Below are 64,807 nucleotides of genomic sequence, written 5' to 3'. Positions count from 1 at the left end.
CACTTATAATGTTCTATAAGATTAACTAACTTCTAAACACAATGATTTTTCTTAAGAAAAATGAGAAATTTTGAACTACGTTTACTTATAAAAATACAAACACTATTGTTATATTCCTTTAAGACCCAAGAAACGGTAATTGAATCATGAAACTTTCACAGATTAAAGTAGAATCACTCTTCAACCAAAATTTTTGAAAATTCTTTATATAAGTGTGTGTCCTCAAAGCATAATAACAATCATAATCTCAACATAAATATAAAAAAAAAATACTAAAAATCTATCGACATATTGACTTTGATTTTCTCTAAAAATACCACGCATATAGTTAAACCAAAACAATTCCTTCCACTACCAACATTCATCTTATCTTAAGTTAATTAGCAAATAAAACTTATCCTATAACATTCGTAAATAAAATCATTTTATCTTTCTAAATTTCAATATTAAAAAATTTAAATACATAATCAAATAGAATATTTTTGTATGTGTTATTAGATTTATTTTTAGTCATATACATCAATTTATTAATTTAAAAAACAAAAATAGTTAGAACTTAAAATTTACATTTATCGTCCTCTCAAAATCTAAATAACCAAAATAATGAGTCATTTTAATCAATTTTATAAGGTTATTATCATTAAATATGGAAATGAAAGAACGAGAGTACTTGAGTACAACTTAACCTACTGATTTGAGCACCATAATGGAATTCCAATTTAGTTTTGTGAATATATTAAGAATAAATCATTGAAATATTTTTATTTATTTATATGAATTTTATGATTAATATTAACACATTATTATTTTTACATAATTGACACTATATATATAAAATCAATATTTATACAACTTCTATTTTTTACTTTTTTTTGTTTATTTATTTATATTATATTATTCATATTTTATATAAATTTTTAACTAAAATTTTAAACTTATTTATTTGTTTGTCGTTGTTTAAATTTATTTATTAATTTTCCTTAATTTTCTAGAATTGTCAGCACACACTAACAACATCTAGATTACTTGATTTGTTTAAGAAGACATGTGAGATCTCGAAAAATTAAAACATGATTATACTGTCAAATCTGTTATTATTGCACTGCTGAGTCACTTGGTTGCTTCCATAAAAGCACCACGCCACACGTCCAGTGCATTAAAAACGCACTTTGCACTGCATGCACGAGCGCCATGTGTCACGTAGAAGCTTCGGAAGTCAGAAGTGGGAGTGCAGGTGTCAGCAGAGGAGACGCTCGTTCGTTTGGGCGTGAGATTTGACAAAACTAAGTTTCGAAAAACACTCTCTCACCTGCACGCACTCTTCTTCTTCCTCAAAGCCAAAACCCTTCATTTTCTCTAACTTCTCTCTAGAACCAGTTCACCTTCTCTCTTCTGTAACTCACAATTTCCTTCTCCGATCACGTTTCAGAACCGTAGAAACGTTCCTGGAGACGTGAGCTTCATTCTGGACCGAACAGAAATTTGATCGGAACTGGTAAGGTCTCACTTCTAAGCGTTCGTTCTGTTGGTTTCATGCGAACCCTAGTTCTGGTTGCATGCACGAGTTTTAGGTCTGAGTCGTTTATGATTTTTGGTGTTTTAGATTTAGTGGAAACTGTTGAGCGAAACCTGAGAGTAGGAAGTTGTTAGAGGAAGCGCTAAATCTCGCTTGTTGGGAGTACACTGCTATCCAGGTAAGGGAAGCTTAATAATTTAGTTTATATGTATATGATTGTGTGCGAGCATGATAGAAATAAAATGTATGAGATGCATGCTGTGTTTGAGTATGCCTGAACGATCGCTGTTATGCATGAATGAATATGGTATGTGTTGGTTGATACGTATGAATTGGATAATGGATGATTATTGTATAGTATGATTTATATGAATTCTATATAGTATGTGAATTAAATGATGAATCAAAAATGATAAGATTGTGAATCGTATGAGAAATATTAAGTTTAGATGAAAATGGAAATCTGAATATAATGATTCTATCATATGATAAAATACGTTCGTCATCGTACGGTCTTATATCGTTCGGTTTCTCTGAAAATGACTTAGAGTGGAATTCTTTCATTTGGGAAGAATTCTGTCCGAGAACGAGCGTCCTCATTTGAAATACTATGTTCGAGCGTTCGGCTCAGCATAGTGATACCAGATACCTTAACTTAAATGATTTCAAATTATACCCTTACACTTTAAATAGCGCTCGGTCTTATACCAAGCGTTCGTCTTAAGTAGCGCTCGGTCTTACACTGAGCGTTCGTTCTAAATAGCGCTCGATTTTACACCAAGCGTTCGTTTTAAGTAGCGCTCGGTCCTACACTGAGCGTTCGTCCTAAATAGCGCTCGGTCTTATATTTAGCGTTCGTCCTGAGGAGTGTACGGTCTTATACCGAACGCTCGTCCATACCTTTGAATTTCAGAACGTACGTAAATAGCGTTCGTCTCAAATAATCAGTAAATGAGTATTCGCTTTCGGTCATTGACTGGCGGTCGATCCTGTTAAACACTTGTTTCCAGAGTACTAAATATTCGTCTTGTTGTATCTTTATTCTTTTGAATTTAGTCTAAGGTCTTTAAATCCAAATTATTCTGAATCATTTATATTATATCGCTAAGAGTCAGTTCATTTAACTGATTCTCGCGAAAGTCACGTTCGTCCTCGTTGTGTAGAGGATTGAACGTTCGTCTTTTATGGAAGTGGAACATAGAATGAAAATATAAATAAAAGGAAGTATTAAGGTGTGCGAACACTATAAGAAGTGAAATTATGATTTTGGTATTTGAACGAGTGTTCCATGGAGGAACGACTCTGATATATATTGAATATTAAATTTGGTAAAGTATGACTGTGGATAAGTTAAGACTCGCAGTCCATCCTGATGTTCCGTGAATACTATCTTCATGTAGAGGAAGTATGTCATGTGTGGGAACGGCAGGAAGTCCTTAGTCCATAAGTTAACATGGGCGACGTAAGAACGGACTGACCTCGAGTGGCAGCTGTTTGGTGTATCCCAGTTACTACACCATTCGGGTGCAAGGACGCTTGTAACTACACAGATTCATACGGTCCGGACGGTCGGTCTATATATATATATATATATATATATATATATATATATATATATATATATATATATATATATATATATATATATATATATATATATATATATATATATAAATATATGTTGGATGATGATTTATGTTGAGTTATGTGTTGAATGATTTGAATTGTTAGTATATATGTTGAAGTATGAATTAAATTACTTAAGCTTACCCTTTCGTTTTCCTTGTGTTGTCGTATCGTCTATGTACGTTCGTCTTGTCCTTGCAATGATCATCCGTGTGGGTGTGAGCAGATGGAGGTGCGTCACTTGAAGAGGTGCTGGAAGAGGAAAATTTGGAAGACGCGAATCTGGTGGATGTCGAAGTTAAAGCCGAGCCTTAGAGCGCCCGCGGGTTTCTGTAGTTAGCTTTATTAATGTTATTTTGAACGTTCGGTCATAGTGTTGTAAGACCGTTCGTCTCTGAACTTCTGTATTTTATCGCGCTCGTTGTTTCTGTATGATTAAGCCGTTCGGCTTTTAACGCTCGTTCGGTTTTTGTAAGACTGCACTGTTTTATTAACTTAATGTAATTAATTCTGATTATGATAATTACTATATTTTGGGATGTTACAAGACACCTCTTAAATCACCATATATTAAAAAAAGAAAAACTTACGGTTTTAATATACAGGTTAAAAATAGTTTATTTTAATGATTTTTTAGCTTATCATCAATCATATCGAACTTTTTTTTGGAATGGACAATAAATCTATGAGAAGTGACAAATGGAGGTGCGTATATGCACATGCTAGCATAATTGAAGCAGGAAAGTCAAAAACAAAATATTTTATCAGTTTAAAATTAAAATTAAATTATTTTATAAAGATTAAAATTTATTATTTCAAATATTATTAGAGAAATATCCAGATAAAGTTTATTAAAGCATTAAAAACATTTGAGTTTTTAGAAATTAATTTTGATGGAAGATTGTGATTCCTATCCTTAATTATTTTTTAAAAGCGCTATTTTAAGATAACATTATATAACGAAGGACAAAAGTAAAATATATTTAAAACTAAAAACATAAATAATATATTTTTTACAATTTTGAAACATCCATCAAGTTAACAACCAAATCACGCGACACACATGCCCCTTGTCGTGATTGAGAAAAATAAGAATACTTTAGAAAAATGAAATGAAAGAGAAAACATAAGCCTAATAGCAAAGTCGTACCGTGTTAACATTCTCCTGTTTGGGGTTTCCATTTGTCATTTTGATTTGGACCACTATATCAAAAGTATTTTTATATATATGTTAAAAAAATTATACGGTTCTGGAATAGAAGTATAAAAAATATTAATTCTTTTATACTAATTTCAAAATTAATATAAAAAATGTCATTATACAAATTAAAAGTATCGTCGGTATAAAACATCTCATTTAAATCATTTCAAAATTTCAAAAGTTTACATTTTCTAATTAAATCAATATAATAATAACATAAACATTTTGTATGATTACTGTATTAAAAAATTTAAGTGTGGAAATAAATAAATTGAATAAAACACTAACACGAGAAGTCGACCACCACGATTCTGCACTGAATTTATGAACTTTGTCAGATTTTATTGAGTTTGGAAAAGATGATGTTAAGCTTGGCAAGATGTCATTGAGCTCAGTGAGACATTGTTGAGTCCAATGGAAACTACACTCTCTTACTTCTACCACTATTCCACTCACAAGAAAGAAACAACACGCATCTGTGTTTCATAAGCTAAACAAAACAACAACTTTCAGAAAAAAATAAAAAACATGGAGGCTTTATGTTTCCAGAAGAAAGTAAAGGTTTCTCACATTGGCAACTCTAAATTAAAATATAAAATAAAAGTTGTTGAATTATGATTGACCTTCTTTTCCCACTTTCCTTCTCTTCTCGTAACTCAAATCACCGACAAATATAACTTACCATCAATTTTTATATTTGTTTTTCTTTATTATTTTTTACAATTTTATTTTTAATTTTTATTCCTACCATATTTAATACTTTCACTTGCTTAAAAATTGATGTTTAAAATAATTAAAAAAAAATTTACCTTTCAAAACGTATTTTAAGAATAAAATTATAGCGATCCAAACTTCAAAACCATGATTAATTTTAAAAATATCATTCGATAAAGATGAGATTCAAATATATTATACTGAAAAGATAAAACATGATATTTGGAAGCACACACGTTAATAATTAAATTATAATTTTAGTGTCTGTATATTGTTTTTTATATAATTATAAAAATTTATTATTACAATTGAGTAGACAAATTTCATCCGAGCATGAATTCATATGAATAGAGAAGGTGAGTTTCAGTTTTGGTATTATTAAGTGATTTGTGGAGTGAAATGATAAGATCAGAAAACAGAGGAATTAGTTTGGATAAAATCCGTCACTGTCACTCTTGGTTTATTTTCCTGCATGGAGACAAACAGCACGTGAAAGTCAAAATGGAAGATTCAAAATTATTGAGAGGCAAAAACAATATAGGTAAAATAGAGGACATTCGTTGAAAAATGAAACATTGAGGATTTCAATTCAACCTTTTTCTTTTAATTTGCAAAAAAACTATGTGAGAAGTGATGTCCAAGTATGAAAATACAATTCAACAACGATCTCGTGTCTTACGGAAGAACATCGAGAAACCGTAATATTCTGGTCAGCCATAGTATGGTTATTGACTATTGCTATTATATACATCATCCCTCTAGGCTGCATCATCAATCATACATATATATTACTCTCAACTTTCTAGAAAGATAAATTAGAGAAGAGATAAGATTAAAGAAGATATAGAATATTTTATTTAATGGATATCTTATATTAATATAAAAAAAACAAGATAATATATAATGTGAGTTTCTCAAGTATTTTCTTCTCAATATCTTGGAAACTTTAGGGGGAGATGACATATATGTTTGGATATCTCTCGCAATGTTCAGTTTAAAGAGTTTCATTGTGATCGAAAAGTCTATGTAAATAAGTTAGGAAATTTGAGATTGAAAAATAAAAAATAATAAAAGTGACTTAATGTGTTGTTTAATGTTATTATTTGATTTTTCTTTTATATATAATAGGTATTATTTATCTATTTTATGTGTAATATAGTTTTTTTATATAGTTTTCATGGATTTGATATGATTATCCATGTTTTGTATTCTTTATTACGTTTATTTTTTTTTATAATAAAATTTTGATATGATCACAAATTATATATCTATTTTGGGGTGTGAGCTTAATGTCAAGCTGATCATAAATTTTATTTTTTAAGTTTGTTTTGATTTAAGGTTTGTTTCTTTAGTGTTAAAGTTTATTTTATTAAAGCTTGTTGAATTTATTATATTATCCGTTATTAAAATTGTTGTGAGACCACTTACAAATATTTATTTAATTACAAGTGAAAAATATCCCTTGTCAATGTAAAAGATTATATTAAAATTCTCATATTGAGATTTTCTTCTAAGAAAAAAATATCATTTTTCTGTATTGATTAATATGCTGGTCAACATAAGGAAGTTGACGACAATAATAACTGTTTCTTGAAAAATAATATCAGAATAAAATTAAAGCAAACCTATATTGAGTATTATAATTCTTACGAATAGACTATAAATTTCAATTCATCCAAGTTTTAAGAAGATATCTTATTTGAATATTTCATACCGCTAAGAAAAGGCGTTCCACACTTTCAATTGAATTTTCAAAACCTTCTCTCCACGTATCAAACACACATCATAAGAACAAATATTTTTTAACAATTTCATCACTTTAAAGATGCTTAATTAAAATAAACATGATTAACATCGGTTCAAAATTGGATTAAGTCCAAGAAACTCTATTAGTAAGTAATGTTTAATAAAAATAAATGGGTATTGGAATTCAAAGCATAGATTTTGTTCCAATTTTCAACCGTTAAATTGAGAATTGTGAATGATTGCTACTTTTGCTTAAATAAATATTAAACACCACTCGAGCAAAGAAAATAGTTAAGGTTCAATTCATAAGTAATAATACAAAGTCACACAGAATAAAATAACATTTTAGAGGATCAACTTATCTTTTTTTTATTATTTATTTTTTTTATTTTTTTTAAATTTCAAGTGTGAGCCAGGTTAATTGTGTTTAAGAAGAAAAATAATAATGTAAGAAATTTTAGTTTTACATATAGGAAAATTTAATTTAATTTTCTTAAAATGATTTGTATTTAATTGAGGTTTGATAATCAATATTTTTTTCAGTCTTTTCAAGATATTTTTCAGTGATTAATATCATTAGAATTACAAAATTATAATACATGACAATTAAAGAAAATGCTAAAAAAAGATAATCCTTACATTATTTAATGAACAGAAAAATTAGAAAGTATAATTTTTTTAATATTTAATATAACTGCAAAAACTTATCAAAAACTCAATTTACGCAAATTTTTTTAGATTTAAAACTTAATAAGTCTACCTTTTATAAAAATCAAAACTTAAAATAATATAATTATGAAGCTCTGTATATATATGTTATGGACCGAACAATGGACTAAAAGGGCCCATAGGTTGGAAAAAGGAGTGTTACTCCTTTCACCTCCCACTTTTCTTCTGCACCCCCACATTCAATAAATATCTTTTTTAGTGGATTTTAAAATTTGTTGAAGATTTCGAAAAAAAATTTAATGAATTTCAAAATCCATTAAGAAAAAAAAATTCAACATCATCGAAACTTATTGAAGAACTTTTTTTAATATATTTTGAAATTTGATAAAAGATTTTTCGAAAACTTCAATGGATTTTGAAAACTTAGAAAATCCTTCAACGTATCTCGAAATCCGTTAAAGAAAGGAAGATGAGTGTAGGTTTTTTTAAAATACAAAAAGAAGTTTTGAAACTTTTAGAAAATGTGAGAGTGTAGAAAAAAACGTGGAGTGGGGTAGGGAGTAACACTGTGAAAAATGTTTGCCCAATAGCGAGATAGACTAGATAATATATCACAAAGATGTTGTACATTTTTATATATATTTCCATTTAAAAAGGTGTATAAAATAATAGCTTCTTAAACTTAAATTAAATATAATTTTAATCCAAAAATAAGAAAGGACAATCAGTTCCTCATATTTTAAAAAAATGGTGGCTCATAACAAATGTTACTGCATATACATGCATGCTACTATGCATAAACACATGCATGCTGCTAAATCTATAAATTTGACCCAACCCACATGTTTTATGATAGAAAAAGGCCAAACAAAAAAAAAACATAGAAACAAAATGTTTACAAAAAGTCCTGTAAGTCACTATTAAGCTATGGACCAATTTTTTTAAACATGAAAGAAAAAATGTTAATTTGGTTCAATCTTTTGTCACTCACAACTAACCAAATTAAATGGCTAACACTGACATTTTGATTCAAAATAAACTAGATTGCAACTCTAAAAATTATAAAGAAGATTTTGATCACTAGTAATATACTGGTCTTGTTTATTAATTTATAATTATATCATTTAATTTATATCTAATTACATATTTATTTTATTCATTTATTATTTAATGTATATTTAGTTAGCCATTCATCTTGTTTATTAATTTATATTTGTCATTTAATCTATCTTCTTCTACTCTTTCTCCTCGTCTTTCTTTTATTCTTTTCTTCCTCTGTATACCCTTATTTCTTTATAAAAAAAATTCTTATAATTTAAGGAAAAATTTGTCACTTATTTCACTTAACAGATTTAAAAACAAAGAATCATCACTAATAAGAATTATAAATTACTAATAAAATTTATTAATAAAACTAACTATCAAATACATTATTAACAAAATTATTCATTATTAATATATTTATCGATAAATTTTATCAATAGATTTATCATCAATAAAATTTTTTGTCAACAATTAAAATTTATCCATAACTTTAATTTTACGAACGAATTTATTTTTGTTAATTTACAAAAATTCTTATTGTATTTGTAAGTGTTTTTTTCCGAAAACAACAATCAAGAGCGAAAACCGACAAAAACTTACTGTTAAGAAGACCGAAAAGAATATCGACAGTGGTTTTATATAACATATTGGATCGTGTAGGAATTATAAATATTTAAAAATTTTCGAACATTTAATTATATTTTAATTTTTCATAAAGACAATTATTTTGCTTTTTAAAATATATCAGTTTAAAAGAAATTATTCTAAAATACTAATTAAATCACTCATAAATTTTTCTCTCTTTTTGGTTTTAATGAAATTGATTGACTATAACGCAACTTTTTGCAAAGGTAAGTGAAATTGCACATATTGTAACAACCCACTTCATTGTGGATGCTGCTATATATATAATACTTTATAAAAACCTTATTATATAATGTACTGTGGTGAGTGTAGCTCCACATTGACCATTGACCCTGCTGTTTATAATTTCCCCATTTACTCATAAGTTTAATAAACCTAACTAATGACCTTGTTCAAAGTCTAACCTATTATTCTAACCTGTTATTCTTGTGCTATATACCAATTTCATATTTTCTTAATAACATTTTTCTATTAATTTCTATCTCTTCTAAATGTAAGAATCGATTTATCACAATGACTAGTACGAACGTGGCCACAGTATGGTTACTGTTTAGGAGAATGATTGAGCTGTAATATTTGGATCCTTTTGGAATAATGGTAATTTTATTTAGGATAATAGTATTTAATAATATTTTTTTAATAACATTTTAACATCATTTACGTGTGATTTTGTGATTGGTCAAAAATTACTTCAGAATCAATAATAATAATTATAAACACAATTAATATAAACTAATCACATAATAACACAGAGATAATGTTAAAATGTTGTCAAAGTATCATCCTCTTATTTATAAGTTTTGAGAATTATTTTAGAATCTAATATTTTTGTATTTGTTTTGCATAGTTTTTGTTGATATTTATCCATGGTAATTTTTTAAGCAAGAATAACTTGATAGTCTAACAGACAGGGATTTGACCTAGAAAAAGAGAAGGATGATAGTGAGAAGTTGTTTAGAAATTGATATACTTGTGTTGGGACTAGCATGGGTCATTTAATTTTGAAATATGTTTATGCGTTGCTTCGTCCTGGGACCTCTACTTGCCGACCTACTCTGAATTTCATTTCATTGACATCAACCTTTGTTGATTGGGGATGGAAATGGGACCAACATGCATTTGCATTGAGTTTGATGAAAAAATTAAAATACACTTTATCATTCTTAGCACTAACAATTGAGTTTATCTTTAAGTGACATATATAATTGATTAGTATGCAATGAATAACTTAAAAGAATTCATTGCAAACCATCAACCATATAAATAATATATATAATATGATATTACAAAAACATCATATTTCATATTTATTTGGAAAGAAAATGAATTTACAGTATAAAAAGAATATAAATTTGATTTTATAATGTTTAGTTATATTCAGGGTTAGATATATTTTTATCTCGTGAAAATTAGAATTAGAATTAGAATTATTATTTTTTGGAATTTTTGTCCAATTTAATCTTTTAATTTTAAAAATATGTGAATTTAGTCTTTTTAACTAAAATTTATTAAGTTTATTTGACGTTTCAAAGATATTTCACGAAAATATTAGAGTGTTTACATTATTTAACACATTATTGTTTACATTATTTAACATATTTTTTTCTTCAATGTTAGTTGAAAAACAAATTTGAAATGTTAAATAAACTTAACGAAATTTGGTTAAAAAAACTAAATTCATGCAGTTTTAAATATGATGGACTAAATTAGTTCAGAGCTTCAATTTTCACTTAAAATTAAAGAACTAAAAATATATTTAAAGTTTTTTTTCATCTTAAAGTAATATCATAATTATTCAAATTTTATCTTAATGATATTAATTGTTTGTTGAATCTATCCTATTAGCGGTTTTCAAATCACTATATTTGACATTTTTATATGTAAAAGTTCAACATCAATTAAAAGAAGTAGTATATAAGTATAAATCTAATTTTACAAACTAGTTTTATAAAATAAAACTATATTTAAAGTTTATTTTTCTAACATAATATATAATTTATAATCTATTCTAATAAAATTTGTTATGTGTTGGATTTATTTATTCCACATACAATCTAAAAACCTTAATAGCTCATCCCAGAAAATATATATTCTTGGGTTTGAATCAATAATCTTAAATAAAGTATACACTAGACAATTAGAATCAATGTCTGAGATAATCCGTTTCACTTCAATAATTTCTTTTCTTATCCTTCGTGCTTATTAAATGAATAGGAAGCATGAGCCTACAAGAATCACTTTCTTCTGAAAGTGATTATTATGGCACATGAGAGTACGTACAGAAGTTGATTTAGTTCCACGTTTTGGAAGCAACTAGTTGAAGGAATTAATAGAAATCCACTCCTAAAACATGGTTATCCAATTTCAGAAACACTAATCCATGGATGTGATGGCTCTCTCGTTTTGTTGTGTACGTGGTGAGTGCATTAAGCTGTGTATGGGACACAACATTGACGCGTGATGACAAACAAACACAGCCTTGTTTGACACTGCTTTTACTTTTGTGCCACCAACAGAGTTAGGTGTTGGGACCAATTCACACCACAGTGGAGGACCATGAGATTGATAGTTACATCAGAGCTTGAATTTTGGTCGGAAAACGTGAACGATGTTACACTTTCCAATTTTGTATCATTATGAACCTTTATGTATCATCTATTTTCAAAAATTTACAGCATCAACTATCTTCATTAATCTATGCAAACATTCTTATTATATTACATTATAATTTATGATAAATGATAAAATTAAGATTATTCATTGTATTCTATCCAAGAAGGTAATTAAAGGGGCATTATATTTTTTATCATACGTGACTTTGTTTGACTCAAAAGCATGGTTTTTAGTGCATTTCTCTCTCCCTCAGTCACCAAGTTGGGTCTTATCACTAGATTATATAACTAGATGGCATTTTAGTCACGTAACTTCTGTAGATTTTTGGCTTTTTCTTCTCTCTTTTTTCTTTTTCATTTAAAATGTGGTCTTCTTTTGTCATGTAAAACTGACGAGTATCTATCATTCTGAGCCTCGAGAAGGACACTACACCTGTTGAACATAGACTTTCTGTGTTCTGACATTTCTTAATTTTATTTATGTTTTGCAAAACATCAAACTGTTATTCTTTACTCATGTTTAATTATTTAAATGTAATTGAGTTGATTGATTTTACTATCATATATAGTACACACCAATTATTGAGAGCTCATCACAGTTGCTAAGGAAACAGTGTTCAAATTGATTAAAGCATACTACAGTTTCATAGCAGATTATTCAACTTCACATTACTGCTATACCAGACATCAGAACAAAGCAGCAGTTTATGCAGAAAGAGGTTTCTGAGTTTATGCAGTTCATGCCGTATATATATATATATAGAAAAAGAACTTGAGAAATACCATAACCAATTATATAAACATACATAGAAAAAGAACACAAAATCAAGTAACAAAAAGCCAAAAGAACAAGCTCGAATCCAACACATATGTTTATTTATGAAATAAGTACACACATGTATAGGTATTATTAATTGTATAATATTTTTTTGTATTGGTATATTTGATGATCCTGAGGGTGGTGTGATGCCATCAAGGTTTGGGTTTATTCTTCTGAGTGTAGATATAATCGACATGCGCAGCTAGTGTTCTTCTCATCAAACATTCCTCAGTTTCTTCTTCGCAAAACTCTCCGTCTACCTCTGCCTTCAATATTCAAACATGCCAATTCTCAAAACCAGAAAAAATGAACAAAGAAACAACGATAGTATTTATCAGACACAGCAATTCATGATCTGATGCTAAAGGAAAATATTTGGACTTACATAACAGCCAATTTTCTGAAGTCACTCATACCCAGAAAAGATTACAGAAGAAAGTTTCACAAGGATTGATTCATTTAAGTGTATCTAGATGGATGAAATCAAAGTGAGAAGAAATTACACGTACCTCATGCAAAGAAGAGAAAGTGTTGAGTGAAGGGTTTGGACGTGAGGCATGGATGAGGTTGAAGCTTAGGAGAAGAAGAAAAGTGAAGAAAGTGGCTTGTTTAGACATGCTGAATTTTCTAATCTTATTTTTTATCACTCAGATTCTGTGTAGACTGCGAGAGTGTATATATAGATAAATGAATAGAGGGTATGTTTGGGATTGAGAGTGTAAACACAACCACATAGAATCCTATCTACACTTCAAACATAAAATTCTCGTGTCTGAAACTTTGTTGACTTTTTACTCCCATTTGGAATGTAGTTTGTATTTTCCAAGGAAGAAATTGATGTTTCTCCCTCTACATATACTTGTACATAGGTTAAGTAAAACATAACAAAATGGTCGAATAAATGTATTTGGTTCACAAGTTTATTAAATTTTAGCAGTTTCCAGTGTATTTCTATAAATTAATTTAATTAGGTTAAAAGAATTAATATTGGATACTAGGTTTGTTTTTCATATGCATGTTTTTATACAATAACAAGTTAAAATATTATTGTATTAAGAGGATGATTTATTATAATTATAAACATTCTAATATTTAAGATCGTGTAATTTAATCAAATAATTAAATACATTCTTTCATATTATTTTGCCTGCTCAATAATTAATTGACATTTTTTTAATTTATAAATTTTGTCAGTTTACAAATTTTAAGTTAATTATGAATTAGCTTTTCTTAAGAGGTTAATTCTCACTTTTTTTTACTTATTTAATTTTTTTTTATAGGAGACAGTTAAATATCGGAAATTTTGAAGAGTCTATAAGATAAAAACATCACGATGATAAAAATTGAAAATTAAATTTATCAACTATTCAATTTGCTATATAAAATTAAAGATAGTTTAAATTAGTATTATATAAACGCCTGAATTGTGTTGTATAATAAAAATTAAAAATTTTAAACACTGAAATTTAAAGTATCAAGAAAACTCGTAATTACTTTAAAAAAATTAAGTAATTTTTTTATTTGCAAAATTATTTATAAAATAAAAGCACAACAATATATTCATGATAAATGATTACAATAAAAGGTGATATTGAAATTAAAGGAAATGCACGATTCGTTTCTTAACCTTTTAAGTCACTTATATGTCATGACATTTTTAATATGATAAAAAGGTCATTACAAAAAGGGGGAAATTCTTTGACAAAAAATAAATTTTTGTGACGAATTCTATTTTATAAATGTATATGATGCATTTCAAAATGAGTACATACTACCTTGTTAAAAGAAATTGTTAAGTTGTCCTTGCTTAAACACACTTAAAACAATGGTACTTATTAAAAAAATTGTTATTATCGTTAAGTGAAATTGTTAACTTGTCACTTAGTATTGAAGACCCTAAAATATTTTCTCGATATAGATCAAATTTAATCTATTAAAATATAAATTAAATCATCTTCAAAATTTGTGTAACAGTTAATTTCAAGAAGTGATATTGGTTTATTGTTTTATTTACAAAAAAATATAAGAAAAAATTGCGCATGAGGTTTAATAATAAATTGCATCTCTCTAAAACTAATTTTTAATTGTCTGTCGAATATTTGTACTTTTCCTTGTAGTGTATGTAACTTGTGAATATTATTTTAAAAATATTATTTGGAACATAAATAAAAAAAGTTAATATTATATAAAAGATAAAAACAATACTTATTTTAAGTTTTTTTTACACTTATTATGAACTGATAATTAATTTGAAAAAAAAATTACTTACATATTTTCTTTTAACTCATCCGGAACCTACCTCATGAAAAAAATAATACATAATATACATTCAGACAAACTTTTACATAATAATTTCTCGAGAAAAAAATTAGTATTCAGAGAAATTAAAATTTTCAATTTTTCCTCTTATTTTTTCTCTCAGTGGACTGATGGAAGCAAATCACTCCAAAGTCCAAACTAATTTGTTGAAACTCTTTCATACAATTTCTTCAAATTTAATTTTTAAGTTATGCATCAAAACATTTTAAGTTACCAACAAATCAATTTTTTTTCTCTCGTATTTTTTTCTTTCATTTCGGTATATTCAATAATATCACGTTACTTCAAATAAAAGTTGAGACTCAGAACAGTTTCTCCAATAGCTACGAGCCGAATTAAAATATAAAAAATATAATTTGTTTTTAATTAAAATTAATTTTTTGATAATGCAAAATTTTCATCAGAATTGCACTGAATGATAAAATTGAAGCAAGATTGAAGAAAAGGAGTTTATTAATATGTGAAAAAGAAGCAGACAGAAATTACGATTCCATCAATTGTGTTGACCCTCTTTAGCATTTTGAGTATAGATGTAATCAAGATGTGCAGCTAGAGTTCTTTTTCTCAAACATTCTTCTGCCCCTTCTTCACAGATCTCATCTTCTATCTCAACCCTTGAAACACCCTTCAATTCAAACAACCCAATTAGAGAATGAAAAATCAAATTAGAGAATGAAGAAAATTAAATTTACCCCATTCTCAAAGAAAGAGTTAGGACGTGAGGCATGGATTAAAGTGAAGCTCAATACAAGACCCAAAGTGAAGAAGATAGCCACTTTACTCATTTTTCACTTCACTCTCTTTTTTTCTATCACTTGTTATTTTTTTTCTTTGGTGGGAGGATAGCCATTGCCTTTTTATAATACAAAAAAATTAGGGTTTTTTTGGGATTGATAATGTAAGCTCCACAAACATTTAATGTAATTAATTTTAGGTTAATAAAATGTTATTCTCTCCCATATCAATTAATTAATAATTATTAATAATAAGAATCACAAACGTATTTTTTTCTCTTCTTTTACCATGTTAGGTAAATCGTATTGAAACAAATTGAAAATCTTGATCCGTCTTGCCAGTAGATGAAACAGCCAGTTGTTGACACGTCAGTCTACTAATTTTTTTAATTATTTTTCAAAAAAAATTATTTTAAGAATTTATATATTTATATATATTTTTTAAGATTTCAATTGACTAATTAATGTTTTTAATCGGATAAGTTAAAATAATTATTTGTCAACTTTAATTAATAAGTTTCAGAAAATAAAATTTATTTTAAAAATTTGAGTATTTTGTTATTGGAATATAGAATTCTTTATAACAGATTTTATGATGTCTTGTAGATCTACCTTTGATTATGAAATTGTTTCACCGTTGTTTAAAATATTTTTTTCATGACATATAATACTAATTTACCTCTTTAACGATTGCTTTTTTAAATTCAAACAATTATTCATAATAAAAAAATATTTTTTAATTTTATCTTTATACTAATTATTTTTTAATTTAAATAATTATTTATGATAAAAATATTTATGTAATAAAAAATATTTTATAATTTAACAAATTTTTCTTACAAATGAAAAAAATAAACATAGCTTGTAGTGCACAATGTATGTTTTCGCTAGTGGATAATAAATGTCGTAAGCTAAATTTTATATATATATATATATATATATATATATATATATATATATATATATATATATATATATATATATATAAACATTTGGAATGAATAATTATTTTAAATATGTGATTGAAACTTGGTAACACTTTTGATTCGGTAGTATATATATATATTATGATATTATATTTTATTTAACATTTTGTTATGTTGTAAATTTGATGTTTTCTCAAAGATTGGTTGCAGTTAAAGTGTTAAGCTTAAATTTGTTTGACGACTTTATCTCTTTGGAAATTTAGATTTGAACAAATAAACAATAAAATTCCACAAGAAAAAATATAATTGATAAAAAGATAAAAATATGATTTAAATTAGGGTGTGATTTCGATTTTCCTGGAAATAATAATTGGGCTAGCTTAAATGAATTTGGGATCAGAACTCCATGAAGACATTTCTTTCTGCACCCCCTAAATTTCTTATTGCATTCACATAGGGGTGACGAAATAATGTATTTGTCCTTATCTTTTATATTTCATTTTTCTTGTTTTTATCTCAGTCGTGTACTCCTTTTACATGTTCATGAATGCATTTCTATTTCCTACTATGATTTCTTCCTGCGCAAGTTTAATTTTATTGCCAACAATTTTTTTTTGTTGAAAAGCACCTTCTGAATTATATACCATTTAAAATGTATGTTTTATTTTTTATTTCAGAAAAAAATAGAATCTAAAATATAAATTTCTATTTCAAAATTTCATTTTAAAATAAAAATTTTAATTTTAGGTTATACATTTTAAGATATAAAAATATTAATGTTTAATGTTTTGATAATATAATTTAGACTTAATTAGTAGTTTTGTTTTTATATTTAGACTCGTGTTCACTTTGATTATATTTTTTATTCAATTAAGCCTAAATATTTGTTAAATATAATTAATTTGGATATTTGAAGATGAAAAATGATTCAAAAATATTGACATATGTTACCTTTTAAATAAATTCAACTTTAATTTAACAAAAAAAACTAAATTAATTCTATTTAACAAACTTTGAGACTTAATTAAATAAAAAAATTAATATTAAAATGAATCATACATCTAGACCAAAATACTGATTAAAGTTGAAACTGAAAATTGTAAATTTTAAGTCTAATTTTTTTAAATTTGTGAGGGTGCAGAAAGAAATCTACTACACCCATAAAACCAAAAGCATCCAAGCCGAAGGTCAAATTGGTCATTATCAGTAAAGGAGAAGTGAATTTTGCCGTGATATAGTAGTTACTTATTATATAGAATTAAGAAAATTTCAGTTAATATGTTTTTGTTTATAATTATTTCAAAAATAACTAATTTTGTATGAAACTAGTCAAAATAGTTTGGGATTTTAATCAGATTCTTTTTTGGTTGCTTTTATAAATGCTGTAATATATAAACATATTTTCAATAATCGGTAAAATAACTTAAATTAATGCTTCTATAATATTGATTTCCAGATAAAACTTTGATATATAAGCATATTTCCAAATCTAAAATAAAAGACATGGCGAGAAAGGAAATTCGATATGTGACGAAAAGAAAATAATATGTTCATATCTACAAGTGTAAAATAAGTCACTCTAGACTAGCTCGATAAAACTAATAGAATACTTAAAATATTTTATTAGGTTAGTCCAACTCATTCTTTTATACGTATGTTGAACTATCGAATTCTTTTAACTTTTTAAAATAAAATAAAATATATACTTTTAGAATTAGAATTATCATAATAAAATTACTTTTAATTTTAAATATAATTTTTTGATTATATGATTTGCAAGTGGTCTTAATGCATTATTAAGTACTTTAATGGTAAGACCTACTTAGGGATTTGATTTTTTTATGATGGTTGTCACTTTCGATTTACCATATTAAATTTAGGTATTGGGAATGTGAGTTGATTATAATAAGCATGAAGTGATCGAGAAGGTTGAAGGGATAATCAAGAAAGAAAGGCAATGATGAATGGTGCATAAAGTATGCTACATTCACATGATATCCACACCTTCACCTACACACTTCAAATTAGGTCACCATAAAACTATATTTCTAACAACTATCACCAATCATTCTCATGCCCAAATCGCATCTCTACCATAATCTAACAAAAACAAATATCTAATTCACAAACTCTTTCATAAAATATGTTATAACAAAAAACATAAAATATGTTACAACAAAATAAACCTAATATATAAGATATGGTATAAAACATTTTCTTCAAATTACTTTTCTTACATTTTTAGTGACTTTTTTCTTTTTTTTCTTATCAAAGACATAGACATTCACAACACTAGTCTCTTTGTCTCTAATTTTATTTTCCTCTTAAAATCTGATACAAAGAATTGTATAATTTTAAATTGGATATGAAGAAAAATAATATTTTTTTTCTTTTTTTATCAAGTGCAAAGGTAATAAATTGGTGACCCTACGTACATAAAGAAAAAGAGTTTGATAATATTTCACTGTTGTGTAATAAAAAGCTTAATTAATAAAAGATCAAACTTACCATTTTAAGTTGCGTTGGTCAAATGAATATTTTGTTAAAATCAAATTGAAATGTAAAAATGTTGCCTTTTTTTTTCTTCTGCCATCCTTTGAAAGCAATATTCTGAACCAATTATTACTGGGCCCTTCCCATGGCCTGCAGGCCCATTACTTCAATTAGCACTATTGTTTGTTTCTATTTTAATATCATCACCATCATCATCACTACACCAAAACAATCAATAGTACTAATGTCATTGACACCCAATTCTTTTGTTTTTAACAACACACCATCTATATTTTCTGTGCTCTCTTAAAATATCATTATTATTCAATTGTCACATCAACAAATTCAAAGTCATTGAGGGACTAAATTCATATAATTATGATATTTAGATGGCCCAATCAATAGTTATTCACTTAATTATGCTTTCAATTGGTGTTTAACTTTTTTTTTTATTTAGCTTGATCCCTCTTATTTTAATTATGTTAATTTTACCATTAATATTTATAGGAGATATGGACAAAACTATTGCCTAATATACTTTAAATAAATATTAAAAATTTTCACATGTTTCTAATTCATAAAATTAGGTAAATATGTTTTTAGTTATTCAATTTTTTTATATAATAATCTTCCGCACTTAAAAAATACCTTTTTTTTATGTAATATGACACTTGGACACAACTTAAACAAGGGTCATGGGATCATTTATAATCATTTATGTTAACATCACACGTCTTGATAAACTTAAATATATATTGAGAACATTATTTTTTTTTTAATTTGAGAAACTAAAATATATATAAAAAAGTTTATTCCAAATCTCATAAAGTAAAAATACAATTAAACAAACATTAAATGTCAAGAACAAATAAATCCAAATTGTTAAATGAAAACAAAATTGGGGGAGTGAAAAAGACTAAATTGAATTTCCATTATATTAGGACACCAAGATTGCAATTAAGATTATTATTATTTTTTTAATTTTGTCAATGTTCATCTATATAATCAAATTACACAGTTATAACTAAACCTAGCAAAAGTTCATTAGCTACCAAAACCTTCACCATCTTCTTCTGGTTGTGGCCACTTCAACAGTAGCCATGGCAGCCACCACCACCTCCTCCACGAACGGCTTCTTCACTCTCCGATCAACAAATAGCAGCGAAAATGGTGGCGAAAACAAGGTCAGAGGTTGCGGAAAACCTGATGGGGTGGCCATGTGGTTCATCAATGGCGTCACAACAGCTTTCTTTGCCTCCTTGGAACATTGCTGCATCAGAATTGCCACCCAAGAAGATGTCGATGAGGCCAACGACGACATGCCATTGATCCTCAACGACGGAAACCTCCGCCACCGCCCCGCCGCCGCCACCACCACCGGAAAAAGGAAAGTGAAAGGAAAGAAAAGTTAACATTTTTCTTTTTGACCCACCTGACAGTAAAAGTCAACGTCTCTCTTTTCTTGGTAAGTGTTGATGTTTTATATAATATAGTGTGAGGAAGTTCTTGGAGTTATGTAATTTCAGAACTGTGAATGAAAAAACCTGGACACCTTTTTCATTCATTGCTTTTGGATATATACAGAGAATGTTTTAAGTTTGCTGGGAAAAAAAATGTTCTTGTAAGCTTGATTGATTTCAAATGCTAAAAGGGTTAACAACTTCAACTGGTTTGGTTGTTGAAATTCTCGACATTCTTGATATTCAGCAATCTTAGTGACAGATTTTAAACTCAGAAGTTTTAGATTGAGTTCTATTCAAACAAGGCAAAGCAGATTGATGAAAAGAAAATACCAGAAACATTAAAACCAATGTGGGTGTGGAATTTCTGAAAAATTAATGATCAAATTTGGAACATTATTACTTGGACCATCATGATCATGCGGGTTTTGTTTTGAGTTCATGTTTGTGAGAAGAATTAGCAGTCATTATTGAAGATTGAGCACGCTCTAACAATCATTATGAGATAAACTTGAAGAAAAAGTTTAAGGTTAAAGATGGTTTGAAATTTTTTGTTTGAAAAAAGAAAAGCTGTTGCTGTGTTTGTGTGTCCCTAACACGTTCAAGATATTCAATGATGTGGTCTTCTTGGTCATGATCATCGCCATCTTTCACTGGGTAAAGTTTCTTTTGCTTTTTTTCTACTTTCTTTTCCGTCACAAAAGTGATACGAAGTCCGAGAAAAAGTGAATGTGCGTCAGAGTAGATCGAAATTATTGCTCCTTTTTCGAATTTCATCGGTTTTTTTCTTCTTTCACAAATATGGTAATAGGGTTATGACTTAAAATATATGTTTTTGAACTGTGATTAGAAAAAATGGAAATTTTTAAAAGAGGAAAAATTAGAGGGATGCTGGGGAAATTTGGGAAGCACGTGAAGAATATAGGGTAGATGATGATAAATTATAATTTTAGAAAATACACTTTTAGGTAATAGAATAGTTGAGTAGGTTAAATAGTAGTTATGTCATTATTATTTAATAATTTTGGTTGGATTATCTCTCCCAAAAAAAAATAAAAAATTCAATTTATTTATATTAAATTAAGTCATCATATTATTTAACCTAATAAACACTCTTATTAATACTTATTAAATACTACACTTTAGTTAACTCTAAAAATGTTTAAAGATTACATATTTGTTTAGTTACAATTTAAATTCAAACGTTTTAGACATTTTGAGAAACATAGGGATAATAAATAGAAAGAAAGTTTAGGAATTAAGGCTAGGATTGAATCAAAATATGAAAAAGCTTCTTAACTTTACATATATGCATTTCCGATTTGTAAAAGCCTAAACTTTAAACCATAGCTTAATAATAAAAAAAATACAAAAACTCAATATTTAATTAAGATTTGGATAACGGTGTGGTAATGTTTACGAGAAATTTATTATAGATGGTTGTTGATAGAGAATTTTAATAATTAGTATGAAAATATATCATTGGTTCAAAAAAGATTTTACTCGTAAATAAGAATTTTTAAATATGGATTATATTAAACTAAAATATTTAAATATTTTTTATCGAATATTCCTATTTTTAATTAAAATTATGTATGTTATTTTCAGTAGACATTGTAACAATGATATCGATTTTAGTATGTTATTCTTCATATTGCAAATCCTATTTTGAAAGCTATTCTTTATCTATGGTGACTTTTGAATGATATTAATTGTTTTTAAATTCTTTAATTTGAAAAATATTATCCGCTTTATCAAACCTAGTCTTGTTTGAATTCCGTCTAGTATGTGCTTTCTGATTTTTTTATTTGTCAAGCATTATTTGTATCTATTGCTTTCAAATCTTTGTCTTACCGTAATAACTTTCTAACATTGTTTATGAAACTTTAAGCATTACACAATACTTATTGAATATAATATCTCATTATTTTAATGATTAATTGAAGGTTAAGATATTATTTTATCTCATGCTTGATTTTTTTTACTTTATCTATGATTCATTCAAATATAATTGAGTCATTTTCAACATAACTGAAAAAAAATCTTGTAATATATATATATATATATATATATATATATATATATATATATATATATTTTGTTTACTTTCAAATTATTCTTGCATGACTATTTTACTTATTTGAGCATTTACAATATGTCTAAATAATATTGTCCCAGTCTTAACAATTCTAAACCAAATGAAGTTAAAAGAAGATTTAAATATGAAAAGCATCATCACTCATTCTCTTTCTAAAAAACTTTAGTTGACTAAATTTATGTATAAACTATTAAAATGATGAACTAAACATATGTATGGTATAAATTGTAAAAGAATTACCATTCAAAACCATATAAAATACATAAGAAGGGATATGATTAATTGTGTATTAATATTTTTTTAAAAACCTTTTACAAAGCTTTGTTTAATAAATACACACAAATAAAGTTTAAAGTTGAACAAATGCATAGTCAAACAAGTGTTCTAAACGACTACTACATTTGAAAATTATTTGTCTTATCCAACTTCAAATTAACATAGGTATTACTTTTAGATATTTTTTCAACGATTATTTATTTTTTAAAATATCTCATTTCAAGATTAGTTAACATTAAGTAATAAAAAAATAGAGAGATTTGCTTAAGATATTTGTATACTAATTTACCTAAAACCATAAGTTATATATAGTTTTTACAATATAATCAAGTTTTAATAATGGAGACCAATACTGAAAAGTAAAAAATAGGTAATTATTTGGACTAAACTATTTTTAGATAGACAATAAGTATTATTTGTATTTAATCACTTATAACTAAATATAAGTATTTTCTATACTCAATCATTTATGGTTAAGTACAATTGTTATTTGGAACACTATCAGTCTTAATTAAACACAAATATTATTTGGATCCAACAATTTCTTATTAAATACAATTATTTTCTTGAACACATATCACTTTTAGCTAAACCACTTTGTTGAATGTGTAATCTACAAGATCACATGTTGTTAATTAAAAGAGGGTAACGTCTTAAGACATATAACATGACAAACACTCTTTTAGGTTGCTTATGGACACAAACATCTACAGGAAACGCGCTATTTATCGATGACCTTATGGCCTTTGGTAAAGCGATGGTGGCATAATTTAGCGAGGGCTTTTGGCTATCCGTAATGTCATCAATGGCTTTAAGTCAAAAATTTGGGTTTCGTCCCCAAATTACCCAAATTTCAGAAATCCATCTCCTTCCCAAATTACCTAAATTTCGTCTCACGCTTGCCTTGAGCCAAACATCAGAAGGTGGAGTGCCATTTTGGTCACCCTAAGGCGTTCTTGTGTTGTTGACGCGAAGCTCTGTTTGTTGGTGGCTGATGTTTTGAGGTTTGTGTGGGTAGGGTTTGTGGTGTTCCTAGTATGGTGGTGGCTCGTGCTAGTTGGCGTTTGTGGCAATGGTGGTGTGTCATCGAGGTTGGCTTGACAGCGGCGTTGGGGTGAAGTGGGCTTGTTAAGTTCGTAGGGGTCGTGGTCTGCAGAGGCTGGCTTCGTCGACCATTTTGCTTTCGAGGTAAGTTTTACTTTCAAAATTGAATGGTTCTCGAGAACAAGTTCTACTTGAATGATGCTTGCTTTCTTTCTTTTTTTTCGTTTTCAAGTTGTTTTGTCTCTGTCATTATGTGTGTGGCAGAAATTGTGTTCTTTTTGTGTGGCCTTAGACCCTTAACCACTAGATTCATGAAGTTACTTCACTCTCAGAACATAATCTTCTGCCAATTCCTTTGTTGTTGAAGGAGCTGCAAATATGTGTTTCACGTTCTCAAAATAGAAACAGATGATACAAGATTAGCATAATCAAAACAACTAAGGTTTTACTAACTTTCCAAAAAGAATGTATCATGTGAATCATAAGCTGGGTGTTGTTGGGGCTGGAACAGGGCATCAAAGTTCCAGAAGCTGCATATTTTCATTCAAATGTAAAATTTATGATGAGAAAAAACTTATAAATGCAAGTTAAGGGTTATCAAAATACTTTTATGATGTTGTAATGCATTGTTCACAATATAGAACAAGAGTTTCTTCTCCAAGTCTCGATTCACTGCAAGAATAACCTTTCTAAGTCATTTCTCTGTCATAACAAAAGAGAAATAGCTCCACTAGTTACTTTGATGTCATTCAAATGTCCAATGAAACAGTTTACAGAAGATAATATCATCTTTGAATACTCCAACAAAATAAAAGCTACATTGTTCTCTCATTCTTGGAAGGGGAGAATTTTGGTTTCTGAATTAAAAACTCTAACAGTTTCAATGTCCAAAGTCCAGGAGATTTCTTTGATTTTTAGTTATACTGAAGATTTGCTAAAGAGGCACTTGCCTTCAAACACTTGGAACATTTGTTTCATTTGCTTGCTTGAAAACCTCGGTTAAGACCAAATATTTTGTTTTAGTTGAAAGGGCACATACAAAACTTGATGACAAACATACAAGGAGCTTGATATATAATTTTTTTCAAACATCTCAACAAGTCTAAACCATCCATTTTGAGTAAATTATGGAAATGGCAAGGTGAATATGAATTGCAACTCTGTTTTGTTCCTAGTTAGAGTTCAAACAAGTCTATTTTGATGAATTAAAACTGTTGAAAGGGTTATCAAAGTGTCATAATAGGTCGTGCACGAAATTACTTCCAAAACCACCAATTTTGGGTCTTTTTCCTGGTGCATAGTTGTAAATTGGGAACTGTTTTTGTATTTTGTCACTCAAAATCATTTTTGGATTGTAGCAAGAGTTGGTTCATTGTTTAAAAATGGTGGTGGTAGTGGTGAAGATAGGCCATGGTTTTGAGCTAAGCGTTGAAGATGAAGTGTATAATGTAGGTCTTTTTGATACACCTAGGTTTTACAATGTTTTTATTTTCTTTTCATAATTGATTGATCGTGTATATAAGTTATTATGCGGGTAAATTGTGTGGCTAAATTAGTATTATTATTCTTGTGCATGACTTTATGGTATATATTGATGTCAATATAATTGTATATTTTTGGATCAATTGTAGTTGGTTTTTGGTTAATAATTGGTTTTTAAAGTTAAAGATAGGAATGTAACGTGTGTAGTGGTAACCTCTTTAGAGGTGGTTACTTGTAAGAACTCTCCAAACAAAAGAAACTACTTCATTGTAGTTTAAATTGACTACCTAAGACCTAAAACTAGTAACTAAACTAGTAAAATAAAGGTAAAAAGTAACCTAAATTCCAAAAAAAGCCCAAACTACTTTGACGAAGTAGCTTAATCTCAACTATTGGCTACTTAAAACCTAAAAAATGTACTAAATAGGTGACATTTTGGAAATTGATCTAAAGAAACCTAAGAATGTGTAATGTTCTTATCCTAACAAGTTTAAAGTACTTAAATAAAGCTAAGAAAGATGTCAAATTGGATCAAGTAGCTAAATCTCAAATTTTGGCTACTTAAACCTAAAAAGTGTACTAAATAGGTGAGGAAATGAGAATTCATCTAAAGTAACATAAAAATGTGTAATATTGTTATCCTAAAAAGTTTAAAGTACTTAAATGAAGCTAATAAAGATGTCAAATTGGAACAAGTAGCTAAATATCAAAGGCTACTTGAAACCTTAAAAAATGTACTAAATAGGTGAAAATATGATAATTGACCTAAAGTAACATAAGAGTGTGTATTCTACACATCCTAACAAGTTTAAATTGTTAAATGAAGTTAAGAAACATGACAAAATATATGAAGTAGCTAAATCTCAAAGTTTGCCTACTTGAAACCTAAAAAAGTAGATGAAGTAGCTAAAAATCACTACTTAAACCTCAAAAAAGGTGTACTACAATTGCAAACTCCCTAAACTAGGAAAAGAAATTAGAAAGAAACTATCCTAACAAGTTTATAATTGGAAAACCTAACTAATTAAGAACTAACACTACAAAAAATACCTAAAACTCAAAATATGACAACCTAGAATCTAAAAGTAGTACCTAGAATACACTAAAAGTGCAAAGAATGCAAAGTGTATTAAAGTACTAATCAAAACAGTAAACTAACTATGTACACAACTTTTAAAAGATAAAAGAAAGATAAAAATGAAGTCTCAATTAAAAAATAGCAAGAAAAGCAAAATTTGACTATTGAACACCTATAAATAGACTAGAATAGGTGAGAAATTTGAAATTCACCTAAATTAGCCTAAGAATGTCTAATCTTCATATCCTAATAAGTTTAAACTAGTAAAATGAATGTAAGAAACATGTCAAATTGGATCAAATACCTAAGACTTAAAATTGGACTTCTTAAAACCTAAAAAAGTTTACTAAATAAGTGAATGTTAATACCCAATTTCGTCCGGATAGTTAAAAAATATCTAGAGTTAAGAAGAGGTAATAAAATAAAATAAACGAGCCAAGATAATTTTGATACGAAGTCTAAAAAAATGATTTTGTTCCGTTTTCCTTTTTCCATTATTTTTATCCTCTATTTTTGCTTTGTTTCGTTTTCATTTATTTTCTCTCCTGTTTATATTTTATTTTTGTTTTATTTTATTTTATTTTTATTTTTACTTCATTTTATTTGGTTTTATTTTATTTTGTTTTATTTTATCTTATTTCTTTGTTTTATATTTATTTTGTTATTCCATTTTATTTTTATTTTCTCTTTTTTAGGTTTACTGTTATGTATTTTACTTTTATATTTTTTATTTTATTTTGTTGTTTCCCTTTTAATTTGTTTTTTTTATTTTTAAATTAAAGAAAAGGTTACTTTTTTATATAAAAATTTGCACTGCAATGCTGACATAAAAAAAAGTGAAAGAAAAGGAAAAGGAAAAACTAAAATCCCAAGGTCAACTCTGTTCCCTCATCCTGAAGCCATCAGTTGCAGTGTCCGAGAATACAGAGAATGCTTAGAATATGTTTACACGGTGGCAGCGTGAAAAAGGTATTTTTTTTTCTTGCTGAAAATTCTTAAGCAGCAACAGCAGACATACATGGAAGGGGAAAGAGTTTTGAACGAGCATCTGTCAACTGCAAAGTGGAAACATGAAGAAAGAAAAGAGACAAAGAAAATCCCGCGCCAGAGGATATCCCAGAGTTACGATGTAGCAGTACAACAGGAAGGAGTGTGCTTTGGCTTTGAAAAGGGGACTATCACATTGGAGACGGACGATCACTGATCATCACCACTTAGAGAGTGAGAGACCTCGGACCAGAGAGAAAAGAGGAGAAACGAATGTTGTGTGAACCTGGCTGCCCAGTCAACTTCACTTTCCGGCGCCTACAAGATCATTTTTGGTTACCAAAAGAGAAGTTCGGTCGAGGAGAGCAAAGGGAATTAAAACCCAAGAGGAAAGACATCTTGAAGCTGCGAAGGTAAGTCTTCGTATACCTAAGCTCTTTGGTCATGCTCCTCGTAGATATGCTTTCCTTATGCGTGCTGAGAGATGAATGATCGATGTTCGATCAATGTATATGGTTGCGTTTGCTTGCCTTCCTCTGTTAATCAAAACTGCACCCAAAATGCAGTTTCAGTACCTGCAAATTTCATCTATTTTGCTAACAATAGAAAATAGGCATGTACTCCCCAAGATCAAAGCTTCAATACCCTTTAGCACCCAAAAAACATGCAAATAAAAGCAAACTGGAATAGCAGACACATTTTCATAGAAGGCAGAAATAGTTTTTCTATCTAACAAGATCTCCCTCAACATTTCTATGCTACAACGTTCATCAGATTAATTCCAAAACGGCCCTGACTACTCACACTCACACTCATATGCACACAACACACACTCATAGTTTCCAACCCCAGTAGACAAAACATCGAACGAATCAATCAATACCAAACTAACCAGTAAATCAAAAAGGATGAGAAAAAGAGAAGGAAAGATGCTTTCGTCCTCGACATCAACGGTGGCGTTGCTGGAGACGTTTGGCATTTGAGAGAAGGACTCTCGAATGGGGAGATAGGAGAATGGTGCTGACGGCGCCGATGAGGAAGCAAATTCCGGCAAGGACAACGGTGGCCAGTTTCGTTGACGACGACTGATTTCGCTCGTGGCTCGAAAGACGGTGCTTGGGGTGCGGCGACCGTCGGCAACCTTGGCCGTGATTTGTGGCGCTGGCGGCGTCCTGGTTCGAGACGTCTGGGCTTGCTCAGGCGGTGTTCGACGGAGAAGGGAGAGAGCTCACGCCGAATCGGAGGGTGAGGAGGGCCTTGACGCTGCAACTGCCGGCGTCTTGGCTCGTGGCTCATGGTGGTCGGGCTTGCCCAGGCGACAGCCGGTGTCGTTCTCAGACCTAAGGGGGTTCTCCTCTATCAAACGGAAAGGGGGCAAGAGAGAAGATCTGACACCGCGGCCAGCCGCGACTGTGGTGGCGCTTGGGGTCGCCGGCGACGTCATGGACCAGGCGGAGGGCCTCTTCGCGGTGGTCGGTTTGGCGGGGGCAGCTGTATGTGCGCAGGGAAGACGACCCCCTTCATCGGGTTTCCTGGCCGAGAGAAGAGAGGGCCTCGTGGTTGTTAAGTGAGATGAAAGAATGAAGAAGATTTGAGCAGACCCCTAATGGGTTTATGAATAAAGAGGCTTTGGGCCTAGCTTGGGCTACTTCTTCTTTATGTTAATACGTATTTCCCATTCACACCCCCTTTTGTTTGGTTTGAAGCCTACTCCGTTTCTACAAACCAAAAGAGCCTCAATTTTACTCTACACCTCCGCTTCTCATCCTGGCACCCCCTTTCCCTTTTCTTTTTCCTTTTCTCAGTTGGGCCTCGAGCCCATAGGCAACTGGGTATGTTTTCTCTTTGCATCTTGTCAGACCTCGTAATTAAGCAACCAAACCCACCTGTCTAATCTCATTTATTACACCCAAAACCCTGCTCAGATCCATTAAAGCGCACTTAGAAACCCTCTGAGCGGACGCCAGGTGTCAATAAACGAGGATCCGGAAATCAGTTAGTGGGATGCAGGTGTCAGCAGGAGAACGAACGTTCGTTTTTAAACAAAACTGAACTTTCTGAAATCTGCGTCACTCTTCTGCATGCACCTTCTCCATTCCAAAACTCTGACTTTCCATTTCTCCTACTTCTCTCTAGAAACTTCCCCTTCTCTCTACCAGAACTCACTCTTCTTCTTCTCCGATCATCATTCAGGGACCAGTTCTGCACTCACGGCGTAGAGGACGATCGTTGGAACCGATCATTTTAAGATTTTGCACTGGTAAGTCCATCCTTCCTCCATTCGTGCCTTTTTCCGTAACATTCAAATCCAGGCTCTGGGTTGCCTGAGTTGAATCTATCATCCTGAGTAATTTCTGGTCTATGTTGGTTATAGTTTGTAGAAGAGTGTTGTAGAACGTTGAGACCTCTGTTAGAAGAAGAACCCTAGCACATATATGAGAGCGCGCGTTCACTTTAAGAGGTAAGGGAAGCTTATTCAATTTAATTCGTATCTTTTATTTGTGTTGTATGGACGTTCTGTGGGTTACATGAAGCATGATCTGTGTTATTTGATTTTTGATATATGATCATAAGTATGAACTGATGCATGGTGAATATGAAATGTACTATGATATGAGTATTTGAAAATATGAAATGTATATGCTGAGAAATGAGTAAATGTAAATGAAACTTTGAATAAAAACTTCCCTATGATAACGTACGTTCGTCATTGAACGGTCCTTGACCGTTCGGTGTTATTTAACTTTATTTGAAATGAAATTCTTTCATTTGGGAAGAATTCTAGTTGAGGACGAACGCCCTCTTGTATTAGTGCTACGTTTGAGCGTTCGGCCAAACGTAGATGCCCTGAGTGTTATGTGAGGAGTTGAGAAGCTTGTAAATATACATTCGAACACTTAGTCATTCTTAAAAACCTAACTTCGCCATCTCGTATTATATTAAATTCTATTTCTATTCTTTGTTCGAATCAGTGATGGGTTCGACCCAAAGCGTTCGTCATGAGTGGCGCTCGGTCTTATACCGAACGCTCGTATTCGTCTTTAATTATTAAACTTGTGGAAAATAGCGTTCGTCCAAATTCAGTAAATCCTTTTACCGTGTTCGGTCATTGACTGGCAGTCGGTTTTCGGTAATCGAATCATTCTAAGTATAGTTCTTTAATCGTTTTGAGGGGTCTGTCTCCATTTGGATCCGGCCTAGAGCCTCTGTACTTAAATTATTCGTTGAGTATTGATCTGAACTTCCGAGAGTCAGTTCATTCATTGACTCAAGTGGTAAATGACGTCCGTCATATACGGTGTTCACTGTAATCGGTTTTATTCTGTTTTGGAACGGGGGATTTCTCGGTCTCGTTCCTAACGTTTGTCCTCGTTATGAAGAGGGCTGAACGTTCGTTATTTTATGCACTTGAAATGGATGACGAAAATGATATTAAATGGAAAGAGTATAATTGATGAGCAGTATATGAGATGAATAAACGGTTGTCGATGTTGAACGAGCGTTCCGGGGAGGAACGACTCTTGGATGAAAGTTGAGATTTGTAAAGTATGAATGTGGACAAAGCTTAGCTGGCGATTCATCCTGATGTTCCGTGAGTGCTCGTCCTCAAGTAGAGGGGAGTATGTCATGTGTGGGAACGGCAGGAGGTCCTAGTCCATAAATGTAACTTGGACGGAACGGACTAACCTCGGGTGGTAGCTGATGAAAATTCCAGTTACTATATCACCGGGTGCACGAACATCGTAGCTACACAGAATTCATACAGTCCGGACAGTCAGTCTAGTATCAGGAATTGAGTGGATTTTATATTGGAATATATTTGATATGTTTGATATGTCGAGAAATGCATGTTATTACTTGAATTAAATTAAATAAGTTTACCCTGTGTTTTTCCTTGTGTTGTCCTGTATCCGTACGTCCGTCTTGTCTTTGCAATGATCATCCGTGTGGATGTGAGCAGATGGTGATGCGTTACGAGAGGAGACACTAGAAGAAGGAATACTAGAGGAAGAGAATCTCGTTGATGTGGAAGTGAAGGCCGAACAGTAGACCGTTCGGTTAATAGTTTAGTAGTTATTTTAGCGAGTTGTCTTAGAACGACCACCTTCCCTTTTTCCTGGATTAACCGTTCGGTATTGTTGTTTTGTAAACCGTTCGGTCAGGTTAGCTTAATGTACTTCTCGCTATTTATTTTGTAACTCGCTTCGTGTAAGGTCGTTCGGCCAGAACCTGTGTTCTTGTTTAATTTAAGACTGATTTGGTTTATCATTAAATGTAATTAATTCTACTATATGATGTTTACTGTATTTTTGGGATGTTACACAACTACCCTTTTTTAGGTTTTTACCTCCCCATGAACAGTTTCGCCCTTTCTCCTTTTTAATTTTCAATTTCTTTTTATGTTGTCATTTTTTGTTTCTTATTTTATTTTTTTACTATTTTTCATGTTATTTTATTTTATTTTATTTTATTCTGTTTTTATCTCATTTATATTTTATTTTATTCTTATTTTATTTTGTTTTAGTTATTTTTCTTTTTCTCTTTTCCGTACCTACTTTTTAATTATATAAAAAAATTAAAATAATATAAATATAATAATAATAATAACAAAAAATATACTTTAAAGGTTAAACACATGTGTCATCGCTCGCATCGTCCTTGTGCTAAAAACTTTTCTCTTTCCTTTATAAAAAATACAAAAAATATACTTTAAAGGTTAAGCACATGTGTGATCGCTCGCATCGTCCTTGTGCTAAAAACCTTTTCTTTTTCCTTTATAAAAAAAATATAAAAAAATATATTTTAAAGGTTAAGCACGTGTGTGATCACTCGCATCGTCCTTGTACTAAAAAATCTTTTCTCTTTCTTTTATAAAAAATAATAATACCAAAGAAATATATTTTAAAGGTTAAGCACGTGTGTGATCGCTCGCATCGTCCTTGTGCTAAAAACCTTTTCTCTTTCACTTCCCTATTATCCAAAATCATTTCAAAACAAATTTTCAAACAATTTCCAAACAAATTTCTCAAACAGATTCAAAAGAATTACGTAACCCTGATTTCTCATTCTGAATGAGAATACGTAGGAGCAAGGTCAATCCTTGTCGGGTCCAAAAAACTAAAAAAATATATTTTGTTTCTTTAGAGTTTTATTTTAGGGGATAGTTAAACATTTTGAAAACCACATCATATTCGCGTATTTAGTTAATGGTACTGCCTTAGGGCAGGTGTTGTAGGGCGCTAATACCTTCCCTACACGTAACCGACTCCCGAACCCAGAATCTGGTTTTTCCTAGACCATGCCTTATCATTGTTATAATTTTTCCGTAGTTTTCCAGAATAAACTATGGTGGCGACTCCAAAATCTCTTTTCAAAACGTGTTCCTTCTTTTGGATCGTCGTCCCGTCGCGATTCCGGTTGCGACAGTGAACAACTCATTAAAGTAATTGTCATTCTTATTTTAGTATGTTCATTAATCAATGTTTCTTTTGTTTGTTGTGATAGATGAAGGTGTAGTGAAAACCTGAACATGAAACTGCTATACAAAGAAATTTCCACAGTAAAGCATTTCATCGACTGTCATAAATGTTTAGGGATGCTCGCTTGGCAAGGGAGCGATCTTACTGGGTGGGCGAGCACGTTTGAAACTAGTTACTCGCTCATTGGAATTCAGCAGATTTTCGCAATAAGTGTGCTAGAGCCCAAAAGAACAAAGCTTCTGAAAAAGGGTGACACCCGGCATACCGGTGAATCGATCACAGTTCATGAGCATGTCATTCGTATGGTAAACCTTCATTACTTTTATGTTTCTTTCATATTAACGTATGTATTTTCTATTTCATATACACTTCTAACTCTAAATTATGTTACAGGCACAAGCTTTGGGACGAGCGATCCATGTTGATGAGGTCTTTGCACAGACTCGTGTTGGAAAGGGAACTACTGAGTTCGTTGATGAAAGGTCTTGGAAGACTCATGTAAGCAAATAAAACTGCTACTATTAGCTAGTAATTTTTATTTATGTTACTCTATCATTCCCTAACTTTGAATGTTTGAACAAGAAGAATTTTCTACGAGACTTTCACAGGTTAGATCCGAACATGGGTCAGCTCCTACACCAGATGATGTGAGTAATGAAGACAACGACATCCGTAGGACATAATGGTGGGTCGATGTCGTTGGTGGGAAGAAAAAGGGACGAGTGTATAGTGCTGAACATCTGGCTGCAAACTACACAGCAGCAAGAGGAGGTACTCTGAAGCACCAACCTTCTTCTTTAACCATCATTGCTGACGAGGCCGTCGAGCACTTGACACAACTACTACAACAACGTGACCAGGAAAATCATGATTTGAGAGAAGAATACACTGAATTGAGAAATAAGTTTACAAACTTTAAGTCCCTAGTCATGAAAGCACTGTCTGAAGCTTCAAACATTCATTCCACCGTCCCTCCGACTCAGCCACAACCCTCCCCGTCACCCGCCGCCCCTCAGCAGCCCACATCAGTCCAGCCCACATCAGTCCAGCCTACATCAGTCCAGCCCACATCAGTCCAGCCCATACCAGTTCAACCCACACCAATTCAGCCATCTACAGAGTAGCAGGATGATGAAGATCATTCTGATGATGACTATGTAGATTATTAGTTTTATTTTGGTATTGAACATAGTTGTTAGAACATTTTGGATGTTACATTATGATTATGTTACATTACATTTGCTAGATGAACATATTGTTTTATGTTTCATGTTTCATGTTTCATTTACAAATACAAGTTCTTAAATTTCAACAATACAAATGATGTTATTATATTGTTGTTTACTCCATTAATGATTGGATGATTTTGGGATGTATATTATGGAGGTTTGTCTATGGTTTGAAAATGTTATGCAGGTTTGTGATTGGATAACAAATACAAATATCACTTAATTTTGCCTGGTTCTTACCGAAGGCATTTTCCCTTCGGTGATTACCAAAGGCATTTGCCCTTCGGTGATTACCGAAGGACAAAGGCCGTTGGTAATTGTTAATGACAAACAATTTACTAACAAAAAACCGGTCGTCGCTAATCCGTCAATAATAGGCATTACCAACGACTTTTTGGCGGTTTTCGACGGAGTAGGGTCATCAGCAATGCCTTTTTTTTTGTAGATGTGATTGTTAGTTTATCTTTTTTAAGGATGCGTTTTTTTATAAAAGTATTGAGAGGAAAAAAAGTTGGTGCCAAGGGTAAGTAAAATTAACTTAATTGCATTAAATTATCAATTAAACTGTATTATATTATACAAAAATAATATTTTATTGTTCATAATAAAAGTTGAATTATACAATTTTATATTTTAATTTTAAAAAATTAAATATCTAAAGTTGAAGTTGAGTAAACTACTTATTAACTTAAAATTATTTCGATTTAAACTTTTTACTTATTTAAGAATCTCTAAACTTGCAGTTTTGATTAGATGTTGTCGACTTTACCAAACTAAAACAGGTCGAGCATGACGAAGGTCAAGACGACCAAAAATTGATCAAATTTGATCGAGTTGGTCCTACTAAAGTTTGGTATAGTTAACAATATCTAAAGTAATATGCAACTTTAAAGACTCTTAAACAAGTAAAAAGTTTAAAACAAAGTAGTATTAAATTAATGAATAATTAACTAAATTTCAACTATAAAGATTGAACTTTTTAAAATTGAAATATAAGATGGTATAGTTCAGTTTTTATCGTAAACACTTAAATTTTTTTATATAATATAATACAATTAACTGACAGTTCAATGTAGTTAAGTTAATTTTATCATCCTTACTGAACATGCATATCACAAGAGATTAAATAGTATGAGTAAAACAAGATGATGTGAATACTCGCTTTCTCTTTTTCTAATGTTGTAAGAGTTTGAAATATTTTTTTTATGTTCAGTGAAATGCTATTCATTAGTAAGACACTTTAGTTTTGACTTTATAATGTTTTTTCTTACTATTTGAAAATATTCTTTACTTTTCAAGATTGTTTCTCATTCAAGACAATCAAATATCCCCTCATTATGCTAATGTAAAATCCAAGAAAGTGAAGTGGCCATAAAAATCACAGATCTTGAGGATTTTGTAGTAATTTAGTGTAACTATCTTGGTCTAAACTGAGTTGTGAGCGAAAAAGTTTGCCTTTTTAATTTTGTTGTAGGGATGGAGAAAAGTTATGTGCTTTCTTGGGTTTGGAAAGAAAAAGAAATGGTTGGGTTTGACTATGTGTGCATGGCTAGGGGCTGTGTAGGTGACTCTAATAACATTGAATCTACTAGTGCTAGTTGTGAAGGAAGAAAAGGAGAAAAGAGATGACGCTGCCAATGCCAACAGTGCCTCGAGTCACAAATAATATTGACAATATTAGAAGAAGGTGAGGATAGTGGCGGTTGTGATATTACAACGTTATTCTGGGTTCGTGTTGGTGTTCTTGTAGTAGCGTTCGATACTCAAAGTTGATGGTCATAACTCTAGTCTTGGAGCTCCCATTCTGCTCTGACGCTGAGGTGCTAGCGAAGGAGAGCCCCTTCAAAGTTGGTAATTTTTTTTTAAACCCTAATCTTCAATTTCCACCTTAGATTAATGGATCATATAACTCACAAATGTCTTTTGTCACATCATTACACTCTTTTGCCACATCACCACACAATTAACATAATGATCTTAAATGATACACATTAAACTGGATGAAATTGATATTCTTTTAAAAAATAAAGATCAATAACAATGAAAGTTAGGACAAACAAAATAATTAAACGAAAACTTATGTTTTAGATGATTCAAACTTAGAAAATAGTTAAACTTAACTAAATAGTAACTAAAAAAATTATTATTTTAATTTAAAAATAATTAATTTAAACAACCAATCACTCTAAAAATAAAACAATATGTCAATTATTTAATTTAATAAATACATATTTAACAAATAAAATTTATAAAAAAGGTGCACATCAAAACCGATAAACACATCTGATAATGATAATATAACACATGGGTTATATATATATATATATATAATTAAATTTATGTAAACGATCATTTAAAAAAGTCAAAGGATAAAATAGTTATTTTTGTTTAAAAATAGTTATTTAAATAATATAATTAAAAAATAGTTAAATTTGTAGACTTAAAGGAGAAAGAATTATAAGACAATTATTTTAATTTAAAAATAATTATTTAAAAACCATAAAATTGAACAAAAAAGTTTTGAAATTATCAAAATTCAGAATGATATATGTTTCGACCTTGGATTAATTGATCATTCAAATTGTTTGAAATATATTTTCATAAGAAATTTTAACGTTAAACGGTTAATAATTAATGGCACAGTAGATATAAATCACATATGGCTTTATCTTAAATTTATACTTTATCTTTAAATTAATTAACAATAAAATTAATGTATTTTAACTCATAATCGATTAATTTGTTTTATCGATTAATAATCAATCAAATTCGTTAATCCAAGTAATGATTAATTGTCTTATATGTGATTAATCGGATTTTCCTACGAGATATACTATATAATATAAACTTATTTGATTGGAAAAAAATCATGTAGATATAAAGATAATGGTATAAAGTATAGGCTATTGATATTATAAATTATACATACGAAGCTGAATATAAATTAAGATTAACATATATAAAAGTAAACATATAACGTAGTTTTTATTTATTTTTGTTACAGTCGCCTTACTCAAAATTGTTTACTCTTACAGTAGTTGTTTCCAGTTATGTTTTTGAGTCGTTGGAATTCCTCTTAAACCCTAATCCACAGGGTTTCGATTCGAAACGACAACATAATTTCTGCGAAGTCAGCCAGACGAATAGCTTCGACCTCTGATTCCTGTCTGCAACAGCTGTAGGTTTTTCATCCTTATTCGCTCTCCATTTTCCGTCGTTTTTTTTGTGAAATTTGTGATTGCTCGCAGAAGCGATCTTTCCAGGTGCAATGAATCCTGATAAGTTTCTTTGCTATCTTCTAGGTTTGCAGCGGCTAACCTAGGTTAAGCTTTTCGAGGAATAGTAAAATCCAATAATTGATGAACTTATTTGATTATTAATAATTCTCTTATTTTCTTTTGAACGATTTTCGATTAGACTTTGATAGAATTGAAGATTTCTGATTCTCTTACTTTCCTTTGAGTGAATGATACTGTTGGCTGTCTTCGATTAGGCTTTGATAGGATTGAATATACAAAACTATTTGCCTAGCGTGATTGATCTGTTTGAAGTGTTCAGGAACATTGTAACAATCGAGAGTTTGGTTCGTTTTTTGAAATCTCGGTGTCAGTTGAGAGTTCGAGATGATTTTGCTTGATGAAAGTTCCTGTAGATATATATGAACAGTGACTCTACATGTGTTAATTTTTTTTAACTGTTATGTTGTTACTCTGTCAAATGCTAAATATTCATGTTGTCTAAAAGGATTTCTTACCATCATGACATTATAATTTAGCAGTGTAATAAGCCTTCAAGATGCAAATTGTGGAAATTGCTCAGTAGAATGTATGGAAATTGACCCTTTGATTCCATGTTTCCTTAAACAGATATAAAAATGCCAAAAGTAAAGACAAATCGTGTTAAATACCCAGAGGGTTGGGAGTTAATTGAGCCTACACTCCGTGAACTCCAAGCAAAGATGAGGGAAGGTTGGAGATTTACATCATGTGCTTGCCTTACAAGATTATATTGTGTTCTATTAAATTAATAGTTTTATACCTTTTATGTGGCAGCTGAGAATGATCCACATGATGGCAAAAGAAAATGTGAGACATTGTGGCCAATATTTAAGATTGCACACCAGAAGAGCCGCTACATATTTGACCTCTACCATCGGAGAAAGGAAATTTCTAAAGAACTGTATGAATTCTGTCTAGATCAAGGATATGCTGACCGCAATCTAATTGCCAAATGGAAGAAGGTACCTAAAATATGTTTTTATTCTATTTTTTAAAAAGCTTTTGTTTTTTTATCTCTTTTTTCATTGGAGAAGAAACTTCATTGAAGTTCGACTAGAAGGAGGACGAGAAGTCCTTTAGTTGCCTAAAACTTAGAATTAAAATTAAGTCTCCCGAACAGATTTGGCTAAGTGTTCTCGAATAGGGCCAATAGCAGGGTGTAAGGTCTATGAGTTTACCACTAATCATGTTAACCATTGCCATATGAGAGGTCTTGCCCTTTTTAAGAGGTTTGGATTTTAAAACGGATATATCAGGTAGAAGCTTTTGAAGGTCAGGTGTGCGAGTATGAAATTGAAAGAAAGCTTTGTAGGAGAAGTACTGGAGGAGATATTATCCAAACTCTTCTATCTAACTTGGTTGAGGGAGAAATAGAATCAAGTAATAGTGTAAAACGAAATAGAATTGTAGTTCTCTATATTATCCATATCCAAATAGTTAATTAAAGTCCCTTTGTAAATAGTAATTTATTTTCTTAGTTGGATTAGAAGTGGCTACTAGGAAAACTTTGCAATCAGATAGATGAAACATGCAGGAAAAGCCTCTGAAAAAAGACCATTGCCCATCTCAAGCTCCTCTCGAAAAACTTTAATAAGGATACCCTCACCTAAACTATAGTAATATATTCCTCGAAAATAAATTTCGAGTTCCAACATCTACCAAGCTGTGCTACTCATTTACTTAGCATTTTATTGCTCATCAATGAAAATGCCTCATGGTTTTATGAGTCTTTGGGTCATTTATGACTGTTTTGATTAAGCAAGAGATAGCAAGGGAAAGTAGCCAAACAGATCCGGACAAGGACAATCAAGTCCAAGCAGGTCACTACAGAAAAATTGATTAATTACCATGCAAAGAAATATCTTGGTGGCTTACAAAACCAAACAATCAGTCGTTAAACTGAAGATTGGGGATCACTACGACCAGTTGACTCCCCACTATTATTTGAACTGTGATTTAGGCTCAAACTTTATAACAACTTAAGTAGCAATTTAGATGCATCTACAAATCCATATTCTCCTTCTATAAGGAAACTTTTCAACCAAGAACCTTCTCTGGCCCTACTCCCTCTTAAACTATCCAAATCCATCTTGATAACAAAACTCCCTCATTTTTCTGGCGTCGTGAAACACCTCTTAAGCAATAAAAACGTCTGCAATATTTCTTCTTGCAATAAAATATCTGATTTTCGATAATGTTAGTTGCTAAGTGTATGCCCATTCTCATTTAAAATCTGGTGGTGAAATTAGAAACACCAATGATCAGTGTTCATGCTGGTTTATGATTCATAACCAATCAATATTGACGAACTTGTTTACTATGCCTAGATTCATTATATCCCTGGCATTGATTATTATTGAAGGCTTAATCATATCTTTAGTTTTAGGCTTCTTTAGCATTTATGTGTATAGTAGAAAATAGGTTATCTTGTATACATGACATTCACTGGTATAGCAGCCGTCCTGCTGCACTGTTTTGGGTTGCATTGGATGCTTGCATTTCTCTCACTTTTAACCATGATTTTGTCATTTGTAAACTTGTTTTAAAAAAGATCTGGTGTCTGTTTCAAACAGAATTTTGTGATTAAACACAATTTTAATGTGAGATACATTCAGCTTTTGTTCAGATGGGTTAAATTTTTACATAAACCACATTGCTTCAAACTGGCTTTTAATCAAAATCAACTTTATGAAGTCAAAATTGTCCAAAATTAAGTCTGAACTCATTTTCAGTCTGATATTGATATTGAGTATTTGTGAAATGAGAAAATATGTTAATGCTGGACTCATTTGTGCCCTCTTGAAGATGTTAATTGTTTTAAAGTGTTTGATACTCAGCCAAAACAATATTATCGTAATACTGGTACTTGATTTTATTTCTTCTATGTTGGACGTTGAGTACCTAAATCGTGTTTCTGGTCCGAATTGCAGCCTGGTTATGAACGTCTATGCTGCCTGAGGTGCATGCAGCCACGCGACCACAATTTTGCCACCACTTGTGTTTGCAGAGTTCCCAAGCAACTTAGGGAGGAAAAGGTCATAGAGTGTGTTCATTGTGGATGCAAGGGTTGTGCAAGTGGAGACTGATTGGACATCATTTCTTGTATTTGTGTCAGTGGAGGGTTTCGTAGTTCTAATTTCGTGTAGCCTTATTTTCTGTTGTCCGAAACTCGGATGGGACACAACCTCTCCAGGTGTATTGCTGTCTACTACATGAATGTTATGTATTGGAGATATTTGTTATCTGTCTAGTTCAAAATCTGACTTAGTTTTGTGTCTCTTCTTTATTAGCCTAACATGGTGTACTCTTGCTGGATACTTCACAACTTAAAACAATGAGCTTAAATTATTATGCTTAACTTCTAATGTTGTACTTAACTTAGAACAATCGAACAAAGGGTAATATTGTACTTAACTTCTAATGTCGTTTCTTGTGGTAAGATTTGATTTAAACTGCTTAAATTATTATTATTGTTATTGTTGATGTTGTCTCGTGTAAATTATTTTGAGGAAAAAACACAATGTTGAAGCATTATCTTGAAGTAAATAGTTTTTGTTGCGATCCATTTTCCGTCAACTTATCGATAATTTAATCTTTTAACGAAGATATATGATGTATACGTTGATCTATTTGACAGTATAAAATATTAACAGCATGTTACCTTATACATTATTTTGTAACTTTCTAAGAGATGAGATTTGTTGCAATTTAAAAAAAATGGTTAACAAGTGTATAAAAAATGCGTGTCGATTTTTTAAATTGCCCTGAAATTATGTTTTTGTTAACCTAGAAAAGAAATTTAAAAGGAAACACGTAAAATACTAAAAGAACAAAACTGGACAGCTTCCCTAGGGACAAAGTACCCCGAACATATATGGTTGTAATCTTGTATACAATTCAACACAGATTTGCTTCCCGAAGAGTGCTTCACTTCACACGTCCATATTTTTCCATAAATTTTCTTATCAAAGTGATCTCATACAGTAATGATGAGTCTATTTTACTGTTTTTGAATTAAAATAACAAGCGCCTCGCTAATTAATATGTATTTTTACTGTTTAATTAATGTGTTTTATTTTTGGCTAAATGATGTGTTTGGATTTTTTCCTACTTAATTCATTTTGTTCTCTAGCCTTTAAAAGAAGTTAGTTTAGTTTTTTGTTTGTTAAAAGAAATTCAACTTAGTCTTTTTCCATTTATTTCATAACGTGAAATGACACGTCATTGATTGATATGATTTTATCTATATCTCACATGTCTAAATATTATTGATAATATTGGAGTTAAAGGTGTTTAAACATTGCAGTTTATTTAAATACAAATATTAAATTTTAAAATATCAGATTTAATTCTTCTTATTTACAAAGTAAGAAAAGTTGAACATCAAAACTAAATATGAGGAGAACAAAAAAACAGTTTGATGTAATTGTGTGTAAAAGAACATAGCAATTTGAAATAAGTATATTTGAACTTGTGTTCGCATAAGCGGAATGCACTGTTCAAGATAGAACGCGAGGATGAATTTGTAAGATAGATCGTGTTCATTCAGTTGATATATGAAGATGAAATTATGCTCATTTACGAGATATAATTTTTTTTATCTCCTTATTATCACACTCGAATTTGCAGTGATTTTCATTAAAATGTCATGTTTGCTTTCAATTAGAGGAAAAATAACACGTAAAAAATGAAGGAACTGGTCTATGGTTGATGTTAATGGGGTTGATGGATAAAGATGAAGAAAATAGTGGTTGAAGACGAAGATTAAAGATGCAGAAGCCACCAAACCATTTTAAGTTAAAGAGAATCGTATTTGGTTCCACCTCAAGCAACAAAAGTGGATGGGGTTGTATTCGGTTCTCCTGGTGTGTATTTGGTTCTCCCTTCTTCTGTATTCGATTTCATTATGTGTATTCGGTTCATACCTCCGTGATATTTGATTCCATCTCTATGGTATTTGATTCTTCCTTCGTGTATTCCCTCGTGCATAATACTTTTACATTTTAAAAATTAAATTATATTATTTTGTCTCCTTATAAACTTTTTTACAATTATATATAACATTAACAATTATCATTTTATATTATTTTTATAACTATGAACATTTTGGTAATCTTTAATTTATACCAATTAAACAATATTTTTTATCTATCACATCGGTCAAATTCTACACTAATTTTCACAAACTTTACTTCAAAATATACTCCAATCATCTAAAGTGAACACACCCTAAATTTACCGATGTAAACTTGATAAAAATACTTATGCATTCGAAAGCTAAATACAGTGGAAATCGGTAACCATTTTCTACACAAACTTTATGAATTTTGCAAATTCATGATCCTTTCAACTTTTTTTCGACTTGTTTTTTATTACCATATCATCTTGCAAATTCATAAAAAAAAAACTCAACTTATATAGGATAAAAAAAACTCAACTTATATAAGATTAATATATACTATATAGTAATGTTTATAATTGTTCCGGACAGTGGGGTCAAGAATCATTCCTCTACACTTAATTACTAGTTTTCCTACATTATTTCCAATTTTGGTTATTGTTGTTTTTAATGATTTAGTCTTCGGACTGAGCAGTTATGTACCTACAGAGACAAAACGTTCAAGTTAGTTACTGAATCCAATCAGTTATTATGACACAATATTAATTTCATAATAAATGCAATCACATACCTCTTTATTTTACTTCTATATTCATAATTTTCGAAATAAACTTTTAATTAAGATTGACTAAATTACACTTCAATAGCTTATAAACATGTTTAACTATTAGGTTTATGTTCATTATTTCGATATCTAATACAAAACTATGATATATGAAAATGAGAATCAATCGGTCCACGTTATCTCAACTTTTAAAAAATGACAATTTTCATGAGTTAACCGATCAGTTAGATAAAAAATGCTATGACCCGATGATTATACATGAAAATAAACTCTTTCAAGGTTTTTAAATTGGGAGTTATTCCCATTGTTTGCAAAATCACATTCTCTCCATAGTCAAATAAAAAAACACCTTAATCTTCTAATATGAAAATAATCTTTTTTTCTTTATGCATTCCTATTTTTAATCCACTTCCATTAGAGTGAAATAATTACAAGGATATTTTTCTTTAACAAAATTTAGAATAACAACTTAAAAAACGTAGCAAAAATAGAGATCACATTAGATGTGATTTTGAAGTTTACTTTTACTTATATCACGGATCTATTAAACACACTTTAACAATTAAATAATAATTCTTTTTATAAATACTAATGAAATACATGTGCATAACATTGTCTTAACCTTTTCATTATGATAACATCAAATAAAAGAAATTATTTTTTATCATAATTACTAAAATAATTTTTATTATAATTATTAAATATATATATTTTTTTAAAATTTTATATAAAATATGCCCTTAAAAATAATTATAATTTTTTTATTATAGGTAGTTTTTATTATAAAATTTTAAAAACCAATTACAAAATATAAAAGAAAAAATAATAAAATAAGTTGTATTAAAAAGACTATAATTATTAAAAAGACTGTATTAAGAGAGTTTTTGACTATATATCCCAAACTGAATATAAATTAACACATATAAAAATAAACCTATAACTTAGTCTTTATTTATTTTTATTACATTCTCCATCGTTTACTCTTACTGTGGTTTTTGCTAGTTATGTTGCTGAGTCTTTGCAATTTCTCATAAACCCTAATTCACAGGGTTTCGATTCGGAACGACAACAAAATCTCTGCAAAGTTAGCCAGACGAATAGCTTCGAACTTTGATTCGTGTCTGCAACCGCTGTAAGTTTTTCATCCCTATTCGCGCTCCATTTTCGTCGTATTTGTGAATTTTGTGTTTGCTCGCAAGAGCGATCTATCCAGGTGCAATGAATCTTGATAAGTTTCGCCGCAGAACGATATTCGTCGTTTTTTTCTGTTAGACTTTGATAGAATTGAAGATTTCTGATATTATTTCCTTTGGATGAATGATATTATTGGCTGTCATCGATTGGGCTATAATAGGATTGAAGATACAAAACTATTTGCCTAGCGTGATTGATCTGTGCGAAGTGTTCAGGGACATTGTAACATTCGACAGTTCGTTTCGTTTTTTGAAATTCCAGTGTCAGTTCAGAGTTCGAGATGATTTTTGCATGAGGAAAGATATACACGAGCAGCGATTCCACATGTGTTATTTTTTTTTTCTGTCATTATTTTTACTTGCAAACCATCTCGTTGAGCCTCTCTGTTTGCATATTTTTCTTATACGATTAGGAAAATAAGGGCTTTTGGTTTATAGCATAGCACTATGCTCGAAATGGAAACTGAAACTGGAGAGTGCACAGTTACTGAGTAGAGGTTAAAAGGATAAAATGTGCCCAAAAATATGAATAATTAATTTTTCTTTCTCTAATGGCTGCCTTCTATCGTTCTCTTTTTTTTTCCTGACATGGCATAATAACAGTTAGAATGCAAGCTTTTCTTGATGACCGTTAGCATTTAATAGAACTAGGAAGCAAAGGTATAACTCTGTCAAATGCTACGTTGTTGGGAAAGTATTCATGTTTTCTACAAGGTTTTATTACCATGTATCACAAAGACATTATAATTTAGCAATGTAATAAGCCTTCAAGATGCAATTTCTTTTTTGCTGATTGATGCTTCCATTTCTTCTTTGCAGGGACTGTTTGTGTTAAATGGCCAATAATTCTCAGCCCTCTAGCATGCAGGTAGTGTATTTCTCTCTCAATACCTACCATGAATCTTGTTACGATGAAATATTTGTTTGTTAACTTGTGGTGATCGTGTCTAGTGACGTACTTGCTTTGATTATGGGAATGTCAAATGGTGATACAAGCAATAGCTCGAGTCTTAATGTCTGACTTATTTTTTTGTGTTTTCTCTGCTGGGGTTCATGCTGTCTTTACTTTTGTGGAAAATGATGCTTTTTAATTTTCAATTTTTTCTTCAACTCTCTCTCCCAGTGTGTCTGATGGTTGGGTCCCCAAAGTTTTGGTTCATCCTTATTTTTGCAGATTTTATTGTATTCTTCATGATATTGACCACAATTTCTTGATCTCAAAATAAGAATCTATCATAATTTTTCCATCACTCTTGTGTCTTTCGTCTGCAGTTTCGGCCAGTCATTCAAGCTCAGCAAGGGCAACAATTTGTTCCTATGAATTCACAACAATTTGGACCCGCAGGACATGCTATTCCTTCTTCAAATGTGGGAATGCCTGTCATTCAAGGTCAACAGTTGCAATATTCTCAACAAATGCAGCAATTGACTCCAAGACCAATGCAGCCTGGTCATCTTGCTCCTTCATCACAACCTATACCCATGCCATATGTTCAGACAAACAGACCAATGTCATCTATCCCACCTCATTCGCAAACTGTTCCCCCTTTAAGCAATCATATGCCTGGCTTACCTGTTTCTGGAGCACCTCCTCATTCTTCATATTCTGTATGTGCTGCCTTACTTTTTAAAGCTTTATTGTTATAGTTGATTGCTAGGTTTCTCCTGAGTTACTTAGTACCTTCTACACTCTAACATCATTGTACCTTTTCAGTTCACACCATCATATGGTCAGCAGCATGATAATGCAAATGCATTGGCTCAATACCAGCATCCACCTCAAATGCTTGCTCCTCCTGGTGGTCAACCTTGGCCGTCATCTGCATCTCAGAGTGTTGCACCTTCTACATCTGTTCAGCCGGCTGGGTTGCAATCATCTGGAGCTACATTGACTGACGCGGTAAGTGTTTTATTAATACTTATTTTTCAATGCCTAGTACTAACTTTGTGTTCATTATATAGAAATTTCCACCAGAGTTCAAATGCTTTTGTTTATACAAGCTTTACTTATATATGACAGTTTGTTGGAATTCCAATGTTGGGGTTCCCTTTTCTTACGCTTCTTATATTGTAGTTGTTATTTACATGACTATGGCATCAACTGTTTCCCATTTGATGGTAATTTTTCCATTGTCGGTGTTGTACTATGTTTCCCCTTGTAGGTGTGTGCTATACATTGTTAATCCTACACCAGTGTAGAGAGGCCACCACCAAAACGCTAGTGGGATGGTTGCTGTTGTGAAGTCTTGAAAACCATGCACAAAATTTATAGTTTTATATCATACATATATAAAGGCTGTAAAAGAGAAAAATATGCAAAATTAATTAGTAAATTAATAAATAAGAGGTGTGGGAGAGATTAAGAACATAGTTTTGAAAATATCTGACAAAAAGGAATTGGAGAAGAAAGGTAATTGAGAGAAGTGGGAAGCTAAAAAGAGGAACAGGTAATGGCTGAATGTTCATATAAAAAAAGGGAAGTTATTGTGGGGGACAAAAGACTGAATGGCGGCACAAAATTTATAAACCCAAAATTGAAAACAAAATCTTTTAAGAGAAAAGTAAAACAAAACTTTAAAACAGGCGGATTCATCCGCTGAGTCATGGAAAAGGGTTTAACCCAGAAGTTGAAACTGTGGCTACTTGCTTGTGTAGCCACCAGAATTTTTCCACAAAACATAGTCACATCTGCTGCAATAGCAAAGCCACCCTGCACCAATGCAATGATTCATGTGTGATCGAAATGGATGAGTGCTATTTGCTTCCATACAATGTGTGTTAGTCCGAATTTTAAAGAAAGAATTAGGAATATTTTTATTCAGTTCATTATCTCTGTATGTTCCTTAATTTTATGGAGGTTAAGCAAATCTGCGAGATGTGATCCTTATATTGCATGCCTCTGGATTTTGGATTGTCCAAATACAGCTGCATGAATTATATGCTATTGGTAATTAGTAAACAGGCACATGAGGAAATTTATTATGTCACATTACATAAATTTGGTATTATGACAAAATCCCACAATTGTAACACTTATTTTATATTTTATTTTATTTAGTAAATACTGAACCAAGGTTCATCCAGAGCATAAAGCTCCTACAGGCTACATCATGTCGTACTGGAGCGCAGACTTTCTGCCTGAAACATCAGAATGCTGCATGCACAAAGTATCTCCCTGTTTCCTAACTCTATTGTACTGTACAAACTGCCATATTCCCTAACAATAACTGTCTTATAGCAGTTATTGTACTCTACTCTTTACATTCTAAAAATTATCATACAAAAATTGACTTACTCATAGCAATAACTTCCTTATAGCAGTTATTGCACTCTATGTTCTGAGAATCATCGTCATGTTGACTGCCGTACTCCTAACAATAACTGTCTCATGGCAGTTATTGCTCTTTGTTCATACCTGGTGTAAATTCTCCAAATCAGTGGTCTGGTTGAACTTGTATTCTCGCTTGCCTTTCATTTTCTTCTGTCTCTGGGTCTAGGTATCCATCATGGAATATGTTGTAAAAGAATAGTGATGATGCCTTATATTAAATGTGATACAATGAATTACATTTCTTCTCTATAAATAAAATATTATTTGTTATATTATGATTTCTGAGAAATTTGAGCTTATTATTGCAATTCTCAGTGTTTTATTCTGATCAATTTTAGGTAACTAATGCTACTAACCAGCAATCCTTATCTGATTGGCAAGAGCACACTTCTGCAGATGGGAGAAGGTATTGGTGAACATAATCATGTTCTACTTTGCTAGCAAAAACTAAATATCTTGTATATTTGTCATTAACTATTTTTGGAAATAATCTATTTGTCTTGTGTTTTTTTGATTTACAATTTTTAGAATCATAATTAGAAGTTATTGTTTTCTCAAATTAACCAGATATTACTACAACAAGAGGACAAGGCAATCAAGTTGGGAGAAACCTTTGGAATTGATGTCACCTATTGAGGTGAGTGGTTTTAATAATTTGTCGATGTTCTTGTGAATGTCACTTTTTATTACTGTGGAACATGCTTTGAAAGTGTAATGTGGTCAATCAAACTGGTATCTTATATGGATGTTGGTCATTTATACAATGTTTTCAATGATCATAGAAGGTTTATGGTGCGAATATCCTTTTATGTGCATGTGCTTCCACTGATTTGTAGATGTCATGGCAAGTCAGGAGAAATTTTAACAACTGCTCTATATGGTCACTATGAAGGCGGGTTAGCACTTTCTCAAGGCAGGCAACAGTTTGCTATTTACAATCTTATTTTTTCTTAAAACATAAAATGTGAGATTGTTGTATAGATGTGGTTCTGCAATACCATTACTTGTTGGTTGACCGGACCCTTCCCATCCCATTCCTCCAGTAATTTTGTAGGGTTTTCTTTGTGGTGTCTTTTATCAATTGTATCTTTTGCATGTTTATTTTCTGTTCTTACATACACACACACACACACACAAGAAGAGATACAAGCTTTATGCTTTCCTTTTCTTTGCCCGCTTCACTTTTTACAATCTTGTGGTGGCTTCTGCATTGCACTGGGGTCTGCTTACATATTTGTGTATAGGAATGTGCAACTTCTGCTTTATTGTATTATTTATTGTAATTTGTTAGTTGTGGCAATAATATCACTTAACAATTTTCAGGGATGTTTTCTTTCCTTTATTTGTTTAGTTTCCACCTATAGTTTCTTGTCACTGCATGTGGTTAATTATCATAACCTTGATACCTGATCTTTCTTGGGTGGTATAATTTTAGCATTTTCAAATCCCACTAATTCTGCTGGATGTGACAGAGAGCTGATGCATCGACTGTTTGGAAAGAATTCACTTCTTCAGATGGAAAAAAGTGTGTTTTCTCTCCTATTGTTTGACATCTTTTTTATGCGTCTTTCTTTGTCATTAATATGTAATGATTTATATTTTGGCTTTGACTTCTTTCAGGTATTATTACAATAAGGTTACTCAACAATCAACGTGGTCAATACCAGAGGAACTTCAGGTTTGTTAGTAATGATTACATGCTTATATTTGTATTTCTTTTTAATTTTCTTCACTTCAACTTTTTTATTTTTCTCATCTCAAATTGAAATATTTTCTTTCAGTTGGCTCGGGAGCAGGCACAAAAAGCTGCAAACCAGGGAATGCAGTCAGAAACAAGTGATACACCCAATGTTGTTGTCTCATCAATTGCAACATCAACAGCAGCTAATGCAGCTAGCTTGAACCCTTCTTTGACATCAAATGGGCCTGCTTCCAGCCCATCTTCTGTCATACCAATTGCATCAACCGATTCTCAGCAGTTGGTTTCTGGATTATTAGGGACCTCTGTTTCACACTCTGCAGTTACCTCAAGCACCACAGGTGTTGAACCAAGCAGTGCGGGAACTACAAGTGCTGTGCCTGTAGTAGTTACAGGAAGCTCAGGACTACCTGAGAACTCACCTCAACTATCCAAAATGCCACCCATGTATAGACCTCTGTTCTGCATGTTCATTTTTTTCCCTCTTGTGTGGTTGAGTTGTAGTTTTCCAATAATGACTTGTGTATTGAAAATTTTCTGCAGTGTCGAAAATCAAGCATCTCAAGATTTTGCTTCTGCAAATGGATCTTCTCCTCAAAATATTGAGGTAATTATTGTAATTGATGGGGCTTGTTTTTATCATTAATTAACATGCACATATTCTTATGCTCTGTTTGCTAGATTGAAGAAATGAACTGGAAGTGAAAAGAAAGTAAGAAAGAGAGTACAAAAAGAGTGAAAATAGATGTTGTTTGGTAGTAAGGAAGGAAACAGGTGAAAGAGAATGGACATAGAGATTTCTATATTGAAGAAAAGTAAAAAATAAAAATAAGCGGATTTTTAAAATATTTAATTTTGAAAATTATATTTTTATTAATATTCTTTACTTATTCTTATTCATTCGTTGGTGATATTTTTTTTATTTATAATTCATTATTAATATTTATTTATTTATTATTATTTTTATTTACAAGATATTAGTATTTATTAAATCAAAAACTATATAAATGCCTCCATAATTGACTATCTTTGTGGAACCTAAAAATTCAGCCTTTACTTAATTTGCAACATAATTGTTTATGTTGGCTTGTGATAGTTTCCAAACTTTTCTACTCTTCCTTTTTGTATGAATTAAGTTTATGCTACTCTGTAATTAATTTGTCATGAAAATTTTATTACATTTGAAAATTGTTTTCAAAACCAAAACAGCATAAACACCCGATAGATGTTTTTTCATTCTCCCATTTTGTGGTCTTAGCTCTAGGGTGTGCCTCGTCTAGAGTGCTGCTGCACGTGGTGGTGAAATACAGGCATGGTGGGTCTGCCTGTTTTCTTGGCACTAAATACTGAAAACAGTTTTTGAAAATAGAAATCAAACATAGTCCAGTCTCTTAAATTTTACAACGAGTGTGATGGAATTTTTTGTGTTTTCCATGGTCTGTTTCCTTCCTATATCCGGAAAATATTTGATGTTTTTGAAAACCAAAAATATTGTTTGACGAGAGTAATGTTTGAAAACTGTTTACAAAACCAATGTCTCTTTGTAAGTTATCACAAACAGGAAACCCAAAAATTTCTGTTTCGGTTTTAAGAATGAAAACTACAACCTCCATGACTGCTAATCGTATGGTGACTGCCATTGCCTACTATTTGAAAGTTGTTAAGTAACTGCAGTGAAATTGTGGCCAATCAGTTTTCTGCCATTGCTGCAGTTTAACATTGATCATCATTGATAATAGAAAGCTCGTGGGAGACAATCTCATTCATTTGTTGTCCAATTAAGAATCTGTATTTAGTCTACTGATTTTTTTCTTGCAACTCTTGCAGGAAGCTAAAAAAGCATTGGCTGAGGTTGGGAAAAATAATGTGATTCCATCTGAGGAGAAAACCATTGATGATGAAACCTTGGTATACGCAAATAAGTTGGTAAGAATTCATATAATGCAAATTCTTTTATTAATAATCTTTAAAGAGATCTTATTTTTTTTCTATCCTTATATATAATGCCACATAATTTATTTACTCTTTTAGGAAGCAAAAAATGCATTTAAAGCACTGCTGGAATCTGTGAATGTTCAGTCTGATTGGACCTGGGAACAGGTAGATGGTCTTCCTTTCATTTTTCCACTTTTTTTTTTGTCTGTGATGCAAATGCTAATTTTTAGTTTTTAATTGTAATTCAGGCAATGAGAGAAATCATCAATGACAAAAGATATAATGCCCTGAAAACACTTGGTGAGCGAAAACAAGCCTTTAATGAGGTGAGAAGCAAGCCTCACAAGCAAATTCTATGCACTATCTTGAAGTTGATGTTTAAGTTTGCATCAATCAAGCAATTCAGTTGCGCGACATAGTTGCTATCATTTTCAATGATTTTGTAACGGTTCTGTCTGGCTTTGTAACATTGAATCAATTTAATCTTTCTTCAGTATTTGGGCCAAAGGAAGAAGCTTGAGGCTGAAGAGAGACGGATGAAGCAGAAAAGAGCCCGTGAAGAATTCACAAAGATGTTGGAAGTATGTTGAATATAATACCTGATTAATTAGTTCTTTATTAGTTAACTACTTAACTCTGCATATTATCCTTTCAGGAGTGCAAGGAACTTACATCCTCCATGAGATGGAGGTATGTTTCTGCATGTTTGGGTAACAATTTGTTTTTAGTTGGTCTCCTTACGTTGAAATAGTCCAACTTAAATTTTCTAATTAATTATTTACTGTAATCAGCAAAGCCATTAGTATGTTTGAAAATGACGAACGATATAATGCTGTTGAAAGACCAAGAGACCGAGAAGATTTATTTGAAAGCTACATGGTGGAACTTGAGAGGAAGGTGAGAATGTTACATTTTTCTTCTTCGTGAACCTTTGAGGTCATGACACACCATTTAAATGTAGATCTTGTGCCCAAGAAAGCTGCATACAATTTTTTCTTGAGTTGTGAATTTTTTTTACATGTACTTTTGAGGAAAAAATTGTTTTATTTGGTGGGTAGTGGACCTTGTGGTAGCTAAGTGGATTTTATTGTCATTTGGTCACATCATAGCACTTAAAATTTTGGTTTGTGTTTCTATTTCATAATGTAGGGAATAATTTGAATTGTATTATTGGCTTTAGTAAATACATTGAAAAGCTTAGCTTAGTTTAGCATCGATCAAGCTTGCATCTTTCCATCTTATTCAAAAGCCATTTTTTTGCTTTTAAACACAATTTAAGGGGACTTGTGGTTTTGTAATTTGTTCACATGTTTTTCAGTGTGTTGTAGGTTTTTATTTGACCGCCTTTTGTCAGGAACTTTGACTTTGTATGCAGTTTATGGTTGCTTTATTTTATTGTGTGTTACATGGCATGGAGGACAAGTATATTAGATATGTATCATTATTGTAATTAAAATTATGATTTGAATGCAATTTAAGGGGACTTGTGGTTTTGTAAGTTGTTCACATGTTTTTCAGTGCGTTGTAGGTTTTTATTTGACCGCCTTTTGTCAGGAACCATGACTTTGTATGCAGTTTATGGTTGCTTTATTTTCTTGTGTTACATGGCATGGAGGACAAGTATATTAGATATGTATCATTATTGTAATTAAAATTATGATTAAAGAACCACTCTGTGTAATTCATGTGAGAAGAAACTAAAAATAGAATGAAGTGAACAAATGGATTGTAGAGACTTATAATCAGAACTGAAATTCACTCGTTAGTTCTCCGCTGTTGAACATGGATTCAAGAAACAGAGGGAATGCAGTTATTACATAAATTGAGCTTTAAACTATTCAAGGTGCCTATCCTGTTCCTTTTAAAACTTTATTTAGTTTAATTTCTCATACCTCAATCACTAAACTCTAACCCCTTTCCATTCCCAAAACTACATCTTCCCTATGTCCTAAATTTCATGATAGGAAAAATGATAGCTATTTTGATGTGGAATGTTGTTGTCATAGGCTTGGTTGTTTTCTTCGATGGAGATTATAATTCTGTGTTGAAGGGGCAAGATACTAATATGGTTTTCAAGTACATTGTTGACTACTGAAAAGTTAGTTATATGTTACAAAAGCATAACATTCTTTGATAACATTAAAAAGAAATAGAGCACTTAATATTTATGCTAGAATTTAATGTCCGAGCATTTCTATTACATCAAGCAAACAGCGACCCAATGACTGAAAATAGTTTTATCAACTACATTTCGATTTAAAAATTATATAAGCCACATTCGTAATAACTAGAATAATTTGAAAACCTCAGTGATTAGGCACATTGCTGCACTGAAGTCCAAGCTCATTCCCGAAATAAGTAAGAACTAAAAACAAAATGGAAAAAAGGCTATTGCTCTGATGTTATCCAGCATGTAATCTCCTTAAAGTCTTGGGAGTCCAAATTGCATGCTGAGTGTTTGATTGTCACCATTCTCTCAGGAGTTTGATGTTGTAAAGTTGTTGCTAGCACTAACATAAGATCCAAATTCCTTATGCCCTAAGTGTGAATTAAGTACAAGGAAAGAATCATAGAACCTCTTTCTAGTCTCATTTTGTTAATTGGAACTACGAAATCTGGGGCGGGTACCTGTCTATTGCTGTAAGTGAGGGGTGGATGCTTATAATGTTGACAAGTGGTTTGCTTATTCTGGAATACTGTTTCTATTTGTTCCGAAGAGTGTACAGCAGGCAACTGGGGAGAGTGAATTCTTGTTTAAGAATAAAATATAGCAATGAGATGGTGGCGAGTCAACTCCCAATTTTAATTCAAGTTGCTCTTTAAAATTGAAACGCTAAAATTTGCATAGGTGTATTTCAAATTTTATTTTATGACATTCTTAATGTTATATATACTGTGAAAAATTTAGGAGAAGGAAAATGCGGCAGAGGAACACCGGCGGAATATAGCAGAATATAGAAAATTTCTGGAGTCATGTGATTATGTGAAGGTGCACTTTTTAAATATGAAGTTCATTTTGGTTGTTTTGGTTGCTATGTCCTTGAACCATTTCCTTACTATTTGTATTTCATTTTAGGTGAATAGTCATTGGCGTAAAATCCAAGATCGGTTAGAGGATGATGATAGATACTTGCGACTTGAAAAAATTGATCGCTTGCTAGTTTTTCAGGTATATTGTCTTTTAGTTGGTCATCTATGATGGATCTATGAACTGAGATTGACTTTGGCAGGACTATATTCGGGACTTGGAGAAAGAAGAAGAGGAACAAAGAAGAATACAGAAGGTATAGCTTAAGTGTATGATTAGTGGTTATGATTTAGTCAATATGCTTGTATGTATGTGTGCTTATGATTGGGATATAGGACCGAGTCCGTCGGGGTGAAAGGAAAAACCGTGATGCATTTCGCAAGTTGCTTGAAGAACATGTTGCTACTGGATTTCTTACTGCTAAAACTCAATGGCGAGAATATTGCTTGAAGGTAAATGAATTGTTACAATGGAAGATGGAATAACATGGAAAGAAAAATAAGGTATGTTTTCCTCTTTATGTAGGTCAGGGATTTACCTCAATATCAAGCTGTTGCATCAAATACACTGGGTTCCACCCCAAAAGATTTGTTTGAGGATGTTGCAGAGGATCTTGAGAAACAGGTTATCAAATTTGTTCTAGTAATTTCTTTTAAATGTTGATGATGCATTTGTTATTGATGTGCATAAAGGTTTAGGTGGTCTGGGTTTTGTTGATTTTAGTCTAGTTTTTAACCCAACCTAATTAAATTTTATTGAGTTGGGTTGGGTTGAGTTTGTCTTTTTAGTTAGCAACCCAATCCGAATATATTTTGGTTAAATAATTAAAAAAGTATGACCACTTCTATAACTTTTAACGAAAAGAAAAACCTCAGAATCAATACTTTTAACCCTTTTAATCTTTGTAAGGTATGGAATACTTAAAACATAAATATTAACTATAATTCTTAAAATACCAAGATTTCAAAACAATAATCATAAATCTATTTACAACTCATTAAAAGTGGTCCTAAGAAAGGATGTAAGGAATAAAATATTTACTCTTAACATTTGTGATATGAAAATTTAGTCTTAATAGTCATAAAACAATATTTCATATGATCAACTATATAATTATTTACTCTGTAGCAAAATTATTAGATAAATAATATTTATTATGTAATTTGGTTGAGTTCAGTGGATTTGAAACTTATAAACCCATTACCCAAATCAAATTGGACGCACTAAATGAAACCAAACCAACTTAATGACATAATCCAATCCTCAAGATGTAATTGGGTTGAGTTGAGCATGTTTGTAGGTTGGGAATAACCTGCTTACACATCTGGTTTTGATTTTGGAAACTAGAAGGGTATTGTTAGGTTGTGCTGTTGGATTATTGTTATTTTAGTCAATCATTCAATAGGCAATATCTCGGGTGAAATTCCATTTTGACTAAATCCTACCATGTTTAGTTGATTAATTCCGAGTATTCCAGCAAGGCAATAGGAAAGAAAGTAAATTCTCTCCATTTGTATTTAGAGTATTTTTTGCTGACTTAAAGTAATTTAAAATAAATTCAAGGAGCTAAGAGCACTTATAAATTTTAAATTTAGTGTCATTATTGAAGATTTCTGGGATGACATGAATTTAAGTAATGAAGTACTAAATTGTTAGTATTATGATATCTATTTAGTAATTCCTAGTTGTCAACCTAGAGTATTATAGTAACTCTTCGCGTTCTTGTGTGGAGAAAGTGATTTCTGAATTATCTATTTTTGACATTATTTTTATACAGTATCATGAAGACAAGACACTCATAAAAGATACAATTAAGTCAGGCAAGGTAGGCATCACAAAGATCTTCAGTACGTTTTATGTGTAACCTGTTTGATGACAAACCATGCTTACCCAAGTTTTCTGTCTCATTCAAATAGATCATTGTGGTGACTACATCAGTATTTGAGGAGTTTAAGGCTGCTGTGTTGGAAGATGCTGCATGCCAAACAATATCTGACATCAATTTAAAGGTTGATTTCAATTGTAATCTTTCATTTGATTTTATTTCTTGCTTTGAAAATATAAATTATGTGATGCGTGGGAGTCAGTAGTTATCCAAATAAGTAACAATACCTGTTATTACAGTGTAAGGCAATATCAGGACCTCATTATTTGCTTTTGACGTTCTTATTAACTTTTGCTGTTATAGAAAATTGAAAGACAATTTTTTAAGCTCAATTTTATATATCTATGATGGCTGAGTTTTTGTTGCGGTAGTTTCACCACCTTTTGGTTAATTTTGTATATTATTTTGAGGCTCTTTTTTGCAGGTTAGTGATATGGAATTAAATTTATTGTGAAATGTAAAATCTTTAGTTATAGGTTTTGAGCTTGTAAATTCAATTTAAAATTTATTTTCTCATTCTATCAATTGTGATATGCATCTCCTTATGATGCTTATGATTATCTTCAATAGCATGGGGCCCCTTGTTCATGCTGGAAAAAATCTCTATTAATAGTTTGCTGTTAACCAGATGTTTGATGTTGTTTATGCCTTTGCAACATGGATTATCAGAATTAGGCAATTTGCTTCTCTTTTGTAGCTTATATTTGAGGAGTTGTTAGATAGAGCTAAAGAGAAGGAGGAGAAAGAAGTCAAGAAGCGCCAACGCCTTGCTGATGACTTTACTAATCTGTTATACACATTCAAGGTAAACTAAGATTCTACCAGTGCTGATTTATGTTTTACATTGTTTGACTGGATAAATTAATAGTAAGCATTATATTTTACTTTTTAAGGATATTACTACTTCCTCAAAATGGGAGGATTGCAAGTCACTTTTTGAGGAGACTCAAGAGTACAGGTGTGTTTAGTTTTTTTGTTTCATGTACCCCTAGAAATTGTTCCTAGTACAGTAGTGTGTCCACGATGAACGGCATTTTGTTTGATGTTTTACCATCCTGTTCTTATCCATAGGTCAATTGGGGACGAAAGCTATAGTAGAGAAATTTTTGAGGAATACATCACATACTTAAAGGAAAAAGCAAAAGAGAAGGAACGTAAGCGTGAAGAGGAGAAGGTGCATGATTTTATTTGTCTCAGGTTTTCGTTGTTATTTTTTATGTGGAAAATATACTTTTAAATAAAGTGTAGTATTGTGTGATGGAGCTTGTTAACTTTTACTCATGGGCACTGTAGAGCTTTAACAAAGCATTCATATGTTAGCTTCATCCTAATCTTAAATTCAAACTGGTAACATCTTAAATATAAATTTATAAGAATAATATCCTTATCTTCATCTAAATATCCCCAGTATTTCAAACAGTACAAAAATTCCTAAAATCTTAAATTATTATTCTAATTACAGATCTTTAGATTTGTATTTTCAGTAGGTTCCATCATAGTAGCATCTGTACTATTTTCCAAGACAATCTGCTATCATAAGCTTCACCTTTCAAGTTTTTATTGTATTGGAATGGTCTTGTTTTGTCATTGAAATTGCCCTGATATTTGCAATTTGATTTTAGATGAGATATTGAATCGTATGTCCACTTTTAATAGTGGACGTGTGCGGTCCTGAAGGTGAAAATCAATCAACGAAAGAAAACTGTTTTTTATTTCTTTTACACCTTTGTTCTTGGATTGCCCTTGGTTTTTCTTTACCAATTTTCTACTCATAATAATATTGCGGTTTTCTACAATGGTGTGAATATCTTTTTGTGAAGCTTTTGTATTTCCTTGCACCTTATAACAAATCGAGCTTGGCGGGAAACTGCATTGATATTCATTATTGTTTGTAATTTAGTGTTTATATCGGAATGATATTTAACATTATAAATAATTGTTGCAGTTCAAAAAGGAGAAAGAAAGGGAGGAGAAACGGAAGGAGAAGGAGAAAAAAGAAAAAGATAGAGAACGAGAAAAGGATAAGTCAAAGGAACGCCATAGGAAGGATGAAACAGATAGTGATCAAGACATGGCTGACGTCCATGGTTACAAAGAGGAGAAGAAAAAAGAAAAGGAGAAGGAAAGGAAGCATCGGAAAAGGCACCAGAGCAGTATAGATGACGTGGATTCGGAAAAGGAAGATAAGGAAGAATCTAAAAAATCACGAAGGCATGGCAGTGAACGCAAGAAGTCAAGGAAGGTATGAACTGATTTTCAATTTCTATTGAGTTAAATCTTCATCATTTATGTTTTACGCTTCAGGAATAGGCATCTGAAATGTGTGAGCATATTCTTGCAGCATGCAAACTCTCCTGAATCAGACAATGAAAACCGGCACAGACGACACAAGAGGGAGCACTGGGATGTATCTAGGAAATCTGGGGGTCATGAGGAACTTGAAGACGGAGAGCTCGGCGACGATGTTGAAAACTAATTGTTCTTTCCTAACCCTTTCGCAGTTATGAGATGGAAAACTTCACCTCCATCTTTAAAGAATATTCAATTTCTTTGTCAAAATCTTCACCATGTATGAATTTAGAATCCTCGATTGTAAAGAGATCTTTTAGTCCTCGTTATAGTTTCGACAATTTTATAGCCGCGGAATTTGTACCAAGACTACTGAGTACTACTGCAAATGCAAATTTAAATTTAAATTAAATGTATCATAAACTTTAGTTTGTATGCTCAATGTCTGCAGATGATTTGTGAATAAATGTTGAATCGTTAGAGATCCTATAGATTTAATTGTCTTCTGTTAAGAGCTTGCGTATATGAAGTCTTTTTTTACCACAACAATTAAAATCTGCAGACATCAAATGTGGTATGTTTATAATGCAAATATTTAACTTGTCTACTGACGTGAACTGAGGCTGTTAATCCCGAATTCGATTATAAATAAAGCTTGGTTACTTTTCAAAACTTTTTTCGATTCGTATAGATTTTGGTTTTAACACATTTCACCATTGATGCCAAGTTGTGATAAAACGTATTTTTAAAAGGGAAAAAACCAAGTGATAATAGGTAGAAAATATCATGCGATATTACTCTTCCGGTTGTCAAATAGGAAAGTAGCCGAGTTATGATCAAAAACCGAATTCAGAAGGAGGAGTTTTGAGTGTGTCAGGTGCAAGACATTTGAAGAAATGTTACGTATTTGGTGTCGAAGTTGCAGTAATTTCTATTACAATTTCATTGAGGATGTTATCTAAAATTGAATCGGTGATCTCAATGCTGATGTCGTTGACGTGGGGTTCGAACTTTTTCCATTCCACGATTGAATTCAAGTAATCCAAAGTCAATAAGTAAGTAAGGTTTGCTCCACCTACAGCTACAGCTTGTTGGTCCCATTTGTTTGTTCTCTGACGAAGGAGCTTTCCAATCTGTAGAGGCCCCATAAATTGTCTGTAACCTCTCTTTCTGTCGTCTTCTGTTGGAAGGGTTATGGCAATATCTTTCACGCAATCAAACAGCATCTTCTTTATCCTACGCAACACCCTTTTAGATTTCAATTTCTCAGAAACATCATCAGTCCCACGAAGAACAACCCTAGTACTTGCACAGTTCCCTTTCTTCTTTGTCTCCTCCACTAGACCACCCCACCTACCAGCTGCTGATAACAACGACTTCCCTCTGATTTTCTTTGGCAGAAGAATATCACCACTACTCTGTATTCTCTGTTGCATTCTCCTAATATCCTCAATCACTGTTCCATCACCACATTTAATAATCTTATCTCATTCGTACAATCTTATAAAACCATTCTATAATAAGCTACCATTCTGACTAATCTTGACACATTATCTCCGGAAAAGAGTTAATTAAATTCTGTTAGGAGTCACGTAAATTCTGGTTTTTAAAAAGGCCAAATAAAACAACTTACCATTTGGAGCTCTTGGTACATGAATCTTTCTCAGTAATTCATGACCACCTTCTATGAATCTCTGCCGCTGCCTTCTGTTTCTAGTAAGAGCAACAAAACCAGTTAATAATTTTTTCTAACGTAAGAAACTGAGGTTACTAAAATATTTAAGAATTTGAGTCCTACCTCTGCTGCGGTACCATGTTGTATAAAGTGCGGGAATAAAACAAGTGCTGCTGTTTATGTGAGAACAGGGAGGTTCCCTCTTCACCAATATCTTGGCATGAACTGAACATAGTAAATCTGGTATCTGACGAAAACTGAAGAATATGATCGAGCCGGGTATGTTGAAGGACACCTTCATGTTTGTTTCTCTGGTCATACTCATGAACTTTGGTTAGAAAACTTTCGGTTTCTTTGGGGAAAGAAAGCTTCTTATACAGGGCTTTTAGGACATAGAAAAAACCCTTCTTTTTTGGTTTGTCTGAAGTGTTGGTTGAATCTCCATCATTGGAGCTCCACCTGTTGGAATAGTCTCTTTCTGAAAGGTAAAGCTCTAAGATGAAAGGTTCTTGTTCGTCATTGAGAAACTCTGCTAGTCTTTTGTGTGGTTTGAGTGTTGGTGAGGCCATTTGAGGTGTAAAGGAAGGAGTAGAAGATTTTGCAGTTAAAATGAGGATAGAGAGCAGAGCCATATAAGAAGCTTCTGAGCCTCTGCTACCACACAGATAGATAGGATACAAATTCTTAATTACAATCTTAATCCAACCATATACCATTCTTCAAACTCTTCAACTCCAATTTTAGGCTACTATTATTTTTAATCCAACAAATTTTACTAATATTTTATACTTACATCATATTTTTTAATTTTATTCTTTTTATAAATACAAAAGTTAATTTTTTTAAGGATCAAAATATCTCTAAAATAAATTATGTAGTTGTGCAAGTGGTGCAAAAAATCATTATTCTTTAAATTAACATATAATAATGTCAAAAGTTTGAATTATTACACTCTGAGTGTGGTTTGTTGCACACATTTATTATATATTAAAACTTTAAGTAAATAATAATATAAAATCATTTTATCTTAAAGTTTTGGCTTGTGAGTTTTCTTTGTCCTGTTCTGTCTCTAGATTACGATCAAGATCTACTATTATATGAAACTTATATATATATATATATATATATATATATATATATATATATATATATATATATATATATATATATATATATATATATATATATATATATATATATATAATATTTTACATCAGTAATCTTTCTTAAAATTTGTTATATAATTTTGAACTTTTTTACATGTTACAGCATTATTTTTATATATATCTTTATTTTCAATTTCAATTAATAATATAATTAAAAAAATTCTCAAAGTATAATTTATTTCACTAACGTTTGAAAATAGAAAAAATTTCATTACATTAATTTTGGGTTCACAATAAATTTAAAACAATAAAAATTACATAATAATAAATATTTAATTTATATTTTCTCATAACCAATGGCTAAATATGTTTCAATGAATTTGCTTGAAATTATGGATAAACTTAACTTTAATGTATATATACACGTGCTCTTTTATCAAGTATATTTTAAAGTCATATCAATGATTTCTAATTATTAAAGTGATTGATACATCAGTTGTAAACTATAATAAAAATTGCCACAGTTAATTCATATTTTCAACAATTACAGTACAATATTATATACTTCATTTGTTAAATAGTTTCTCAAATTATTTTTCATTTTGTTAAATAATTTGGTGATATCTTTGACAATTTTCTCTAAACATTCAAGTGTACTCGTTTCAGTAATTCAAACATATTTATTTACATTATCAAGACTTCATCCATATGTTAATATATAATAATGGTGAAAACACCTAATCTTATCATACTTTTAGTCTTTCTTAAAATAATTTGATTTTTTTTATATCTTAATTGGTGCACTTATGGTTATATTTTTATAACTTTTTGTGAGTTTTCCTGAATTCACGATTCAAATTATTTTTAATTAAATATGTTTTATGATTTAATTTGTTGGTTATTCATCTTCCTTCATTTAATGATTTCAATTTTTTTCGTTGAATTGTTAAAATTGAAACCATATTTTCATTTATTAATGTAACGTACAAATTGATTCGTACCCTCCAATCCGAAGAACGCTTTTTGGAGAAAGTCTAATGTTTCGGTCTCATATTTTAGTTTCTACAATTAAGAAAAGGACATTGCTATATGACGAAAGCAAATGTTACGCTTTAATTCATTGTTTTTTTAAGAAAACAAGTAATTAATATCCATTTGAGTTCAATAAAATTATCATATGCTACAAAAATCTTTAAAAAGTTTAATGGAAGTTTATGTTATCATCTATAAATTGAAATAACCTCAGTTAATGAAAATGATACAAACATTTACAAATAAAATTATTATTAATCATTAAATTTTAAAGAAGAAATATAAGGATTGAATATAAAAAGTAATACAAAAATGTTTACTGTTAACCTTATTTTTTTTTTTAAGTAAAGCAAGATAAATATTTCTTTTGGGTGAGACCATTATAAGTTGAAGAAGAGGAAAATAAACTTTTACATTTAAAAAAAATTACATAACTATAATTCACAATTTTTTTTGTACAAGCTAATTTACAATTTATAAATTTAAATTATGTTTTTTTTAATGTGATAGCAGTTGCGGAGACAATATTAATTTGAATTCATAAACTAATATCAAAATATGTCAGTATAAACTTTTATATGTGATTAAAGTGTAGTTTAAATATATTTATAATCCTTAAATTTAAATATAAAATTAAAACTTACTGTTTTAAAATTTTAATATATTTTAATTTTTAAATTTAAAAAATAAATAGATATAAATATTTTAATTTAACAACGTAACATTTAAATTAGAATATATCAAACAGCTCAAATATCATTTTAAAATACTTTTAAAATCTCCAATTTGTTTTTAGTTTATTTGAATTATACAACTTTATTTATTTATTTTTTATTTTTAAATTTTAAAACTCAAACTAATTCAAAATTTAAAAAAATAGAAAGATATTTAATCTTAAATTTTTTGTTTGTTATAATGTGTTTTCAAATCACTCCCATGACTTGATATGGAAACATGTGTTAGTTGGTCTTTTGGTCAATTTGTACATTATAAATGTTGTCTGAAATTTTTGTTTTCTACTCTGAGCTTGAAAAAGTACGATGGTCCACACAAACATAACCACTCTTTTTCTTGCAAGAATAATTGGTTGGTTGCTTGTTGCTTCTTTAACTTTAACAAAATTGAAAACCAAAGAGAGATGAAAAATAAAATCCAGTATAACTATTTTAACATGACTTCTAAAAATTATTATAATGAAAATGACCAAAATCACCACACATTATAATTTGTGATTTAGTAATATAAAAAACATTAACTATTTAAAAAACATAAAACAAAAATGAAAAAATTTTAATACATTGAAAATTTCGAAAATTATTTAGTATTTTTGTTTGTTTGTGTTTTTTAAAAAAAAAATAGAAGAAGCATACATAACATACTAGAAAAATGTGATTATTTGCAAAACTTGGTTGCCGTGAGCATCTGAAATAAATAAATACAAAGTCACCCAACTAACTCAATTTCTAATTACGTCATTGAGAAGCGTGCAATCATGTAAACAACCAAACCCTACAACAATACCATACGCCATTCAATTCAAACATTCATCGCTGGTTTAAGGTGGTCCTCATAGGATTCCAAAATTTCAGAAAATTACGAAGAAAAGGAAGAAAAATTGCCGTCAAGGGTTGTTGTAGGACAACAATAGTAATAAAATAAAATTAAAATTTTAATTTTATGATATTACCAAAAGCATACCGTATGCAATTTCTTTTTTTTCATGAATCGTTTTCCATATAACAAATATGTAGATAATAATCAGAAAAAAACTCTCAACCTACGTACACAAAAATACTTAACACATACGTACATTTTTGTGTAGAGTTTCCGTTGTCCCTTCTTTTAATTATTGCACCCTTCTAACAAATTTCATACCTGCTAAAATTTCACATCGCTGTTGTTTCCTTTTAAACCATAATTTTCAATATAATCAATATTCTTAACTAAACCAAAATTTTCTACTGGGTATTTCCGGATAATATGTCATCAAATCTATGAGTGGTTAGTATTGAATATATATATATATATATATATATATATATATATATATATATATATAATCAAATTATTATCATAAGTCTTATAAACTTATTTTTTGAATTAATTAATTTTTTAGAGTATTCTAAATCTAAATTGGAAAATTTGAAGAAGTAGAAGTGCAGTTGGCATGGTTAGAAGAAGTTTGATGAAAGGCAATGTAATAATACCAACTTTTTGAGATGATCCAATCACATGATAGAATATTAACAACTTGGCAATATACTTCGTTAACATGGCTGGATAACACCTCGTTTGTGGCTTTTCGCTTAATTAACATCTTTATGTTTCTTTTATATTTTTTCTTTCTTTTTCCTATATAATTGTTTCCATTTTGTAGGAACGTGACAATATTTTACTTTTTTTCCTTTTCTCTTATCAAAATATTATTTATACTTATGATTTATGTTTAGTTCATCTCCTTAACCTTCTCCTT

General features: G+C 30.6%; 4 protein-coding genes across 7 annotated transcripts; 2 read left to right on the top strand and 2 right to left on the bottom strand.

Annotated features, from left to right (window-relative positions):
• Positions 1-12,627: 12,627 nt before the first annotated feature.
• LOC108337011 (uncharacterized) lies at positions 12,628-15,729 on the bottom strand. The gene is made up of 4 exons (XM_017573449.2): positions 15,605-15,729; positions 15,408-15,537; positions 13,103-13,239; positions 12,628-12,859 (listed from the first exon to the last, which is right to left on the bottom strand). The coding sequence occupies exons 1-4, from the start codon at positions 15,695-15,697 to the stop codon at positions 12,746-12,748; spliced, it is 474 nt and encodes a 157-aa protein (XP_017428938.1). The 5' UTR covers positions 15,698-15,729; the 3' UTR covers positions 12,628-12,745.
• Positions 15,730-37,171: 21,442 nt separating this feature from the next.
• LOC108336376 (protein BUD31 homolog 2) lies at positions 37,172-40,744 on the top strand. Of its 2 annotated transcripts, XM_017572806.2 has the most exons (5): positions 37,197-37,377; positions 37,502-37,521; positions 38,066-38,167; positions 38,252-38,439; positions 40,408-40,744. In XM_017572806.2, exons 3-5 carry the CDS (start codon positions 38,074-38,076, stop codon positions 40,561-40,563), a joined length of 438 nt encoding a protein of 145 aa, XP_017428295.1. In that variant the 5' UTR covers positions 37,197-37,377; positions 37,502-37,521; positions 38,066-38,073; the 3' UTR covers positions 40,564-40,744. The 2 variants fall into 2 exon arrangements, with proteins under 2 accessions (XP_017428294.1, XP_017428295.1); XM_017572805.2 differs by lacking the exon at positions 37,502-37,521 and having other exon boundaries at positions 37,172-37,377.
• A 3,376-nt stretch (positions 40,745-44,120) lies between these two features.
• Positions 44,121-59,012, top strand: LOC108338178 (pre-mRNA-processing protein 40A). 2 transcript variants are annotated; one of them, XM_017574924.2, is made up of 28 exons: positions 44,121-44,293; positions 45,174-45,222; positions 45,627-45,962; positions 46,069-46,254; positions 48,024-48,091; positions 48,253-48,322; positions 49,158-49,210; positions 49,306-49,363; positions 49,467-49,831; positions 49,928-49,991; positions 51,212-51,310; positions 51,416-51,484; positions 51,568-51,645; positions 51,814-51,900; positions 51,975-52,009; positions 52,111-52,216; positions 54,228-54,308; positions 54,396-54,488; positions 54,550-54,603; positions 54,683-54,799; positions 54,873-54,971; positions 56,125-56,172; positions 56,264-56,356; positions 56,930-57,037; positions 57,126-57,190; positions 57,304-57,406; positions 58,178-58,474; positions 58,574-59,012. In XM_017574924.2, the coding sequence occupies exons 2-28, from the start codon at positions 45,190-45,192 to the stop codon at positions 58,706-58,708; spliced, it is 3,000 nt and encodes a 999-aa protein (XP_017430413.1). In that variant the 5' UTR covers positions 44,121-44,293; positions 45,174-45,189; the 3' UTR covers positions 58,709-59,012. The 2 variants fall into 2 exon arrangements, with proteins under 2 accessions (XP_017430413.1, XP_052736483.1); XM_052880523.1 differs by lacking the exons at positions 44,121-44,293; positions 45,174-45,222; positions 45,627-45,962 and adding an exon at positions 47,413-47,521 and having other exon boundaries at positions 46,122-46,254.
• A 396-nt stretch (positions 59,013-59,408) lies between these two features.
• On the bottom strand, positions 59,409-60,871 carry LOC108337655 (uncharacterized). 2 transcript variants are annotated; one of them, XM_017574225.2, is made up of 3 exons: positions 60,320-60,871; positions 60,155-60,228; positions 59,409-59,977 (listed from the first exon to the last, which is right to left on the bottom strand). In XM_017574225.2, exons 1-3 carry the CDS (start codon positions 60,826-60,828, stop codon positions 59,421-59,423), a joined length of 1,140 nt encoding a protein of 379 aa, XP_017429714.1. In that variant the 5' UTR covers positions 60,829-60,871; the 3' UTR covers positions 59,409-59,420. The 2 variants fall into 2 exon arrangements, with proteins under 2 accessions (XP_017429714.1, XP_017429713.1); XM_017574224.2 differs by having other exon boundaries at positions 60,155-60,234; positions 60,320-60,870.
• Between the last annotated feature and the right edge of the window lie 3,936 nt (positions 60,872-64,807).

The sequence above is a fragment of the Vigna angularis genome, chromosome 7 (genome assembly GCF_016808095.1).
Source record: "Vigna angularis cultivar LongXiaoDou No.4 chromosome 7, ASM1680809v1, whole genome shotgun sequence".
Lineage (NCBI taxonomy): Eukaryota > Viridiplantae > Streptophyta > Magnoliopsida > Fabales > Fabaceae > Vigna > Vigna angularis.
This window is presented reverse-complemented; position numbering and strand designations above follow the sequence as displayed.

Excerpts from the sequence above, each read along its gene's own strand:
- LOC108337011 (XM_017573449.2), bottom strand. The coding sequence starts at position 15,697 with ATGAGTAAAGTGGCTATCTTCTTCACTTTGGGTCTTGTATTGAGCTTC. Across the intron at positions 13,240-15,407 it reads TAAAGAGGGTCAACACAATT|TGATAAAAAATAAGATTAGA; the intron begins GATGGAATCGTA and ends ACAGAATCTGAG. Across the intron at positions 12,860-13,102 it reads CTTTCTCTTCTTTGCATGAG|GCAGAGGTAGACGGAGAGTT; the intron begins GTACGTGTAATT and ends TGAATATTGAAG.
- LOC108336376 (XM_017572805.2), top strand. The coding sequence starts at position 38,074 with ATGCCAAAAGTAAAGACAAATCGTGTTAAATACCCAGAGGGTTGGGAG. Across the intron at positions 38,168-38,251 it reads CCAAGCAAAGATGAGGGAAG|CTGAGAATGATCCACATGAT; the intron begins GTTGGAGATTTA and ends TTTATGTGGCAG. Across the intron at positions 38,440-40,407 it reads TAATTGCCAAATGGAAGAAG|CCTGGTTATGAACGTCTATG; the intron begins GTACCTAAAATA and ends TCCGAATTGCAG.
- LOC108338178 (XM_017574924.2), top strand. The coding sequence starts at position 45,190 with ATGGCCAATAATTCTCAGCCCTCTAGCATGCAG. Across the intron at positions 54,309-54,395 it reads AGTCATGTGATTATGTGAAG|GTGAATAGTCATTGGCGTAA; the intron begins GTGCACTTTTTA and ends ATTTCATTTTAG. Across the intron at positions 54,972-56,124 it reads CAGAGGATCTTGAGAAACAG|TATCATGAAGACAAGACACT; the intron begins GTTATCAAATTT and ends ATTTTTATACAG.
- LOC108337655 (XM_017574224.2), bottom strand. The coding sequence starts at position 60,828 with ATGGCTCTGCTCTCTATCCTCATTTTAACTGCAAAATCTTCTACTCCT. Across the intron at positions 60,235-60,319 it reads AACATGGTACCGCAGCAGAG|AAACAGAAGGCAGCGGCAGA; the intron begins GTAGGACTCAAA and ends TGCTCTTACTAG. Across the intron at positions 59,978-60,154 it reads TGTACCAAGAGCTCCAAATG|TGATTGAGGATATTAGGAGA; the intron begins GTAAGTTGTTTT and ends GTGATGGAACAG.